The following is a 72,089-nucleotide window of genomic DNA, read 5'->3' on the forward strand; positions in this document are numbered from 1 at the left end:
TATTATACAAATAATATCTTCCATTGCCACTGCTTTCAAACATTACATATGACTATTAAACAAATATAAGTTCCACATTTTGTTAATTATACAAATATGTATTTGTATTTGAAACTACTATTCTAGCTTTCTTTCCACAATGCAATAGATAGTCAATAATTTAATTCAAATTTTAAATAATTTGAAATTATTTTTTCTTAATTATGAAATAATCTTCCAAGGACTACTATTAATGAATATAAGATTAATTATTTTGAAGGAAGTATTTAAAGTCTGTTGTATTCCACTTTACTTTGAGATGATCTTTAAACCCTTTGGTGTGTGGTTTTTAATATTGTCATGTACAGTCATATTTATATTTAAATTTCATATCATAAATATAGGTTGATTCATCTTTGTCTATACTTATTGTAGAGATGTCAAAATGCTTTTCAAAAAATGTAACTATAATTTAAAACTGAGGATAAGGTTTCTTTTAAATAAGATTACTATAATAAAATGACATTAAACTACATATCTTTATGCTTAAAATGTTGTATTTGAATCAAAATTTATAAATTAAATAGTATTTCTTAATTGGAGTAAAAGTTTCATGCATAATTATAATAGAAAATTACTTTTCAAAGTATACTGTTTCAGAATAACTTATTTTATTTAATCAACTTTATTGCAAGTTTTAAATATTTGTGTGATGGCCTGATATGTGTCCCTCCAAAATTCATACATTGAAGCCCTAACCACCAGTGTGCCTATATTTGGAGTAAGGAAGTAATTAAGATTAAAAGTAATCGTAAGAGTAGAGTCCTGATCTGATAGGATTAGCATCTTAAAAGAAGAGAAACCAGAGTGTGTTTTCCCTCTCTCTCTCTCTCCACAAAGAAGAGGCCATATGAGTATGAAGTGAGAAGGTGACTTTCTGTAATCTAAGAAAGTGTTCTCTTCAGAAACCATCTCTGCAGGCAGCTTGTTCTTAGACTTCTTGGACTTCCAGTCTCCAAAACTGTAAGAAAGTAAATTTCTATTGTTTAAGCCACCTATTCTATATTTTGTTATAACAGCCTGAGAAGACTAACATAATTTGTAAACAATTGTTTACATATATAATAAAATTCATTAACTGTTAACTTGTTGACCTAAAAAATTTAGATTTATCTGTGATCATTTTTCCTAATTAGGGAGTACTTATTATTATAGATTTCTTTATGGATTTGTGCATAAATGTGTTTATGATAATTTATGTACCAATGATACAAATAAACCAAAAATACATGTAATTATATGTAAATATATTTTTATTTAGATTAATATTAATAGATGTTGATCACAAATGGCATTTGGGGAAAATAACTGAAATATTATTCATGTTACCCAACCAAACTTGGGTGTACTAGCCTGTGCACAGCAGAGCCAATGTATTGACACCAGGTTGTGGTGAAGGAAAGTACAGTGTTTATTGAAAGGTCAAGCAAGGAAAACAGGCAGCTAATGCTCAAAAGACCCAAGCTCCCTGATGACTTTCAGGGAAGGGTTTGAAAGGCAAAGTGTGAGAGAGGGTCATGAGGTGCCTGATCAGCTTGCGTACATCCTTCTGATTGGTTGATGGTGAGGTAACAGGTGAAGTCACAGGGTTAGCATTATCAAAACACAGGCCTGGGATCTACATGGTTATGGTCATCAAGCAGTTAACTTCTTCCATCTGGTGGGGATTTTAATATCTGCAGAACAAATAAAGATATAGCTCATGATATTATCTATAGCCTTGGAAAAGGAACTAAAGGTCTTTGACTTTGTTTTATGGCTAAACTATTATTATTTTGTCTTCCTTGAGTGCTTTCCTTTGTTTCTGCACTTTCATACTTCTCTGATTAAATTTTCTCTTTGGAACTTGGGGAAGGGATGGAGGCTAAAGTTTTTCTACAAACAAGAAGCAGAGGTCATGGGGGTTTGCCTGCAGGAAGGCCCCACAGAGTTCTGCTCGATTTCATTCATGTAAACTTGATAAACAATGCAAATATTACTTAGATTTTTTAAAGAATTGAATGAGAATGTTGTGTTAGAGTTGTTTTGAAAAGTTGAGAGAGTGCTTTTTGGTTGATAGTTGATCAATATGTTTTTAGCTGAATCAATATGCCCAGAGGTCTAGAGCAAACTTAAAGTTAAATAAATAAAAAAAAAAAAAACGCATATTCTTCTAGGATAAGAAATATAAAAGAGATTTAACCTTATATATCAATGATAAAATAAGATTACTGGGGCATGATAAAACTACAGATGAACTGAAGTGAGTGAAAACATGTCAGTAGGGATATGGAAACAAACAAAAAGGGAAAATATGTTGTATATGTAAAAATTATAAACCATGTTATACTTTGTTTAGAAAGTACCTTTTTAAACTGTACTTTGTTCAGAAAGAACCTATTTAAACTGTTATAAATGGAGAATATTCAGTAGAGCTCAATATAAAACCTCATTTGTGAAAAGGATAGGGATCAAAAAAGACTGACAAATCTACTATATATGTATTCTATACAAGATGGACTTATGTAGAAAATGATTATTTACAATTACATAAAGGTTTTTTTAAGATTCTTTCTTCAAACGGTTTGAAGAAAATAAAAAGAATGGGCTTCCATTACAGTAGATGAAATGTCCATTGTATGAGGCATATATTACTTGAAGATTTTTTTTTTTTTTTGTATTGAATTGATCAGACAAATGTTTACAGGATAGCTTGGACAAGGATTTACAGAAAATAATTATTTTTTAGCAGCATGGAATCTTTAGCTATTGATATAAAAACTTATTTTAAATTGTAAATATACTATTCTTGTAGTAACAATGTACTGTCAGGATTTCAATTATATGTTTCTCTGTTATATTGGACATTATGTATGGGTTTATATAAATTATTTATTGATTAGAAGGCCTTCTATTTACTAATAAAATTGGAAATTTGAAAGGGAAAAAATTGAAAATAAATACAAGAATAATAATATTCACATTGTAAAAAATCTACAAAATATACTCAAGATTTATTAGTTTTCATTTGTTTGTTTAAAAATAAAAAAAAACACCTTTAAATCCTTTATCACTTATTCTTAAAATGAAACACTAACAAGGGGAATGCATTTCATACTTATAAGCAGTGGCATAAATATCATCTGAGCAGTTTGGGTCAACTTGCAGCTATATAAGTGAGTACAATTTGATTAGTTCTAAAAACAGTGCAAATAATTAACATTCCAGAGGCATTCTGCAAGTAACAGAGTCAAGCATTGAAATTAAAAGATTGATAATGCACCTATTGCTTTTTATTAAATATATATACTTCCAATCTCAATATTCACTCATATATTTTAGGTACTTTCATTTTATCTTAGAAGACAATAAGGAACACCAGCTAATCATGTTACAAATGCCAATGCTAGAGTTAAGGTATGTGCAAATGAAATAAGAGCAGAGAACAGATAAAGATTTTGGAAAATGCTAAACAGAATTTGAACCATTGATCCTGAACTTTCAGGGTTAAAAAAGAACTTTATTTAACTAAGGACCAGATAAAGTACTTCAAGAAGACATGGGCTATGCCATTAATGATTGGGCAAATTATTTTTCTTTATATGTCCACCTCTATAATGGATATAAGAAATGTGTCCTATGTGTCAATCACAAACTGTTTGAATCTCATTTTTTATAATATTTGTATAGTAAATAATTGTTTACAAGAGTTCATTCTCCCTTTCTCAAAGGCAGTAATTCACTCTATTTGATCCCCCTTAGAAGGTACAGTGGTCTGTGGTAGACATTACTGGTGCTTAGCAAGATCTCTCTTGTCAAGAAAATGTTCTCCGTGATGTTTAGTGAAGTCATGAGACTTAACCAATGATCTATAAGTAGATGGAAAATGTAGTATTTCTTTGCAAATAAAATTAAGTGCCAATACAAGATTATCCATACTCTCTTCATCTGTCAAGACAAACCTGAAAGTTGTGTATTGCAGTTGCTGTGTTATGAGATGGTGAAGCTTCTGTGATCCTGGCTTTTGCGTGAATGGAATTTGTGGAACCCAATTGCCAACAGTCTTTGGACAGGTCATGTAAGTACAACATACACTTTTGTTGTATTAAGCCGCTAATATTTTAAAGTTGTTGCTGCAGCATTACATAGCCTATCCAAACTTTGAAGGGTCCTGGTGGCTTCTTTTACCAGAACTTTCTTCTTACTATCATGGCTTAGCCATCTATTAGACAAATGCTTTTTTTTTTTTTTTTTTTTTTTTTTTTTTTTTTTTGTGGTACGCAGGCCTCTCACTGGAGCATGAACCCGTGTCCCCTGCATCGGCAGGTGGATTCTCAACCACTGTGTCACTAGGGAAGCCCCAACAAATAAATTTTTTAAAAAATTAATTTTGAGAAAAGTGGGGGAGAAAATAGAATAAAAGTTGAAATGTCTTTAATTCAGTGGATATATGTAGGCAAAACTGATGTATTATTTCCACTTCTAAGAACATATGGAGCTACCTGAGTTCTATCTTCTCCACTAAGAATTTTCAATCTTCCCTTTGACTCAAGAAACTTCCACATAGCTTGTCAGTATATCATATCCATATCTTGTTTTCTCTTACTGTGAACTGGAAACCATAACTCTGACAGAATCTGGTATTTGTGATAGTCTACACACCTGCATTCAAATATATTATGATCAACATGCCTCATGGTATTCGTATGTAATGCAACCATATTTAATTAACTTAATCTTGAATGACTCTCCAAAAGTACTGAGACGTTTTTAAATATTTCCCTTTAAATATAGCTTATTTGATGTGCGATTCTAAATTTAAATAAATAGAAACCTGATATGCAACACTTAGTGATGATTTCTCAATCATTCCTCCACATTCAAGATCACCTCTCTTTTCCCACCATTTTCCTCTCTTTCCATTCTGGAGTGAAGATAATGGCCCTTTTCCCACTCTTTTCCTTTGTTTCGTGGTATTCCTGGTCTCACTGCCCTTTGACTGGAGCACCTCCAAATAACATTTTGGTATTTCACATTAGGTACTTATTTGAAGGGAAAAAATCTTCTTAATAACTGTGCTATATCTGATATCTAGATATATAGTATCCCACTCTCTACTTAAATTCCATCGTTCACTTGCTCTTGGAATCACTCCATTCCCCACACTCTTAATATCTTGCTCCTCCTTCACTCCATCTCTCACACTGGATAAACCCAAATAGTTTTCCATGTTCAATCTCTATATCTCATGTGTGATATTGGATCGATTATTCATACCTATCTGTGTATTTGATGTTGTAAAATAATTTATATATATAAAGTATTTAGTACACATAGTACAATAATCATTAGTGATTATTAATATTAAAGTTAGCTTAGTCTTCACTGGCACCTGCAAAACTGATTATAGCAGGGAGAATTCGCACATTCATTTTGAGTGACCCCCTCTTATACACACCAAAAATCTCAAATAGTAACTTAACACTGCCCATAAATCCTATCGTCCTTGATTATAATGTGCACTTGCCCACACTCTACACCTATTTTCACACTATCTCATTTCCCCTCAAACCTCCAACACTCTTTCTCACTTCTCACTCTGAGTGGATGATGTAAGTTTATATTTCTCTAAAATATAGATGTCACAATAGGTATCTATTTACATAGATACTAATAACAAATATAAACTTGGTTGCTTAGTAATGACCTCCTCTTCTTTGAACCAATTGTATCAAACCACCTGCATCTAATCCACATCCTCTGTCTTCCTTCCTGTGTCTCCTAACTCATATCAGAATCTATCTTCATTCCCAAGCTTTAGAATCATGTACTTTTACCTTCTCAAGGACATTTGATCCTATAATTATTATCACCTCTTCTGAATCACTCTTTTATACTCTTAGACTAATGGCATCAACAAATTTCAAACATAGTGCATGCATGTAAACATGCAGATGCACAGTAAAATTTAAATCACCCCTTTGAATGATTCCACCTTTCTGGAGGTATAGTCAGGGTCTGAGAAGTTTTCTAATATAGAGACTAAATCTGGAATGGAGCCAGGAAAAGTATTGGCCTACCTTCAAGTTCTTTGGGTTAGTAAACATATAGATACCTTCTCATCACACTTTCGAATTCCTTCAGCTTACTCTGAAAAACTGTCATAGCATTATGTTCCCTCTAAAATGGGTTGAAAAAATACCAATATTGAAGAATAGTTCAAGTTAATTAATCTCTGTTCATGTTTTCCAGCCTCCGAATCTTGTTGCTCTGCTCCTGTGTTTCCTTTCCAGGTTTTCTTAAGGCTGTTCACTAATCAAAGACAACAGGACTCTTTGTGATGTTTTAGATTTAATTAATTTAGAGAGCTGAAGTTAATTAATGTATTGAATTAGGTAATATGTTAAATTAACAAACAGAAAATAATTATAAATATTATCAAAATATGCATGTTAATACAGTGAATAAAGTTCTACTATCAACAAATATATTTTATTTTAAAATAGAAATAATTAAAAAAATTATTTCTATTTATATTATAGAAATTATAATTATTATAATAATTATTTCTAATTATCTCTATTAAATAATTATTTCTATTAAAAATTTAATTTTTAATTTAAAAAATTTCTTTTTAAAAATTTGAAAAATTTAAATTATTTAAAATAATTTAAAAATTATTTTAAATTATAATTTAAAATAATTAAAAAGAATATTTTTGCATTCTTCTCAAGTTTTCCAGTACTTATACCAGAGGTTACAAACTAAAATATTGAGAAAGCAAGACAAAGAATATAAACGAATAAAGTGAGTTGGGGAGGGGGGCTATTTTTAACTAGTGAGCATATGGCTTCTCTAGATTATGAAACTAATAGTTGACATTAATTGATTATTACCATGAGCGAAAGAAGGTGTAGGTTTACCATGCAATATATGGAGTTTAAACTTAAATATACTTTTTTAAAATATTGGTTAATAATTTACTTTTTAAGTCCATATTATCAGAGCAAAATGAAGCTCATAGCTGGACCATGTACAATCCCACATATTACTAGTTTGCAGTGTCTGCCAATACAACTCGCATATTAATTATTTGTGTGGGTCTTATATAAGAGAAAGCTAAGCCTGAAATAAACAAATAAAATACCTCCCTATCTGAAGGACCTTATTAGTGAGAGACAGATAGTTACGGGCATACAGCTGTTATGAAATGAGAATATATTCCTTCAAGTAATATTTACAGAGAATCTGCTATATGCTTAACATGGGCACTGTTAGCAGTGAGCAAAACAGGCAGAATACCTGTACTCATGGAATTTTCATATAGTATAACATCTAGAATATTTTCCGAAGTATATATGTTAAATGAGAAAAACTACTATGTAAAAAGCAATCTAGGAATGTATATAGAATTTTCCAAGCAGGGAGAGTAGTGGCTATAAAATTTAATATATTGTTTAAAGATGGTTTTTCTCAGGCCAAACTTGATGAATACCTGAAAAGAATTAAGTGATACAATATCCAGGGAAAGAACATTTCAAATAGAATGGACAGCAACTGCAAATGCTCCAAGGAGGGAGATGGCTGGCATATGTATTGATCATAAAGGAGATTAGTGTGGCCTGAGTAGAGTAGTGAGGGAGAAAAGAGTAAAACAAATAGCCAGAGAGGTTTTGGCAGAGGGGGCGGGGGCTTAAGCATGTTGCATATGGCTCATTATATATTAGGAGGTGATAATTGCTATGGAGTAAAATATGGCTGGGAAGGAGAATAGGGTGCCGGGTTGGGGTTATTGGTATTTGTGAACATGAGAAGACTTTGCCATATTATACCCTTTGGTATACATTAAATATGATGATCAATAAGTAATCTAATAATATCATTCTCTACTGAAAACTGTTCTGTACTTCCTCACCATTTCTGATTTGATGTGCAAATTTTTATCTTGACATACATATTTCAGACACTCTAACTCTTAGTAAGCTGTCACGTTCATATCTTTCTACCCCTCACTACATACCATATGCCTCAGTCTAAAGAAGCAATGCTCCCTGACTTTTAAAATTCTTTACTCAAATACTGAAAAGATGAGTTTCATCATTGCCTACCTTTAAAGGCCTCTGGTATATTTTTATATTTCTATTGAAGCATATATTACATTGTATTCTTTTTTTCCTTTTTCATTTCCCCTATCCAGCTGATATTTTCTTCAAGACTAATAGGATGTCTAGAAACCATTGTTGGTGCCCTGCTTAACAATTCTTCCTCTTTTTTCTTGTTGGGTGAGCCTATATCCCACAAATCAGTCTGAAATTGTCAGATAGTCATGTTCCCTTTAACCTCTGCAGCTAGTTGTGCCCATGGGGACTTTTAAAATAAATAAAATGTAAATCAAGTTTGTGCAGTGTCTTCTAAGAAAGATTTTCTCTAATATAAAGACCAAGAAATAAGAGAACCTCATCAATTCCTTTCATCCTTAAATGTTCTGAATGCAGATCTGACTCTTGGAGCTTCAGAAAACATGTGTCCATAAAGAGCCACACTTGGATACCTTAAGGATGGTACATTCAAAAGATGAGAAGTATTTAGGCTTCTGATTGAATTTATGAACTCCTGAAATAACACTTGGATAATAATAAATTCGAGCTTCTGGTCAGGATAGAAATTTATATTATTTATATTTATATTTAGAGGTTCCTGCTAAACAGTTGCTGTTTGACTCCCCATCAGATAAGTTTCTCATTTCTAGTTGCTTTAATTTTATGGTCTAGAGCTACAGTGTACAAAGAGGTAGTCACTAGCTATTTATAGATATTTAAAATTAAAATTAAATTAAGCTCCATTAAAAATTCAATTTTGCCAAACTAGCAACATTTCAAGTGTTCAATAGCATCGTGAGGCTAGTGGTTATTGGAATACACAGCACAGATATAGAACAACTCTATCATTTATATCGTTGTTTCACACAGTGCTGGACCAGAGTTTTCTATATTTTAAACTTTCAGTACAACTCTAGTTGATTCCTATAGTCAAACAGTTATAGTAAGTTTCCATGTTTGTGTACTGTATTAACATCATCCAGCTCAACCACAATCTTGGCAGAAGACAGAGTCTTCACCTAAGAAGCATAATTCCATAAACAATTTTTCTGAAGTACGTGTGTAACCAGAAGGCTTCGGGCTACATCAGCCAGTGAAGGACAATGTGTTACATTTAAACTGATACCACAATGATTATGTATTTGACATTAGTGCTCTGGAAAATACAACACCATTGTATTTCAAGGTTCCCATATTGCCTGCATTTTAACAAATCTGAAGAGCTGCAATTCTTCTGCATTGTCAATGCCATGCCACCATCACTCCTGTGACTTTTGATCCCTGAGTGGATAGTCAGATAGTTTAATTGTAACCCTCTAATCTGTCTTCACCCTTGTCACAGTCTTCCCTCAGAAGTGGGATTTGATCTCTGTATTTCCAAATGAAAGCTGGGTCAATTTGTGCGTGAACTGATTGTTTAGTACCACAGGAGGGCTGCTTGTCACACTGAACCCATTCTGTTACCTGAGTGTGTCAAATTATACAGCAAATCCCCTATGGCTCTGTGAATGAGACTGCCCAGCTAATTTTTCAGGACCAACCTGCATCATTAGTAGTTTCTCAATTACTTCCCCACTAGACAGTACACTGACTTAACTTTAGTCTTCCACTGTTTTGTTACCTCTCTAGTAAACCTTTTATGTGAGAATATGCTAGTTCTCTCAGCAGGTGTTCAGAATGGCCTCCACAAATACCTGAGTGACCCTGTCATCATTTTTCTCACCTCATTACAGGCAACTACACAGCATTAAGTGACTGTGACCAGAAAAACTTAAAGGGTTTTAAAAAGTGAATATGATAAGAGAGCAATCACTGGGAGACTATATTTATTGATAGAACCAGAGATAATTTTGACAAATGGACAACACTACTCAGATAGTAATGTAATGTACTACATTAAAAAAAGCATATGAAATCTTGTTAAGCAAATAGAATATTCCCTTTCACTGATTCATGTCATATGTAGATTTATATATCCACATTCAAAACATCACTGTGATCATTAGGATGTTCCTATTTTTAATTTACTTAGTTTCTCTTTACTAGATTTCACGAAATAATTTCACAATATGATCTGGCATCCTTTGATCTTAGTTTCACAAAGCATTTCTGCCTAGTGAAGAAGATTATGCTGTGCGTGATTTGGTTGCATTCTTCAACTTCAAATGCATATATAAAGTTATTTCTCCTATACTCTAGGCACCGTTGAAGTTTTATTTGAGTCCATTCTTGCACATATTTTCATCCTGCTAGAGCTCTACCGGTGATCTCCGAGGGAGAAGATTCTGCCTGTCAACTTGCTCTTAGACCCAATAACACTCATACTTCAGACTTAAACTGGAAAGACACTTGCCTATGATTTGTTCATTTTTCAAGCAACAGATAAACCAGGCTACACTCTTACCTTTTTCTTATATATTGATCCATCAAATTACATGGATATGGACAACTTATGAACATCAGAGGAAACACATGTTTAATTTACCATTTGAACTTCTTTGCTTTGCTTAGTAGTTCAAAAATATATCTATTTACTAATAAAAAATTATACATAGAATCACTCATATGATGATCTAAGGCTAGAGCAGAGTTTTAACTGTCTTTGAATTTAATTACATAAATATTATTTTCTCTTAACTGAAAATACATCTCTTAAATATACATCATGTGGATTGAGAAATTAGGTGCATAAAATATATGAATAAAAGAGACTATGTACCCTTATCATATTTGTATATTATTAGACTATAACACCCCTCCACGTGAAAATGAAAATGACAACTTATATGTTATTCTCTGTGATACAAGCTGTTGTATGACACTAGAGCTACATATTAGCATATCATATGAGAATAAGTCTATCTAAGAAGAAAGATTTTTTTACACAGCTTTAATTTCATTTATAGGTCTTTTGTCTACACACATTTTACCCTTACATTCTGGCAGAGTTAGAAAAAAATCCTTTATCAAAAGAATGGTGAAAAATCATATTTCCGTTTACATGATGGTTGCTTTAGAAATTTAACTTTCAATGATGATGATCATTCTTCCTATTTGGTCTTGACAATTAGCTGTGATTTTTTTGTCTCTTTATAATGTTTTATGCACCTTCTCAGGTTCAGAGGCAGAGGAAATAAGACCAGCAATCTATAAAACTGTAATACAGAAAACCTTAAGCTGAATATTTGTTAGTTGCATTTATTGACATAGACAATAGAAAGTTTATTTTAAAAACGTGTTCTCCCCACACCCATTAGATAAACTCCTTAAGAATCATATATTCTGCATACGGAAAGGGGAAATAAAAACCTTATTAGAGATTAAAAATAAGGTATTATCCTTTTTCCAATTCTATTTATCTAAAGGCATCCCTGTTCAGAAATGGTATTCTCATAAGAAGATAACATAATTAAACAAATGAATGATACAATTAAGAAGCCTAATTTTATATAAGTATTAAAATTAATTTATATTCACTACAGGAGAACTGATCTTCAATAAATGGTAATAATTTTACCTTCTCTTTCCATAACTTTGGGCATGATCCCATGGAGAAGCACTCAGAATGTATCCTCAATTTTTTTTTTCTTTAGAATTTTTTTTCTTTAACATCTTTATTGGAGTATAATTGCTTTACAATGCTGTGTAAGTTTCTGCTTTATAACAAAGTTAATCATTTATACATAGACAATTGTCCCCATATCACTTCCCTCTTGCATTTCCCTCCCTCCCACTCTCCCTATCCCACCGTTCTAGCTGGTCACAAAGCACCAAGCTGATCTCCCTGTGCTATGCGGCTGCTTCACACTAGCAATCTATTTTACTTTTGGTAGTGTATTTATGCCCATGACACTCTCTCACTTTGTCATAGCTTACCCTTCCTCATCCCCGTATCATCAAGTCCATTCTCTAGTAGGTCTGTGTCTTTATTCTCGTCTTGCCCTTAGGTTCTTCATGACCATTTTTTTTTTTTTTGTATTATGGTTTTCTCAGGGTATATGCCAAGTAGTGGGACTGCTGGGTCATATGGTAGTTCTATTTTCACTTTTTTAAGGAACCTCCATACCGTTCTCCATAGCGGCTGTATCAACTTACATTCCCAACAAGAGTGCAAGAGGGTTCCCTTTTATCCAAACCTTCTCCAGCATTTATTGTTTATGGATTTTTTTGATGATGGCCATTCTGCCCGGTGTGAGATGATATTTCACTGTAGTTTTGATTTGCATTTCTCTAATGATTAATGATGTTGAGCATTCGTTCATGTGTTTGCTGGCAATCTGTATATCTTCTTTGGAGAAACGTCTATTTAAGGCTTCTGTTCATTTTCGGATTGGGTTTTTGTTTTTTTGTTTTTTTTGATATTGAGCTGCCTGAGCTGCTTGTAAATTTTGGAGATTAAGCTTTGCCAGTTGCTTCATTTGCAAATATTTTCTCTCATTCTAAGGGTGGTCTTTCATCTTTTTTATGGTTTCCTTTGCTGTGCAAAAGCTTTTAAGTTTCATTAGGTCCCATTTGTTTATTTTTGTTTTTATCAATCAATCTGATACACCATATGAACAAATTGAAGGAGAAAAACCATATGATCATCTCAATAAATGCAGAGAAAGCTTTCGACAAAATTCAACACCCATTTATGATAAAAAACACTGCAGAAAGTAGGCAAAGAGGGAACTTTCCTCAACATAATAAAGGCCATATATGACAACATTGTCCTCAATGGTGAAAAACTGAAACCATTTCCACTAAGATCAGGAACAAGACAAGGTTGCCCACTCTCACGTGACACTCTTATTCAACATAGTTTTGGAAGTTTTAGCCACAGCAATCAGAGAAGAAAAGGAATCCAAATCGGAAAAGAAGAAGTAAAGCTGTCACTGTTTGCAGATGACATGATACTATACATAGAGAATCCTAAAGATGCTCACTGAAAGCATTTTCACTAAGATCAGGAACAAGACAAGGTTGCCCACTCTCACCAATATTATTCAAAATAGTTTTGGAAGTTTTATCCATAGCAATCAGAGAAGAAAATGAAATAAATGGAATCCAAATAGGAAAAGAAGTAAAGCTGTCACTGTTTGCAGATAACATGATGGTATACATACAGAATCCTAAAGTTGCTACCAGAAAACTACTAGAGCTAATCAATGAATTTGGTAAAGTAGCAGGATACAAAATGAATGCACAGAAATCTCTTGCATTCCTATACACTAATGATGAAAAATCTGAAAAAGAAATAAAAGGAATCCAAATAGGAAAAGAAGAAGTAAAGCTGTCACTGTTTGCATGACCACTGGCATTTTTCACTGAACTAGAACCAAAAAGTTCACAATTTGTATGGAAACACAAAAGAATAGCTAAAGCCATCTTGAGAAAGAAAAACAGAGCTGGAGGAATCATGCTCCCTGACTTCAGACTATACTACAAAGCTACAGTAATCAAGACAGTATGATACTGTCACAAAAGCAGAAATATAGATCAATGGAACAGGATAGAAAGCCCAGAGATAAACCCACGCACATATGGTCATCTTATCTTTGATAATGGAGCCAAGAATATACAATGGAGAAATACAGCCTCTTCAATAAGTGGTGCTGGGAAAACTGGACAGCTACATGTAAAAGAATGAAATTTGAAATCTCCCTAACACCATACACAAAAATAAACTCAAAATGGATTCAAGACCTAAATGTAAGACCAGACACTATCAAACTCTTAGAGGAAAACATAGGCAGAACACTCTACGACATAAATCACAGCAAGATCCTTTTTGACACACCTCCTAGAGAAATTCGGTTTTTTTTAACACTCTATTCTTGTAGAGCAGTTTTAGTTTTATAGCAAAATTCATGGAAGGTATAAAGAATTCCCATATAACCCTTGCTCACATTATGCATAGCCTCCCCCATTATCAGCATCTCCCACAGGAGTGGTACATTCATTACAATTGATCAACCTACATTGAAACATCATTATCTTCCAAAGTCATAGCTTACATTAGGGTTCACTCTTGGCATTTTACATTCTATGGTTTTGGACAAATGTACAGTGATATTAATCCACCATTATAGTATCACACAAAATATTTTTGTGCTCTGCCTATTTGTCCCTCCTTCCCACCCCCCTGCCCACCCCTGTGAACCACTGATCTTTCTCCTTTCTCCATAATTTTGCTTTTACAGAAATTAGTTGGACTATAGTTGGAATCATATAGTAGGTAGCCTTTTCAGATTGGCTTATTTCACTTGTAATATACACTTAAGATTCCTCCATTCTTTTCATGGCTTGATAGCTCATTTATTTTTAGTGCTATATCTATTACCTGGGTGTACCATAGTTTAACCTTTCACTTACTGGACATTCACCTACAAGAACATCTTGGTTGCTTCCAAGTTTTGGCAATTATAAATAAAGCAGCAATAAAAACCATGTGCAGGTTTTTGTGTGAACATAAATTTTCACATCCTTTGGTTAAATACCAAGGAACTCAGTTGCTGAATTATATGGTAAGGGGATATTTAGTTTTGTAAGAAACCACCAAATATTCTTCCAGAGTTGGTGTACCATTTTACATTCCCACCAACGGGTGAAATTTCCTGCTGCTTCACATCATTGCCAGTGTTTGGTGTTGTCAGTGTTCCAAATTTTGGACATTTTAATAGGTGTGAGTGGTATCTCATTGTAATTTGTATTTCTTTGATGACATATGATATGGAGCATCTTTTCATATGCTTATTTATCATCTGCATTTCTTCATGAGTAAGGTGTCTGTTAAGGTATTTCACCCATTTTTAAATCAGGTTTAACCATAATAGAAAAGAATATAAAAAAGAATGTGTATATATATATATATATAAAATATATATCGGAATCACTTTGTTGTAGAGCAGAAACTAAAGCAACATTTTAAATCAACTATACTTCAATAAAATATATATATATATTCCACTGTCCAAAGCAAAGGGACAACCTGTACCAACTTATCAGCATTGTTTACAGAAAATATACAGATTGACAGTTTGCATGTGGTTTCTATTATATTCTCTTGGTTTCTGCTATTGATCCTAATCTAGCAGCCTGATACAGGTTACGTGACCAAAGAAATATAAAAGACCTCTCCTCAGATGAGCCTGTGGATTGCCTGAGTCTAAAATATTTTATACCTGTTATGATCCAAAGATGAAACATGTCCTGTAACATAAAGAATCTTGACACTTGTACCTGGAATTCTTGAACATCTCCGATGTGTGCATGTGCTTTATTTATCCTGCTGTTTTGTATCTTTTGCATTACTTTGTTCAACATTTTTTCTGTGATGGCTTTAAAATTTTATTTTCATCACTTTCATTGAGATATAATTGACATACAAAACAGTATACCTTTAAGTTATACAGTATAATGATTTGACCTACATGCCTCATTAAATGCTTATGACTACAAGTTTAGTGAACATCCATTTTCTTATATAGACAAAAAATAAAAGAAAAAATATTTTCCTTGTGATTTACCATAACAATCTTCATATATAGCTTACAGCAGTGTTATTTATGTTTATCATGTTGTATATTATTTATACCTTTAGTACCTCTTTATCTCATAACTGGAAGTTTGTACCTTTGGGTCACATTCTTCAACATACAATGATATTACATTACTTTTTTTCTTGGACAAGTAATTAAAAAAAATAGCACTACAGTGAGTTAAGTGTAAATAAGTCAGAAACATATGGATCACATAGCCATTAAGACCCACATGTTTGAAAAACAAGTGAGAAATTCCTACTGTTTTGTATCCTCAAATATAAAAATATCTTTTACTTTTAAAACAGTTTTGTAGTTTTATCATGTTTTAACTCAAAGGTCATGTTTCTTTTTTTTATTAATTGAAGTATAGTTGACTTGCAATATTATATTAGTTTCATGTGTACATAATAGTGATTTAGTATTTTTATAGATTATAATCCATTAAAAATTATTACAGAATAATGGCTATAATTCCTGGTGCTATACAATATATCCCTGTTGTTTATCTATTTTATACATAGTAATTTGTGTCTCTTAACACATACACCTATCTTGCCCCTCCTTCCTTCCCTCTCCCCTCTGGTAACCATTAATTGGTTTTCTATGTCTGTTTCTATTTTGCTATACATTCATTTATTTTTAGATTCCACATGTAAGTGATAACATAGAATATTATTCTTTCTCTGTCTGACTTATTTCATTAAGCATACTGTCTAGGTCCAGCCACATTGCTGAAAATGGCAGAATTTCATTCTTTTTTATGGCTGAGTAATATTCCATTTTATCGATGTAGGTAGGTAGGTAGATAGATAGATAGATAGATAGATAGATAGATAGATAGATAGATAGATAGATGATAGATAGCTCATCTTCTTTATCTGTTTGTTGATATACACTTGGGTTAATTCCATATCTTAGTTATTGTAAATAGAGCTGCTATGAACTTTAGGGTGCATGTAGCTTTTCAAATTTATGCTTTCCTTTTTTTCCAAATATATACCCAGGAGTGGAATTGCTGGATGGATCATGCGGTAGTTCCATTTTTAGTTTTTTGAGGAACCTCTGTACTGTTTTACATGGTGGCTGCACCAATTTACATTTCCACCAACAGTATAGAAGGGTTTCCTTTTCTCCACATCCTCACCAACATTTGCTATTTGTGGTCTTTTTGCTGATAGCCATCTGACAGGTGTGAGGTGATACTTCATTTTTATTTTGAGTTGCATTCTCTAGTAATTAGTGATTTTGAGTATCTTTTCATGTGCTTGTTAACTATCTGTATGTCTTCTTTGGAAAGATGTCTATTCAGTTCTTCTCCCCATTTTTTGATTGGGTTGTTTGTTATTTTTATTTTTTGATATTGAGTTGTATAAGCTATTTTTATATTTTGGACCTTAACATTTTGTCAGTCATATAGTTTGCAAATATTTTCCCCCATTCTGTAGGTTGTCTTATAGTTTTATGGATGTCTTCCTTTGCTGTGCAAAAGCTTTTAAGTCCCATTTGTTAATTTGTACTTTTGGTTCTTTTTCCTTAGGAGATAGATAAAAAGAAAATATTTCTACAATTAATGTCCAAGAGTTCTCTGCGTATGTTCTCTTCTAGGAGTTTTATGGTTTAATGTTTTACATGTAGGTCTTTAATCCATTTTGAATTGTCTTTTGTATATGGTGTGAGTAAATGTTCTAACCTCATTCCTTTACATGTATGTGCTCAGATTTCCCAGCACAAGATATTGATGAGGCTATCTTTTCTCCATTGTATATTCTTGTAGGTTAACTTTGTTGTAGATTAACTGACCACAGGTGTGTGGGTTTATTTCTGGGCTGTCTATTACTTTCCACTGATCTATGTATCTGTTTTTTGGGCCAGTATTATACTGTTTGGATTACTTTAGCTTTGAAGTATAGTCTGAAGTCAGGGAGGGTGATACCTCCAGCTTTTTTCTTTTTTCTCAAGATTACTTTGGAAATTCTGGGTTTTTATGGCTCCATCTAAATTTTAAGATTATTTGTTCTAGTTCTGTGAAAAATGTCATGGGTATTTTGTTAGAAATTGCATTGAATCTGTAGATTGTAGTATGGCCATTGTAACAATATCAATTCTTCAAATTCAAGAGCCCAAGGTATCTTTCCATGTCTTTATTATCATCTTCAACCTCCTTCATTAATATTTTATAGTTTTCAGAGTTTGGTCTTTCACCTCCTTTGTTAAGTTTATTCCTAGGTATTTTATCTTTTTGATATGATTTTAATTTTTTTATTTCTCTTTCTGATTGTTTATTATTAGTGTATAGACAAGCAACAGTTTTCTGTATATTAATCTTGTATCTTAGAACTTTACTGATTTCATTTATTAGGACTAAGAGTTTTCTGCTGGACAGTTAAAGGTTTTCTATATAGAGTATCCTGTCACCCGAAAGTTTAAATTCTTAACTTCCAATACGGATTCTTTTTATTTCGTTTTCTCATCTAATTGCTCTGACAAGGATTTCTCATACTATGTGTAATAAAATTGGCAAGAGTGGACATCCTTGTCTTGTTACTGAATTTAAAAGAAAGACTTTCAGATTTTTATTGTTGAGTATGATGTTAACTGTGGGTTTGTCAAAACTTGCCTTTATTATGTTGAAATATGTTCTCTCCATACAAACTTTGATGAGAGTTTTTATCATGAATGGATGTCAAATGCTTTTTCTGCCTCTATTGAAATGATCATGAGATTTTTATTCTTTTTTTTGTTAATGTGGTGTATCACACTGGTTTGCAAATATTGAAACATCCTTGTGTCTCTGGAATAAATCCAACTTGATCATGGTGTATGATCCTTTTTTATATATTGTTGGATTCAGTTTGTTAATATTTTGTTGAGAAATTTTGCATCTATATTCATCCAAGATATTGGTTTGTCATTTTTTTTTTTGTAATCTCATTGTCCGGTTTTGATATCAGGGTAATCATGGCTTCATAGAATGAATTTAGGTGTGCTCTGTCCTCAACCTTTTGGAATACTTTGTGAAGGATAAGAATTAACTCTTCTTTATATGTTCAGTAAAATTCCCCTGTGAAGCTGCCTTGGACTTGGCCTTTTGTTTTTTGGTTTTTTTTTTTCATTACAAATTCAATTGCACTACTAGTAATATGCCTGTTCAAATTGTCTATTTCTTCTTGATTCTGTCTTGGCAAGTTATATGTTTCTAGAAATTTGTCCATGTATATTAGCTTTTCCAATTTGTTTGCATATACCTATTTGGGGTATTCTCTTATGCTTTTTTTGTAGCTCTGTGGAATGTTATATATTTATCCTCTTTCATTTCGTATTTTGTTTATTTGGGTGCTCACTATTTTCTTCTTAGTGAGCCTAGCTAAAAGTTTATCAATTTTTTTTATCTTAAAAAACACTCATTTTTTCATGGATCTTTTCTATTGCTTTTTCTTTTTATTCCCTATTTTATTTATTTCCTCTCTAATATTTTATTTCCTTCCTTCTGCTGACTTTTGGCTTTTTTTTTTTCCTAATTACTTTAGGAGGTAGGTTAGGTTGTTTTTGAGGGGTTTTTTTGTTTGTTTGTTTGTTTGTTTCTACAGGAAGGCCTGTATAAACTTGGTATAAACTTCCCTCTTAGAACTAGTTTTGCTGCATCCCATAGATTTTGGAGAGTTGTGTTTTCATTTTCATTTGTCTTAAGGTATTTTCTGATTTCTTTTTTGATTTCTTCATTAAGCCATTTGTTTTTTAGTAGCATGTTGTTTATTCATCAACTGTTTTTTCTTTTCCAATTTTTCTTCCTGTGATTGATTCTAGTTTCATACCATTGTGATCTGAAAAAATACTTGATAATTTCTATCCTCTTAAGTTTGTAGAGACTTGTTTTGTGGTCTAGCATATGATCTACCTTACAGAACATTCCATGTGCACTTGAAAAGAATATGTATTCTGATGTTTTGGGATGTAAAGTCCTATGGATTTCTATTAAGTCAAAATGGTCTATTGTGTCATAAGACTGGTATTATCTTATTGATGCTCTGTCTGGATGAACTGTCTATTGTCGTAAGTGGGTTGTTAAAATCTCCTATTGTTATTATTTTATTGCTAATTTCTCCCTTTATGACTGTTAATATTTGCTTTATATATTTAGGGGCTCCTGTATTGGGTCCATATATGTTAATGGGTGTAATATCCTTTTCTTGTATTGATCCCTTTATCATTATATAATGCCTTTCCTTGTCTTCAGTTAGGGCCCTTGTTTTGAAGGCATTCTGCCTGATATGAGTATTGCTACTTCAGCTTTCTTGTTGTTTCCTTTTGTATGAAACATATTTTTCCATCCCCTAATTTGCAGTTTGTGTGTGTCGTTAGCTCTAAAATTAGTCTCTTGTAGACACCATATAGATGGGTCTTATTTTATTTTATTTTATTTTATTTTTAAATCCAGTCAGCCACCCTAAATCTTTTGATTGGAGAATTTAGTCCATTGACATTTAAAGTAGTTATTGATAGGTGTGTGCTTATTGCCATTTTATTACTTGTTTTCTGGATGTTTTTGTAGTTCTAAGTTCTTTTTTCTTCTTTTTGTTTCTTCCCTTTTTGTTTGATGATTTTCTTTAGTATTATGCTTGTGTTCTTTTTAGTTTTTGTGTATCTATTGTAGGTTTTTAATTTGTGGTTACCATGGGGTTCATATATATTTACCTATAACTATGTAGACTTGTTTTAAACTGGTAGTTATTTAAATTCAAACATACTCTAAAAGATCAACATTTTTACCCTCCTTCCCCATGTTTTGTCTTTTTGATGTCATATTTCACATATTTATGTTTATCTCTTAACTGGTTATTGTAGTTATAGTTGTTTTTACAGTTTTGTTTTGTTTTTTATTGTCCTTTAATCTTTGTACTGGCTTATTTAAGTGCTTGATCCTTAGTCCTTATATATATTTGCCTTTCTTAGTGAGATTTTTCTCTTTCCTATAGATTTTTACTTATTTTTCACTTAGAGAAAACACTTTAAAACTTATTTTAGGGTACGTTTAGTGTTGATAAATTCTTTTACTTTGTGCTTGTCTGAAGAGTTCTTTATGTTTCCTTCTATTCTAAATGATATATTTTTTTTTATGGAAAGGCATTTTATTTTATTTTTCTTTTTTATGGAAAGGCATTTTATTTATTTATTTATACAGGTCAATCTCAAACTCCCAATCTATCCCTCCTCTCCTCCCTTCCCCACCACCGATGGTAACCATAAGTCTGTTCTTCAAGTCTGTGAGTTTTGTAAATAAGTTCATTTGTATCATTTTTTTTAATATTCCACATGTAAGCAATATCATGTGATATTTAGCTTTCTCTGTCTGACTTACTTCACTTAGCCTGATAATCTCCATGTCCATCCATATTGCTGCAAATGACATTATTTCATTCTTTTTAGTAGCTGAGTAATATTCCTTTGTATGTATGTATCACATTTTCTTTATCCATTCATCTGTTGATTGTTTCCATGTCTTGGCTCTTGTAAAGAGTGCAGCAATGAATATTGAGGTACATGTATAGTTTCAAACCATATTTGATATGGTAATGATACTCTTGCTAGGTATCCTGGGTTGCAGATTTTCCTTTTTAGCAGTTTGAATATATCATTCCGCTCCTTCTGGCCTGCAAAGTTTCTGCAGAAAAATCAGCTGATAACTTTTTTGGGGTTCCTTTGTATAAGATTATTTGCTTTTCTCTTGCTGCCTTTAGAATTCTCTTTTTAACCTTTTGCCATTTTAATTATGATATGTCTTTGCCTGGGTTGTTTGGTTTATTCTTCTTTGGGGACCCTCTGTGCTTCCTGTATCTGGATATCTGTTTCCTCCATCATGTTTGGGAAATTTTCAGCCATAATTTCTTCAAATATATTTTTGATCCCCTTCTCTCTCTCTTCTCTTTCTGGGACTCCTATAATGCAAATGTTGGTATGCTTCATGTTATTCCAGAAATGTCTTCTTCTTTTTTTTTTTTTTTTTTTCTTTTTGCTGTTCTAATTGGGTGATTTCCTTTACTTTGTTTTCCAGAGTACTTCTGTTTATCACCTAGTCTGCTATTAATGCCTTCTAGTATGTTTTTCATTTCAACTATTGTATTCTTTAGTTCTGACTGGTTCATTTTTATGCTTTCTATTTCCTTTTTAAAATTCTCACTGTTTTCATCTGCTTTTTTCTCTAATTCATTTAACATTCTATTAGCATGATTTGCATTCTTTATCTAGTTTATTGCTTATTTGTTTCATTATTTATTTTTTCAGTTCTTTTAGTTGAGACCAGTTCCTTTGACATTTCGTTTTGCTTAACTTTCTCTGCCCCTATGAATTTAGGTGAAATGATTACCTACTAAGTCTTGAAGCAAGCATTGTTCTTAAGTGGCAACATCCTGCCTTTGGTGGGAGAGCTGGATTTGACATGGATACCAGTCACATCCTTCCTCAGTGTGTGCTAGCAGCTATTACTTGGTAGGGAGTGGGGCTGGAGATGAAGGAGTTAGAACTGGAGCCAGGTGTAAGGTGGATTTCCCCTCTTCTCAGTGGCCATCACCACCCTATTGGTGGCAAGGTCTGATTCCAAGTTGCTGGAGCAGAAGACATGAGGGTCAGGCTTGAGCTGGCTTTGTTCCCTTGAAGTGATTTTTTCCCCCTCTCCCAGTACCAGAACACTTACCCCAGTGGGAAGGAGTGCTGATGCAAGTGGGATCCATGTGGACTGTCAGCTCATGTTGGCTGCACACAGAGTTTGGAGCTGTCTTTATTGCACCAGTGAGCTGCCTGTGCAGCTGTCAGCAGTTGTTCCTGTTGCTTTGCTCAGACACAGCCTCAGGTCTAAGTCCCCTTTGTCCCTCACTGTCAATTACTTCCCCAGGATAAAATTGAGAATTCTATAACAACAACAACAACATTTTCACATAATTCCAATAGAATAATCTTTTTGAAATATTCAAAGACTTGCTGCATACTTTAAAAAAATGTGTCAAGATCAAAATCCCAGTAAAGCAAAATGGTATAATAAACAGAACACAACTAATAAATGATTTGAAATAAGATTTAATGGCCTTGACATTTATGATAGCAAAAGAACAATGGATAAGTATGCATTTAATTTATTCATAGAAGGAAACAAAAATAATTCTGCTTAAAAACCAATAAAACTTAAGGAATTTTTTTAAGAGGTAATTAAATTTTCTAGGCATGTGATATAAAATAGGCTGGAAAAAGTTTTTAACCTTTGGAAAAATAGAAGAAGAAAGGTATGATTTGTAAGGATTTGTTGTATGTATTAATTTTTCCTTTTAATCACTAGAAATCAATAAACAATCTATTTCTGATTTGGAGTTGTTGAGATATCTAGGAAAATAATAAACTTATTTGGAGTAAAAACACTATGAATAAAAACAAGATATGTAGGGTATACTTTGACAAAGAAAATATAACTTCCTAAAAAGTAAAATAATAATAAAAAAAAAGCAAGGAACCATAAAACAACATTACCAGCAGAAGCAACAATATTTTAAAAATTTAAAACCACTTAGAATTAATACCAATTTAAAATTTTATATAATAATATGTACTTAAAGAAGATTTTTCTCATATGGGTAATATAAGACCAAGTAAAAGTCAAATCTATTTGATGTCCACAAGAGCAATGACTAAAACAAAGAAAAAATTAAAAATTGACAAATGTAGAGCAGGATAATTTTTAATTGGTTGTCATATTAATATTTGAGATATTTGAATTAAAATGTAAAAAACACTTTTTTCACAGAAAAAAGTATCATTATTTAAAATGTGCAATTACAAAAAAGTTTAATTTTCTTGAAATGTGTATAAGGAAAATAAACGCAGACATATACACACCACATATACACACAGTAAAAAAATTTTAGGGAGTACAAAGTTAACAAAAGAAACATTTTATGTTTGTTAATGTATTTTAACCTATTCCTTCCAGCCCTTGACATATCAAAGAGATAAAAATAAACAATATTTAATAAAATTTCAATATATATTAATTTTAGTATTGTTTTGTACTAAAATCTACACCTCGTAGAGAATAAATCATGCATGTAAGCTTCCAAGAAACTTTTTACAAAGCCTAACTATATTTTATGCCTAGAAATAACATTAAGCAATTCAAAAAAATATTATATTATCTTAATGAAATTAATTTAGAAATTAAAGTATAATGACTTAAAAAAGCAAAAAAAGAAAAAAAACAATATTCACCTAAATTATATGGGTATTACAGTATACACTCTTATATGAATGAATTTAAGGGTCTAGTAAAAATTATGATTAATACATATTTGTAAAGTAAAGATAATGAGAAACATATCTGTGAAAAAAATGGTATGTAATCAAGGTATAACAATGGACAATTTCAAAATTGTGTTACTACAAAGAAAGTTTTGTTACAAATAAAGACAAAATAATAGAAAATAAATATATAGAAAGGTTAAATAGCGCTATAATGATTGCAAATAAAATATTATAACAAGTTATATTATTTCTACTATCTCTTTCAAATATTAAATATATATGGTGACATCAATAGCAAGAATTTTTAAAGATAGGAATTTTTATAGACACTATTTCAAAATATATAACACATTTTAAAATGTGAAAATAATTTCAATAATAAAATGTATTTCTAGAAAATGGAATTACAGTTCTTATAGGTAGTAAATTGTGGTATTAGAAAGAAAAATCCTCTCTCAGAATCTTCCTGATGCCACATTCATATCTTCCTTCTCCAGCCTCCGGGGACCATTCCATCCTTCCAGCCTGTGACCAGCAGCAGAGAAAAACTAATTACATATCATTTTCTTGTCCAATACACACCTTGACGCAAGCAAAAAAATTAGAATAAATTTTAACAATGAGGGAAATTGTGCACATCCTGGCCTGTCAATGTGGCAACCTAATTGGTGCCAAGTTCTGGGAGGTGATAAGTGATGAACATGGCATAAACCCTACTGACACCTATCATGGGATAGAGACCTGCAGTTGGACCACATCTCCATGAACTACAATAAAGCCACAGGTGACAAATATATTCCTCGTGTCATCTTGGTGGATCTAGAACCTGGGACCATGGATTCTGTTCACTTAGGCCCTTTTGGTCAGATCTTCAGACCAGACAATATTGTTTTTGGTCAGTCTGGGGCAGGCAACAATTGGGCCAAGGACCACTACACAGAGGGGCCCGATCTGGTTAACTCAGTCATGGATGTGGTTCTGAAGGAGGCCAAGCACTGAGACTGCCTGAAGGGCTTTCAGCTGACCCACTCGCTGGGTAGGGGCACAGATTCTGGAATGGGCACCTTGCTCATCAGCAAGATCCTTGAAGAATATCCCAATGGCATCATGAAGTTTTCAGTGTGGTGCCCTTAGCAAATATGTCCGACACTGTAGCTGAGCCCTATAATGTCACCCTCACTGTCCATCAGCTGGTGGACAACACTGATGAGACCTACTGCATCCACAACCAGGCCCTTTACAACACCTGCTTCCGCACCCTCAAGTTGACCATGCCAACCTAAGGGGACCTGAACCACCTTGTCCTGGCTACCAAGAGTGGTGTCACCACCTGCCTCCACTTCCTTGGCCAGCTCAATGCTGACCTCTGCAAGCTGGCGGTCAACGTGGTGCCCTTACCATGTCTTCACTTATTCATGCTTAATATTTCCTCTCTAACCAGAAGTGGAAGCCAGCAGTATCGGACACTCACTGTGCCCGAGCTCACCCAGCAGATCTTTTATGCCAAGAACACAATGGATTCCTGTGACCTCCACCATGGCTGGTACCTCACCTTGGCTCCTGTCTTCCATGGGTGAATATCCATGAAGGAGGTGGATGAGCAGAAGCTCAACGTGTAGAACAAGGGCAGCAGCCACTTCCTGGAATTGATCCCCAGCAACATCAAGACAGCTAACTGCAACATACCACTCTGTGGTCTCAAGATTGCCATTGCCTTCATCAGCAAGAGCACGGCCATACAAGAGTTGTTCAAGCTCACCTGAGTGCAGTTCTCTGCCATGTTCTGCTGGAATGCCTTCCTCCACCGTACATAGGCCAGGGCAGGGGTGAGATGGAGTTCACCGAGGCGGAGAGCAACATGAACGACCTTGTCTCTGAATACCACCAGTAGCAAGATACCACTGCAGAAGAAGCGATTTTCGGTGAGGAAGCTGAAGAGGAGGCCTAAGGCCGAACCCCATCACCTAAGGCTTCTCAGTTCCCTCAGCCTTCTTCCTCAATCATCCCTTTCCTCTCCCTCAGAATTTGCGTTTTCTGACACAATTTTTTTTTTTTTGCTTATTTGGGAGGTGGGTAGAGGTTCCAGAACAGTGCCTCGCACATAATAGGCAATTGATAAATATTTGTTGTTTGTTGAATGTCTCCTCTCTCTTTCCACTTCTGGCGGAACCTTTTCTGCCATTCTGGGTAACACTGTATTTCCTTCTGGTGCCCATTCCTCCCATCTGTCCAGTTAACATTTCCCACTTCATTTTCAAGATAACTCATCAAGAAGCTGGGTCTTATCAAATCTCATTTAGAACCGTGGGCTGACAACCCAGTTAGATGACCACCATCCTAGGCCTGTGTGGTAGCCCATGACAAAGGAAACCAAGCAGCAGGTAGAAGTCCCTACAAGGAAGAGGTGGGGTTTTGAAGAGGGGCATACAGGCTATTGAAGTCCTAGTTTCCAGATATCTCCCCAGTCCTCTCTCAGCTTCTGGGGAGGTGTTAACAGTATTATCTCCATTTTCAGTCTCCTCCAAGCTCTGTCCTTGGTGGTTTCCTTTGCAGGGGTCTGACCCCCACCCTGTCAAGGGGGATCCTTCCCTCTTCCACTTTACCTCCTTTATAATGTTTGATTCTTTCCTTTACCCTGGTGGGAAAAAGGGGTCAAGAGGAGCAAGAGAGAGACTAGCCTTGGTCCCTAAGCTTCCAGAAAGCCCCTCCACAACCCTATCATTTCTTACAGAAAAAAATATATATCAGTCCTTCTGTACATATATGGAAATGTATGTGCTGTCATCTAAATGTCATTCCCCAGATAGGGGACAGGACACCTTCCATCTTTTGGCAACATCTCATCTCTTGCTTTTACTATTGCCTTTTCCCCCCTATCCTGCTTTTGTCCTATTCTACACTTCAGATTTCTAATTTTTGATGAACTTTTTGCTTTTTTTCATTTTGAAAAGATGACATTGCTCCAAGAGCCAAAAATAAGTGGGAATAGAAAAAAAAAGAAAGAAAGAAAGAAAGAAAGAAAGAAAGAAAGAAAGAATCTCAAGCCAAAAATAAATTTGGAAAACATAGGTTCACACTATGACTTATTTTATTAAACACTCTGATATGATCCATAATAGAATAAAACCTATTTTACAAATTAAATAACAGACATTTTTGCAGTGAGAGATATTTTTCCCCAAAGAACTTGCTCTAGTATATTTTGTAATCACTATATACATACCTAACTCTATTTGTGTTGACTGTAATAATCACAAACTATTTAGTGAAAAAGGAAGTGTACAAAATAATATGTGTATAGTTATCCGGTTTGTTGCTCCAAGAGCCAAAAATAAGTGGGAATAGAAAAAAAAAGAAAGAAAGAAAGAAAGAAAGAAAGAAAGAAAGAAAGAATCTCAAGCCAAAAATAAATTTGGAAAACATAGGTTCACACTATGACTTATTTTATTAAACACTCTGATATGATCCATAATAGAATAAAACCTATTTTACAAATTAAATAACAGACATTTTTGCAGTGAGAGATATTTTTCCCCAAAGAACTTGCTCTAGTATATTTTGTAATCACTATATACATACCTAACTCTATTTGTGTTGACTGTAATAATCACAAACTATTTAGTGAAAAAGGAAGTGTACAAAATAATATGTGTATAGTTATCCGGTTTGTGTAGAGCTAAACAGACAAATATATGTAAATATATATAACAGTAAACACATGTAACAAGATTTTAATAAATTGAATTTTCTTGGGGATTAACTTTAGAGTATGACCAAATTTCACATTCATTACGTTCCTATCTTGTGTGAAATTTTTAGGAGAATATACTATATTATTGTGAGAAAAATGGAGTTAAAATGACTTAATCATAACATTATTGCTCTTTGATTTATTCCTACATAATTTCATTAACCAACAGCATATTTTCTTAAAACTTTGTATCAACCTAAAAATAATATGACTTGTATATCTTTAAATAGCATGTTTACTTAAGAGTTAAATTTGTATTGTATGTGTCAATGCATTTCACAGAAATAAAATTTATGATTTAGTTATTAAGCACAGCATTCAGTTCCAATTTTTGTTGAGCACGTCTTTTATTTCTTTAGTAGTACATTTGTTACAATTGAATTGCCTACCAAAATTTTAAAAAACACATACACAAAGACATATGCACCCACATTCAAAATAGCTAAGCTCATATTTTTAGTTAGTGTGGCTGTCTTTTGTGAATTGATACCCTTGACTGAAATGTTTTGAGGAATTTTGCTGAAGTCTTCTATTAATCATGCAATCTTATGCATTTTCACAGCATGAAAAGTGAGTAAAATATTCATCTGTTTTACAACCCAGTACTGATTTTCAATGTTTTGTGTATTGTTGCTTTTTTTCCAACTAAAATCATATAAAGTTATTTGCTATAAAAATAAAATGGGACATATTGATAAAACATTAACCAAGTAACCAACTATCATTTTACCATATTCCAGAATGCCCTGCATGAGGGCAGTATGTACAATAATTATACATTTCCAAATAAAAGAAAAGTTTAGGAGTTGTCACTCAGATGTGTATGAAATAGAGAAATCGTTAAATGTTAAAGGTCAAAAATGGTCTAAAGGGTAAATGTCAGCAAATATATGATTTGTCCTATCTGGGGGAGTTTGCCTTCTGGATAAAAAACTTATGATTTTTTCCCCCTCTCTAATAGCATAAAGGTCAATGGGAAATCCAATGGGATAAATCAAGCAGGTAAGACCAGAGGAATAAAAGATTTTTTTCTTTTTTAGAATTTTAATTTAGATTTGACTCATCTGTATTTTTGCCTTTCTGAAATTAACTGTAGAGACACTATAACAAGCTAAGTATAAAAGATTTGTACAAGAAGTGATGAATTATGTGACCCCCTACATTTGCTACATAGAGAAGCTCATAATTTGGAGCCCCATTTATAAAAAGTCTCCTTTCCCATGACAGGAAATGGAGGACACACAAAGAACTGAAACCCAATTCCCACTCCTGTCCCTGCACTATTACTACCTTGGAAATATCTTATCTTCTTTTTTTAATCCTGGTTGTAATGAATATTTATTTTGGATGATTCTATGCAAGTTAACCAGAACTCCTAGTAAGAACTAAGGGCTTCAAGTTTCCAAGAGTGAAATGGACCTGGCTAGGGAATTTCTGGAATAATTATTCATGGCATTCCAAAGGAGACTGTTTAATAACCTACCCCATAACATAAATATATTCTTTATTTCAGGTCTGCCTTCTGTTGTTACCATCCCCTCAATTGTTAAGGATATATTTTCCTTCTTACTCACTATTGATAATCTCCCAGTATATCTCAGCAAAATTGCAAGGAGAATATGGAATTTTCCTTGAAATTTCTTTCCAAACATATCATGTGGATTTTTAAAATAAATATCTTCAACATCCAGATAAAACTGTATTAAGTTACCTAATTGCTGCTGATATTTAAGTTTAAATGCTTTGGTAGTTCTATTTTTAGCTTTTAAAGGAACCTCCATACTGTTCTCTATAGTGGCTGTACCAATTTTCATCCCCACCAACAGTGTATGAGGGTTCCCTTTTCTCCACACCCTCTCCAGAATTTATTGTTTATAGATTTTTTGATGATGATCCAGCAATTCCACTCCTGGGCACATACCCAGAGAAAAGTCTAATTCAAAAAGATACATGCACCCCAGTGTTCATTGTAGCACTATTTACAATAACCAGGACATGGAAGCAACCTAAATATCCATCAACAAAGAAATGTATAAAGAAGATGTGGTACATATATGCAAGGAATATTACTCAACCAAAAAAAGAATAAAATAATGCCATCTGCAGCAACATGAATGGACCTTGAGATTGTCATACTGAGTGAAATAAGTCAGGCACAGAAAAATAAATATATGATATTGTTTATATGTGGAATCTGAAAAAAAAAAAGGGTATAAATGAACTTATTTACAAAACAGAAGTAGAGTCATGGATGTAGAAAACAAACTTGTGGTTACCAGGGGATGTGGGGGAGGGATAAATTGGGACATTGAGACTAACATATACTCACTACTCTATCTAACATAGATAACTAATTATAACCTTCTGTATAGCACAGGGAACTCTACTCAATACTACGTAATGACCTATATGGGAAAATAATCTTAAAAAAAAAAGAATGGATATATGTATATGTATAACTGATTCTCTTTGCTGTACACCTGAAACTAACACAACATTGTAAATCAACTATACTGCAATAATTTTTTTTAAGTTTACATGATTTTTATCATTAAATCTATTTATATTAAATAACTATTTTATATTAAGTACAGTTTAAATATCTAAAATCTAACATTTCATAAATACAAATAAAATAGTATATTTTCTTCATAATTGAATGCTGTAAAAGTATAAAAAGCAACAAATAGTGCAAATTGTTTCATGGTAGCTGATAAACTGAAAATTAAGCAAAGATGAAATAAATGTTAACTGTTATAATGTAAAATAAACCTGATCATTCTTTTGAAAAATAACAATATTCAAGAATAAATACACTCCCTAAAATAGAAAAACTCAAGAGTTCTGATTCTTTAAGACGATATGAACTGAAAACCCTCCAGACTAGAATCATATTAAAAAGACTATATATTAGCAGGCAACATTCACCAGATCACTAATTGTTCAGTTACTGAACCCAACTTCTGAGAATCTACTAATTTCTGCCCCTTCTCTCTTCTTAGGAAGGCTCATCCATATCTGTGATTTTAAATGTCACCTCTATACCAAAATTTGGCAAACGTGTTTCTCACTTAAGATTTTTGTAAGCTTTAAATGTGTATGTACCAATTGCCCTTTTTTCCCAGGTACTTGAGGATCTAATTCAATCCTAGCACAAATAACTTTATTTCTTCATCCTTAAGAAACTAATTACTTAAGATAGAATTAAATTTTTATTTTTGTTCAGAACTCATACTTAATCTATTGCCAAAAGATATTCATTCTATTAGTGATGTAAAGCCATTTTCTTTCTTCAAACTCTATTGTCATTATGTTAAACCAAGACACCACCATGATTGTCTTTCAATAGTCTATTATATCAAAGTGTACATTAAAAATACATAATAATTCTAAGATATATTACATTTTAAGTGAAGTATATTGCCTACCATATGATGTACTTAGGGCAGATGTTTTACTTATTTATAGCAAATAATCTATTAGATATTACTAAAATATAAAAATTATCATGGAAATGAAATAAAAAGAGAGAAGGAAAAATACAAATTTGCCCCAAATTTACTGAAAGCATCCCTGTCTCTTTCAGGTGGTAGGGGAGACCACTTAGTATGATGGACATACAAAAGGAATACTGAGAAAGACTACAGCATAATAAAACCTCCACAAATAGGTATTAATGAAATAGAACAGCAATCATTGGAAGAATGTTGACTACTACCTAACCTTCAATGAAAAGGGAATTATATACATATTTTTCTCCTTTCCATCATGATTCTCTCACTTTATAAAAACTGAGTATGTGGCCTGTAGTGAGTGAAGTAAAGTAATCACAAGAGAGAAAGATGTGCCAGTTTTTTTTTTCTTTGCTCTTTCTGTCTTATTTTGGCCTGGGGCTTTATTTTCTCTACTTAAGAAGAACTGTTGATTCAAGAAGACTAAAGGGGCTGCCAGAGGACCCAGGAGAATCATTAAGGAGCAAACTGCTTAGAGCTCAAGGCTAGATTTCAAGTGAAAAGTGGTCCAGTTGGGATCACCAAGTAGGAATTGAGTCAGGATTTTAGAGTAAATTTCTCTTAAAAGTGTAAGATATGGACCTTTGCCTCAACCACCTTCAGCTGAGGTTTGTAAAACTCCTGAGAATAGAAATCACAGTGCAAGACAGTAGGGAACTACCAACTTTACCTGGGTATGAATAATTGTACATAAATGAAACTTCTGAAGAACTTATTTCATTACCAGGAACCAAAATGTTCATATCTTAAATATCTATTGCAGTGCTAATTCCTAAATAAGTTAAAACAGAATCTCAGAACTACCCGAAGGGTCTATTAGTCATTCCTGAGGATCATCCATGTAGTATATTTGTTGTACGGTAAGTCTGCAGTTATCGTTTGGAATTTCCATCCTTCTTTGTCTCTTACTTTAGCAAGCTACTTAGAGTAACCTCCATTTTTCCACTCTCTTACACAGGCTTGCCAAGTATACCTGGTTATGATTGCTGTGTCCTGATGTTCCCAGAGAATGCAAACATGCACTGCCTGAAGTGTACAAAATGGCCTCCTCTCTTTGGGCCGGAAGCAGTTCTGCCTCTATTTAGACTATCAGAATATCTCCTCATTTTCATTTCCTTCTTTCATAATAACAGGGGTGATATCCAATAGGAATAAGAGATTTTCACGACTATAAACGTCTTCTTTTTCCAGAACTTCTTTCCAAGGTTTTTTTCTTTAACGAACATACATAAGAGGAATTCTGATGCATAAATGTGAGAGGAATCAGATCATTAGGGTGTGCTGTTAGGAGTGTGTGTGTGTGTGTGTGTGTGTTTGTGTGTGTATAAGGTGATGGAGAGGTGAGAATTGCATTTTTACAGTAAAGAGATGACCATATAAAATAACTAAAATAAAATTTTCATTAGGATTTAAATGATTTGTTTTGTTTCATTTATGTAGATTTTTATACTCGTGCTTATTTTATAAACTTAATAATATCATGTGTATTTACACATTTGGATATCTTGCTGTTACGGTCAGTCTTTCATAATTAAAAAGTTCTTATTGTGCCTGTATTTATCAGCCTACCCACTTGTGAGTTTTAATTTTTATAATACTGGAAACAAGTTAACCAAGCAAATGAAAATTGTGTGAAAATGGGCTATGAGTAAATAATCTATAAATAAAGGCTTTATTCAAGAACTGTTATGATTACTTATGTTCCTTTCTAGTTATTGGTAATCTCTTGATAGCTGAAATCACCAGTTAATGGACTATGTGTAGAGTACGGTGGTATGATATAGTTTAAAATATTTGTTAGATGGTACCCTTTTTCAATACTGAGACAGAGGTATGGACTGCAATAATTGAATGCTACTTGTCAAAATACACTAATAACTGTTGTTGACCTAAGCAAATATTATTTACCATCAGTTAAAATTTATACTTAATATTTACATTTAATTTGACAGTTGACCTTCCTAAAGTTAAATGTTTTACTTAATACTGCATTGATTAAGATCAATAAAATTGGTATGAATCTCTTCATATAGAAAGAACCCAATGAATATCTTGTCGAACTGAATAATGAATAAGACCCATGTGTATTCATACTCGGATACACATTCTATTATCATGTCCCCCCAAATACTTGAGGTTTCTCCATCACCCTTAGACTCTTTCATAGAATTAAGCTTCAAATATTTTCTTTCTCTCTCTAGAATTTTCCCTTATTTCCCTGCAACAACATGTCTCTTAACTCTTTGTAATAACTTTAGAAATACACATTTGTAGACTATTCACAGGGAGTAGGCTTTTATAAACAAAAGGCAGATCACCTCTTATATATCTTCCCTCAGAGAAAGAACACTAGGCTAACAAATTGCTTGAACTGATGACACAATTCTCCTCAATAATTTGGAAAAATCTAGCCTCAAGTACTATATACTTTCTTTTAGTATATAAACAATTTTGTCATGTACATATTTAAAGAGTCTTTGGAGTGCATTGAAAGTAATATAGCTCTATTAAAAGGAACATAGCTATTGAAGAATGTTATAAATATAGCAGCTAGTATATTGAGGAGTCTCAAAACAGAGGGGTATAAATGACATTTTTGTAAATTCACTGAATTTAATCAGGCTCTGTCAAATCTCCGTGTTTATCTCTGTTATATCTTGAGCAGATACCAAAATTCTCTGGTGACTTAGAAGTTTTAAAGATCAATCAAGTTAAGGGTGAATTGATTTTAATTTTTCTCTTCCTTCAAGTACGGAGCCCAATTCATGTTTGGTTTTTTTTTTTTTTTTTTCTGGGACAGTAAATGGTGGGAATAAAAAAGGAAGTGTCTGCCTGCTCCACGATCTTTTCTTCCATATAAAGGTGTGCTCTTCTATTTCCTGAATTAAGGTCTGGACACAGGGATCAGCTTGGTTCAACAGATTAATTTCTTTGACAGACTGAGGCATTTCACTTGGGTGTTTTGGTCCAACAGCAACCTTCACAATAGGGGTGCTTCAAAGTTGAGTGATATAAATGGTGGGCAGGATAACAAGTTGCACAGTGCTGCAGATTTCAGCACAAAGTCTTGTTGGCATTCTATTAGCACATTTCCTAGAAGTACCTCCTCTAGGTCTCCCAGCTCCTTTCCTAGCAGAAAATACAGCTTCTCCAGATTACAGCATACCATGTGGGGAGCTTGGGGAAGGTCATCTACTGGAGTTGAGAAGCCTAAAGGTACACACTACAGAAACTCAACAGAACTGTATTTAGGCCCCAAGACAAAATTTTCTTTCCCCTTTGAGCCACGTCGCTGAATACTCGAGCAAATGCAATAAAAGACCCTTAGTTGTTTCTTTCCTGGAGCACAGGTTTAGAGGTCATACTCTCCACCTGCTGCTCATCACCTTTTGGCTCTCTTACCTTTGGACTTGTTTCAAGAGCACGCCCATACTGGATGGGCTCCAAGGGTGCTTGCCCCTCTGCTGCTACAAGCTTCTTCATGTCCCTTAGCCTTGCATGCTCACGCCTCTGAGCGATTTCTTTTTGAATAGACAGTCTTGGCTTATTCTAAAGCAAAGCCTTAGCATCAATTGCAAACATTTTGGAAACAAAGATAATAACTAGAGCAGTATCTTCATTTCCATATTTCATAAAAGCTGTTTTAGTGCCTGGGTTTTGGTGAAAGAGAGTTAAGCTGTGCACATCATCTTGTTTTCTTTTCTCTCTCAGCTGTAATATCCAGGGGACTAGGAAATTTCTCACACACTGTAGCAAGAACAGCACGGGATATGGGTAGTCACTGACTGCAGATGGCATTAATTTGAACTTAAGGATCTGAATGTCATGCCACATGAGCTCCCATTTTTAATACTAAAGAAGTCACCATTTCATCAACTTTTTCTTTGTCATTTTTCAAGACAGCATCAAGCAAATTCCATATATTTTACAGAGTCAAGTCTTCAAGTAAAGGATTTCTTTAAACCTTTTAGAAAGGTTTCTTTCCTTTTGCCTAAAATCCAGGTGACCAACTTTCAATCTCTCCTTTTAGAAAGCACACATATTCCCACACATACATGCACTTGGCTAATGGGAGAGTAAACCACACTCTACTCCAAAGATTGTACACTGTTTGACTACACTGACAGTGCACTTGTGTCCCCCTCTCTTCCACACTCACTCTGACTTTTTACAGCCCGGTATTTTTTATGGAGCCTGGAAATTTAGGGAATATGTCATGATCACATCTTAGTCTTAATGAAATCTTCTGACTCTGACTGACTCTCTCATTATTGGGAAAATTTTTCAATTAACAATAATCATGCATCGGATAAACCTCATTGGCTATGACACTGCCACTGCGCAAAGCTGACTCTCATTATAAATGTGGCTTAGTTTGGGCAGATCTTTGGCTCCAATTCTGATTCAATGTGAAAAGTACTACTAAATATCCTGTTTTCTTATAATGATCAATGGGTGTTCTGTCTTTTACTCTGGACTATTCTAATTTGAATTTATATTCTAACTTTTTAAGTTTCTTGTATCCCAATTAATTATAATATATTGAGTATTTGTTTTCTCTTGAAAGTTTGTGTTTCATGTAACCATGAATGTTATGTATAATTTATGAATGTATTATTGTCATTATTACTGGATTCTAGATTATCAGGTTGAATTTATAATATGTAATTTAATATGCTGGTATTTTTTCTTTCTCCTTGTTACTAGAATTGTTATAGCACATAAACTGTTTAGTCTTCCCTTCTCTTAAACTATACTTGACACAAACATAGATCTTTTAAGAAACTTTGGTATAATTTATCTCTATCATATAAGGGATTATCTGTAATTTTGATAAGTAAGCATTATATATTTAGTTCCCAGAAATTATATATATATATAGATTAGTATATATAATATATATATATTTATATAAAATACAAATTATACCTACATAGAAAGCATATACATATATACATATATAATTAATTTTCTCTTATTATAAGTAATTTTAACTTTTAGTTTACTTTTTAGGTAACAACATAGAGATTTGTATTTTCACTTTGTTGTTGTTATTATCAAAACTCTCCCCTTGAAAATTTTGTTTTTGAGAAAAACTTAATTGCATTTGTTAATGAGGAAGAGATAACATGTATTTTAATTTGAAAAAATTAATTTATTTCTGATAAATAATAATCAAATTTTAAAGCCTTAATGTTTATATGAAAAGGACAGGAAGTTGATAGACTATCAAAATATGCTAGTCATACATATTTCCAATTAGCTGATATTTTAGAATTATAACTACAGGCATACCTCAGAGATATTGTAAGTTCAATTCCAAATGCCACAATAAAGTGAATATCACAATAGTATCACACAAATTTTTGGTTTCCCAGTGCATATAAAATTTATGTTTACACTATACTGTAGTCTGTTAAGTATACAATAGCATTTTGTCTAAAAAACAATATACATACCTTAATTTAAAAAAAACTTTATTGATCTAACATGCTAACCTTCATCTGAGCCTTCAGCAAGTCGTAATTTTTTTGCTGGCAGAGGGTCTTGCCTCAATGTTGATGGCGGCTGATTGATCAGGGTGGTGGTTACTGAAGATTGGGGTGGCAATTTCTTAAGATAAGACAACAATGAAGTTTGCCTATCAATTGACTCTTCCTTTCGTGAATGATTTCTCTGTAGCTTGCAGTGTTGTTTGATAGTGTTTAACCCACAGTAGAACTTCTTTCAAAATTACAAAACCTGCTGCTTATCAAAACCTGCTGCTGCTTTATCAGCTAAGTTCATGTAATATTCTAAATCCTTTGCAGTGATTTCAACAATCTTCACAGCATCTTCACTAGGAGTATATTCCATCTCAAGAAACCACTTTCCTCACTCATCCATAAAAGGCGAATCATCATCCATTAAAATTTTAGCATGAGATTGCAGTAATTCAGTCATTTCTTCAGGCTCCACTTTTAATTCTAGTTCTTTAGCTTCTTCCACCACATCTGCAGTTACTTCCTCCACTGAAGTCTTGAATTCTTCAAGGTCATCCATGAGAGTTGGGATCAACTTCTTCTTAATTCCTATTAATATTGATACTGTAACGGCTTCTCATGAATTATAAATGTTCTTAATGTCACCTAGAATGGAGAATCCTTTCAAGAAGGTTTTCAATTTACTTTTACCAGATCCATCAGAGGAATCACTATCTATGGCAGCTATAGGCTTATGAAATTCATTTCTTAAATGATAAGACTTGAAAGTCTAATTACTCCTTAATTCATGGGCTGCAGAATAGATGTTGTATTAGCAAGAGTGAAAATAACATTAATTTCCTTGTACATCTCTATTAGAGCTCTTGGATGACCAGGTACCTTGTCAATGAACAGGAATATTTTAAAGATTTTCTTTTTTTTCTGAGCAGTAGGTTTCAACTTTGGGCTTAAAATATTCAATAAACCATGTTGTCAACAGAAGTACTATCATCCAGACTTTGTTATTCAATTTATAGAGCACAGGAAAACTAGACTTAGTATAATTTTTAAGAGCTGTACAATTTTTGGAATGGTAATAAATGAGTGTTGGCTTCAACTTAAAGTCACCAACTATATTAACCCCTAAAAAGAGAGTCAGGCTGTCCTTTGAAGAATTGAAGCTAGGCATTGCCTTATCCTCTCTAGCTATGAAAGTCCTAGATAACATCTTTTTTTAATATAAAGTAATTTTGTCTACATTGAAAATATGTTGTTTAGTGTATCCACCTTCATTATCTTGACTAGAGTGTCTGAATAACTTGCTGAAGCTTCTAAATCAGCACTTATTTCTTCACCTTGTACTTCTGTGTTATAGAGATGTCTTCTTTCCTTCAACCTCATGAATTAGCCTCTGCTAACTTCAAACTTTTCTTCTGCGTCTTCCTCATCTCTCTCAGCCTTGCCAGAATTGTAGAGAGTTAGGGCCTTGCTCTGGATTGGCTTTGGTTTAAGGGAACGTCGTATTTGGTTTGATCCTCTATCCAGACCACTAAAACTTTCTTCATGTCACCAAGAAGGTGTTTTTCTTTCTTATCGTTCATGTGTTCACTGGAGTAGCACTTTTAATTTCCTTCAAGAACTTTTCCTTTGCATTCACAACTTGGCTAACTGTTGGGTGCAAGAGGACTAGCTTTTGGCCTATCTCAGTTTTCTACATGGATTCCTCACTAAGCTAAATCATTTCTAGCTTTTTATTTAAAGTGAGAGATGTGTGACTCTTCCTTTAACTTAGAAGTCACTCAAGGGTTATTAATTGGTCTAATTTCCATATTGTTGTATCTCAGGAAGAGGGAGGTCCCAAGAGAGGGAGAAAGATGGGGGAATGTCTGGTCAGTGGAGCAGATTGTCACACACAACATTTATTGACTAAGTTTGCTGTCATATGGTATGGTTTGTGGCATGCCAAAACAATTAGAATAGTAGCATCAAAACTCACTGATGACAGACCACCATAACAAATATAATAATAATGAAAGTTTGAAATAGTGTGAGAATCACCAAACTGTAACCAAATAACACATAGGAGCAAATGCTGTTAGAAAAATGGTGCCTAAAGGCTTGCTTTATGCAGGGTTGCCACACAACTTCAATTTGTATAAAATGCAATATCTGAGATACTCAATGAAGTGAAGCACAGTAAAAAAATTATGCCTGTATATCAACTTATAACCTCACATTAATAATGCCCAGATCAAATATTACTTTAAAGTAATAAAGCTTAAGCTTTCTTAACTTTAGATATGAAATGAAACCATCACTCAGTGATACTTGAGCCAAAAATCCAGTGAATCTTGTGAATTTAGCAATTTAACTATATTCTGCAATATTCTGCATCCCTTCAGCATACCACTATCCTTGCAGGAATGAAATGATGATTATTTCTGACTGAAGATGTTAATACTGATAATGTTAAAAAATTTCTTCTAAACATTTTTTTCTAACAAAATTAAAATTTTACCATAAAATAGAATATTTCAATGAAATTTGATTAACAAATGATTTTATATTACTCGTGATGGGGTTTTATATTTTCTCAGTATAAGAAACTGGTATAGGCCACACATGTATTTCAGTTAATTATTTCCAGTACAATAGACTTAAATATCTGAGTATATTTTCTACTCTATAGAGAGATGGCATGTTCGTATGTTATACTGTTTTTTTTTTTTAGGATGTAGTTCCTAAATTTCATTCTGTTCATATTCTGATATTTGAAATATTTTCAAAATCAATCATTTATTTACCTGTCTATAAAATACCTTCCTTTGTAATCAGAAGTAACAGTTTTATAATGTAGTAAAATTCTGAGTAACATTTTTAGTATTCCTACTTTCTTAATCTTGTAAATATAACTATATCAACTTTATATTTATTTTTCAAAATTTTTATTGAAATATTGTTGACTTACAATGTTGTATTAATTTCTTCTATAAAGAGAAGTAACTTAGTTATATACATATATACATTCTTTTTTATATTCTTTTTCATTATGGTTTATCCTAGGAGACAGGATATAGTTCTCAGTGATATACAGTAGGACCTTGTTGTTTATCCATTATAAATGTAATAGTTTGCATCTACTAACCCCAAACTCTCAGTCCATCCACTACTTTCTGAGTGCAGCTCTTCTCTAATAAGCTTTACTGCCTTGTATCTTACATGTTTGTGTGTTTACATTGGATAGGTTCTCAAGTTCCTGGTCTGCCATATTTCAGAACCAGAAGTGCCCTCCTTCCCTTTTCTATAAACCATCAGTGGATGGCATTTATTCCCATGGCTTTAGCTGCTGTCTATAAGCTGATTAACCCCCAAATCTCTATCTCTGGCATGGACATCTCATTTCAGTCCCAGAAATATACTTCTAATTGACAAGCAGAGATTCTCACCTGAATATTCCATAAAGATCTCAAACTGTGTATCTTCAAATTTATACTCACTCAAAGCTGCATTTATTTTTTCAATTAATGGTATCACCATCCCATCAGTTTTCCACACATCTGTCAGTTTTCCTTTACTTTCCCACTCCCTCATCCCTTGTCATTCTAAAATTCCATACCTTAATGTTCCCCAAGTCCCCTCCTCTCCATTCCCACTACTTAATTCATGCTTACCTGTATTGTCTCCCAAATGCTATTCTTTTTTTTTAAATTGTTTTTTAAAAAAACGTTTTTTATTGGAGAATAGTTGCTTTACACTGCTGTGTCAGTTTCTGCTGCACAACAAAGTGAATCAGCTATATGTATACATATATCACTTCTTTTTTGGATTTCCTTCCCATTTAGGTCACCACAGAGCACTGAGTAGAGTTCCCTGAGCTACAAAATAGGTTCTCATTAGCTATCTATTTTATGCATAGCTGTGTATATATGTCAATCCCAATCTCCCAGATTGGTCCAGAGACCTAATTAGCAGTATTTGAGGGCCTCCTTGGGAGGAAGAGGTTGGCTGTGGCTCACTGTGGGAGCAAGGACACAGACAGAGGAAACCCCAGGAAAATATGCTTAGTACTAGTATTCTTTTTTTGTGTGTTTTGTATTGTTCCATTGTTGGTGTTGTTGTTTTATCATTTATTATTTTTTTACTTTTTAATATTTTTTAAATGTTTTATTTTTACTTTACCTTTTTGTTCTTTTGTGGGTTTTTTTTCTTGTTTTTCTTTTTTTTGGTCGTTTTTATGTGTTTCATATTTTCTTTGCTTTCTTTTCTTTTTTTTTTTTTTAGTTTGTACTTTGTTTTCATTTTTTAAAATTTCATGTTTTGTTTTTGTTAGTTTAGTCCTTATAGATAGCTTTCATTTTTGAGTTCTTTTCTTTGTTCTGTTGTTTTTTGATTTCTTCTTTTTTTTTTTTTTTCTTTTCTGTCTGCTTCTTTGTTTCTCTTTGGTTTTGTTTTTATCATTTGTCTTGGGTATGGTTTGTCTGTTTGTTTTCTTTCTTCTTTTTTATTTGTGTGTGTGTGTGTCTTCCTGTTTGTTTTTGTCTTTGCTGTTTGTATTGAGTTTCATTTGTCTCTTTGTTTTATTTTCCTTTTTTTTTTCTTTCTTTCTACTCTGGCACTGCTGTGAAGCTTGTGGGCTCTTGGGTCCCCAGTCAGGGGTCAGACCTGGGCCTGCAGGGTGGGAGTGTTGAGTCCAGGATGCTGGACCACCAGAGAATTCCCAAGACAAGGCAATATTAATTAGCTTGCACTCTCCCAGAAGTATCCATCTTGACACCAAGACCCGGTTCTACCTAACTGGCTGCAGGATTCAGAGCTGGACACCACACGCCAAACAACCAGCAAGACAGGAACACAGGCCCACCCATCTGCAAACAATCTGTCTAAAGTTGTACGAAGCTCACAGTCACCCCAAAACACACCACATGATGTGGTCTTTCCCATCAGAGGGAAAAGATTCAGTTCCACCCACCAGGGCACAGACACCAGTCCCTCTCACTAAGAACCCCACACAAACCCCTGGACCTTCCTCACACACCAATGAGCAGATAGAAAAGCAAGAGGAACTATGACCCTGCAGCCTGCCAAAAGGAGAACATAAACAGAGTAAGTTAGACAAAATGAGATGACAGAGAAATATGTTGCAGATGAAGGAGCAAGGTAAAAACAAACACCAAATAAATGAAGAGGAAATAGGCAATCTACCTGAAAAAGAATTCAGAGTTATTATAGTAAAGATCATCCAAGATCTTGTAAATAGAAAGGAGGCACAGATCAAGAAGATACAAGAAATATTTAACGAGTACCTAGAAGAACTAAAGAACAAACAACCAGTGATGAACAACACAATAACTAAAATGAAAAATATACTAGAAGGACTCAATAGCAGAATAACTTAGGTAGAAGAACGGATAAGTGAGCTGGAAGACAGAATGGTCGAAAACAAGTCTGCAGTGCAGAATAAAGAAAAAAGAATGAAATGAGTACAGTCTCAGAGACTTCTGGGACAACATTAAATGCACCAACATTCAAATTGTAGGCTTGTGCAGCTGCATGGAGAGCTTTACGATTCTCTTCCTTAGTTGCAACACCCCTGGTGCTCAGCTTTGCTTTTGGCCCCACCTCTGCATGTGTGCCACCCTCAGGCTTCTGTTCCCCACAGAGGCCAGAGGAGTGAAAGCAGTGACTAATTGGGGCACTTACTCATTCAGGCCATGGAGGCGTATGGCAGCCACAACTGTGGTGTGCATGAAGTGCCTGCAGCAGAAACTGGCAGGCAGTTGCACCAGACTGTGGTACACTTTCTCTGTTGGGAGTCCCTCCCAGTGCCCATGGAAGCAAGGGCCCATATGTGGGGGTGGTGGCAGCCCCACTCCTTGCAAACCACTCAGCAATGGCACCTCATTTCCTCGGCCGACCATGCTTCTTTTATGGGTACTCCCAGCTACCGAGCCCCTCTCTCCCATCCCACACTTTAGCACTCAGCCCCTGCCAGCAGTGGTGGATTCCCATCTCAGGCAGGGGTGCCCAGGGCTGATTCCTGTGGATGCTTTGTGATGGGTGATGCTCAGGACCCCAGAGCCTATGAGGGTGAAAGAGACCTTGGCCTGAGGGAAGGGTGAGCCTGCTCAGATTGGTGCCCTTCCCAGTGCCCATGGAGGCTGAAGCCAGCAGGTGCGGAAGGAGGTTACATTGAGAGCCCCATCCCTTGCATGTTACTCAACAATGATGTCTTGCTTCTATGGTGTCCTGGGCTTTTTCCACAAACTTTCCTGGTTGTGGAGCTCCTTACTCCTGTCCCTTCAGGCTGTCTTTTCACAGACAACAGCTGTCCCCTCCTTGGATCCACATTCCAAACCTCACTTTCCAGCATCCAGCCCACCTCTGCAACAGGAGACACACAACTCAGGCTGGGGTGTGCAGGGCGGCAGTATAGACCAAGTGCACAGTTCTTACTTTGTCCTGCCTTCCACAGACTGTCTGCTGCATTCTCCTTTGATCCCCTGAAAGTCCCTTTCTGTCCCAGCCAATTTGCCCACTATAAGGAGGTTTTTCTGATTGTGGAAACCTCTCCTCACCTTCAGCTTCCCACCAGGGTTGCTGGTCCTTTTTTTGATTCCTCTTTTCTTTTTTTCTTTCTTTCATCCTACCCAGCTGTGAGATTTTTCTTGTCCTTGTAGGTGTCTGAAATCTTCCACTAATGTTCAGCAGGTACTTTGTTAGAATTGTTCCATTTGTAGAGGTATTCTTGATGTACTTGTAGGAGAGACAAATTCTGCATCATCCTATTCTTCCATCTTAACTCTGCTCCCTATTATTATATTTAAAACTTATAGACAGAGGTTAGAGATATAAGGCCATATTTTTCCTTTTTTTTTTCCTTTTGGCCTAACAATCTTCAATACACTTTAACATTCAATTATTTTACATTGTAGAATAGTCACCTTTACTTGAGGACATAATTTACTTTTATTTGAATACTCTTTGAAAAGAATATCTTAATCATCACATTGAATTGTAACATTTTCTATATATGATACATAAGTAATACTGTCTTTAATTAAAAAATAATTTCTCACCATAGAAAGGGAAACCAACTAAAATATGATAAATAAGATAAAAACTAAAGTCAATAGCTTAGAAACAAAGAATATAATCAACCAGTTAGTGACCAATACTTAGGGAAATATTATATTTATATTTGCTTCCATAAGAGAAGTCTGTCATATCTCAATTCCAAGCATTTGTAATATAGCTGGCTCTATTTTCAGCTCTTCATGTACATGAATTCATTTAATTTTCACAAAAAATCTAGTGAAGTAGATATTACTATTTTCCTTTTATAAATGAGGAAACAAATACAAAATAATATGTAACTTGTCCAAGTTTGCATATAAGGAAAAAAGAGCTGAGAGTCACACCCAGTTGTTCTGTATCCTGAACCATTGCTCTATACTGTTCTTTCATGAGGTGCCCAAGTACATTTTATTCTTTATAAATTAAATGTACCTATTCATTTTTTAATTGTTTCTTGGTAAGTAAAAAATATGTTCTCAAGCTTGAAGTTATGTAATTAGTTCAGCCACAATTCAATAAGTCAAGTCTATTGATCTTTCAGATGCATAGAAGAAGCTCATGACGTTGGCAGAATATCTATTAATATAAACACATGCAATTGGGGAAAAATATTTTCCTGTCTATTACTACTTTGTTGGGTTTAGCTAACATTTCACTATAATTGTTAGGGAAACAGTTATGTCTCAATTTAATGTAACAAAGTTTACCAAACTTATGGTAAATACCAGTCAAATATTTAACTTTTTGTAATTCCTTTTTTTTTTTTTGCTATACAGCAAGTTTGTAATTCCTGTTGTAGGAATTGCAGGAGGGAGCTCATTGCAAAACTATATCTTTTTATTTTTCTTTTATTTTAGTAAAAAATGTGTTTTTCACTATAGTGATATTAGAGGATCAAATGACAATGAAAACTTGACAAGGATAGTTTACAACGTTTATTTGTTTACTTGTCTGTTTATTTAGTCTCTTGGAAAAAGAATGCTGAACTTACTGAAGTGTTTGTAACTTGTAATGCACTGGGCCATTTGAGCTTGAATCTGTGAGAAATGCTGGTTCTGGATGGCCCTCTGCTCTCAGTCAGGCAGTGGAATTGACTTACAGCCTCCTGAGCCCTTCAGAAATATCCCTTTTTCTTCCAGGACTCAAAATAAGCTAAGGCTCTTTAGACACACTTTATATTCTAACTAAAAAAGAAATGAGTATAAAAAGAGTTTTCAATTTTAGATTTCTCAGTCCCCAGCTTTAATTAAAATGGAAATTATGTTTTGTTTTCTAATATGAACATAGAAAAGGACAAATTTCAACAGAAAAGTGATGTGGTATGTATTCCAGATGTGTTAGACCAATAAATAAAAATAAAAGCTGAGTAAAAAATCACATTTCTAACCTGATTCGTGATACGTAAGCAAGATAAACCAGTAAAGCATATTAATCACAGTGCATGAGGCTTTCTTATTATTTTTCTAATCTTTCTATCTTTTAACTTCTGCTTTGTAGAATATTTTCTTAAATACTTAAAATGAAAAATTAAAGCTGATATATTTTTGAAGGGCTACTTAGGAGAGAATTTTTTAAATTAAAGCAACAGATGTAAATGTGGTTAACAGGATATATGTGATCAGAATAAAGACATTGGTGAACTTTTAGCTCATGATTAAGAGTTTTTACCTTCTGCCCTTAAGTCTCACAGTAAATCTCATTTCTTTTCATTCTTCTAGATTTTGTTCCTTGAACTCTTTTCTGTAAACACCAATCACTTGAAATTGAATAGCCAGAAGATCAGCCCTTTCAAGTCATATGTCCTACCTTACTAAACTAGGCTAATATAAAAAATTCTAAGGGATGTCGGTTTTTTTGTTCTTTTTTTTTTAAATTATTTGCTCTTTTCCATTCAAGGCAAATATCACCACTAACTACTAAAGTATTATTGCAGGCATATTTTATTTATATAGTAAACATTAAAAACTGTGATTTAGTTGAATTTTTCTTAGACTCCAAGACCGCTTCTAAAAATCATATAAGACTAACTCACATTCATGACAGGTTTATTAAGGACAAGTGATATATTAAATCCTTGGAAGTTATATTTTACATTAAAGATAAATTAAAACCATAAATTAAATGTGTACACAGATAAGCCTAGTATTAGCAAACTGTAATCAGGTACTGTTTAATTTTCCTGTACTAGATAGATTCATCAGGACCCACTGAGTCTCTCTGGTAATTTTCTGTATGCCCCATATGTCTGACATTTTCTTCATTAGAATCAGATCTCCTTACAATCATAAGGCAAAGCACATTTTTATATTAGGGAGAAAGTGTGGCATTACTATCTCAATATTTTAATCTGGAAAACATATATCTGCTATTCTCTATAATGACATATTTGGGAAGTCAAATATCCTTAAAATAGAAATTTACTATAATAAAGTCAGTCTACTCTTTAAATACTTAAGTAATGAATAGAGTTTTGTGTGTAAATGTGTGCTTAAGTTTCAGATGTATAAATTTACAAAGAAAGATTTGCCAAAGTTCAGTAAATTTATTTTGTCAAAACAATTGATATCTTGAGCATTACTGAGCCAATAGGATATCAAAATAAAAATTGTCTAAAGTTAAAAGCATATTACATTAACAAACAAATGATTTGCAGTCACAAAATTATAAATGCCCTTTGGGTTGGGGGTAGGTGGAGGGGAGTTAATCCAAACTACAGCAATGGAAGTCTTCAAACTATCTTCTGAACAAGACCACTGATTTTTCCTTTCATCTCTTTTTGCGATATAGAGTTACCTTTAAGAAAAAAAGGATCAATGCAGTATCACTGTTGGTAATTTGCTACAAATTCTTGAGACTATACAAGGTATAATCTGGCTAAATTACATGTGGTTTCCATATTAGCTTGTTTTGCAGGATGATCTACTACAAAGTAGGCTAGTTGCCCCATTAGTCAATCCCCCAGTAGTTAAAATTTCCTCTATATCCATCACTGTTATAAAAGCTTCCATAGCCACATCCACCAAACTCTCTGTAGCTGCTTCCATCACCTCTGCTGCTGCCAATACAGCTGCTACTGAAGCTGGAATTGCTAAAAACTCTACTATGTGGATAACGTCTGGCACAAATCCTCCACAGAATCTACTACTCTTAGAATGTCCACGATAGCTACCCTTGTAATGGTGTTGATATGCCTTATTTTCAAACTAAGATGACACTTCTTATTTAGCTTCCACAAGAAGATCCAACAAACCCTTGGTCATATTTATGTTCCTCTTGTTAAAGAACAAGGTGGCAAGGACAAGGTTTCTTACACATCCTGTGCAGTCAATGCAATGTACATTTTCTTCAATACCATTTGGCAAGTCAAAATTGACAACTTGTTTCCCATTTGAAATGTGCAGTCCTCTTGCTGCTCCTGCTCTAGCCACTAGGATTGGGCTTTTTCCTGAGAGCAACTGGTGAAGACTTCATCATCTCTCCAAGATCATTCTCCATGGATACTGGTACAAGAATATCCTTCATGGTGTAAAAAGTCCTCCAGACTATCCGCACCTTTTTGGTCTCCACAAACACTAAGGTCAATGAATTCTTTCCTGTTGCATTTAAAAGGTTAAGCAGAAATAACTGTTTGTCTTACTCTTTTGATGTGAGGTTCTCAGAGGTAGAGACAATATTCCTACAGCCAAAAAGATGTATTCATTCAAGAAATCATGAGCAAGTATCTGTATTTCCTTAGGGAAAGGAGCACTAAACATGTTATAGTAAACTCTCTTTGGTGACATACTATCTTGTTCAAGTATTCCATATATCTGAGGTTCAAGTCCCATATCAATATAAAATCTACTTTATCCAACACCAAGTATTTGTGGAACTCTAATATTTTCTCTTTCCATCATGTCTACCAGGCCTCCAGGAGTAGCAACTAACATGTGCCATCCACATTCTAAGTATCAAATCTTCTAACCAAAATCAGCATCACCATAAATGATGTGAGGACTATCTCCAGGCCAGTATGAAAATTTTCTACCTTCCTAATAGATTGGTACTGCCAAATCTCTCTTGTTGATGCTAATACCAAAGAGATTGGATATTGGATATTGCCCTTACCTTCTGTTTTCCTTCATGGCCCTCAAAGTCTCTCCTTGACCATCTGAATAAATCTGACTCAAGATCGGCAAGAGAAATGCTGCAATTCTTACAGACGCTGTTTGGGTACAAGATATCAGTGTCTTTTCTCTTTCATAAAAAGAATAGCACAAGTTTGCAGTGGAGCCAAGTGAATATAACAAGTAAGCTTGATGTTTCCCATAATAGTTTCTCCCATCTTAACATCAATAAAACTTTCAATGTGTGGGAGACAGCTATTGCCTTTTGCCTCAATTGAAATGTCATATTTCTCAAAGTTAACCCCAGTGTTATCTTCAGAAAAAAATTCCTGTTCCAAGCAGTCACTTGGTTTTGACCAAACATCTTTATCTATTTGTCACACCAATGACAGTTTCTACCATGTTCAAATTTTCCAAAGCCACATCTGTCACCATGGCAGCCAGTGTTGTTATAGTCACTCTATTCACTATCATCAAACCTTCCCTTTGGGCTTCCCTGGTGGCACAGTAGTTGAGAGTCCACCTGCCGATGCAGGGGACGCGGGTTCATGCCCCAGTCTGGGAAGATCCCACATGCCGCGGAGCGGCTGGGCCCGTGAGCCATGGCCGCTGAGCCTGTGCGTCCAGAGCCTGTGCCCTGCAACGGGAGAGGCCACAACAGTGAGAGGTCCGCGTACTGCAAAGAAAAAAACAATAAACCTCCCCTTTAGTCACTTCCACCATCACTGAAGAAACTAGACTTTCCTCTTGAATCATTATGAGACTCAAAATACTACATGTATCATTATCTTTACTAGAACTCCATCTTGAACTGTTTTTATCGTAGACTTGTTTAGTAATTTCTTTGTTCCTTGAATGAAAAGGAATATAGCACCCTTTGCTGGCTGTCCTTCCTTGACTCTGATTATCTGGAGAATTAATGTTGCTGGTCCAGCCCAAGGGCATTTTCTACTGACACAGGATCCATCCGTGAAGAATACAGAGAACTTGGAATCTCCCTCTGCTGCTGAGTGAGTATGTTTGATGAACAGTAAATGCCTCTCGCTTGAGAACTGTGGCTCCCTAACACATATAGAATTTTGTTCCAAAAACTGAGTTCTCCATTTCTTTCTTCTTTTTTATTTGTGTGTGTGTGTGTCTTCCTGTTTGTTTTTGTCTTTGCTGTTTGTATTGAGTTTCATTTGTCTCTTTGTTTTATTTTCCTTTTTTTTTTCTTTCTTTCTACTCTGGCACTGCTGTGAAGTTTGTGGGCTCTTGGGTCCCCAGTCAGGGGTCAGACCTGGGCCTGCAGGGTGGGAGTGTTGAGTCCAGGATGCTGGACCACCAGAGAATTCCCAAGACAAGGCAATATTAATTAGCTTGCACTCTCCCAGAAGTATCCATCTTGACACCAAGACCTGGCTCTACCTAACTGGCTGCAGGATTCAGAGCTGGACACCACACGCCAAACAACCAGCAAGACAGGAACACAGGCCCACCCATCTGCAAACAATCTGTCTAAAGTTGTACGAAGCTCACAGTCACCCCAAAACACACCACATGATGTGGTCTTTCCCATCAGAGGGAAAAGATTCAGTTCCACCCACCAGGGCACAGACACCAGTCCCTCTCACTAAGAACCCCACACAAACCCCTGGACCTTCCTCACACACCAATGAGCAGATAGAAAAGCAAGAGGAACTATGACCCTGCAGCCTGCCAAAAGGAGAACATAAACAGAGTAAGTTAGACAAAATGAGATGACAGAGAAATATGTTGCAGATGAAGGAGCAAGGTAAAAACAAACACCAAATAAATGAAGAGGAAATAGGCAATCTACCTGAAAAAGAATTCAGAGTTATTATAGTAAAGATCATCCAAGATCTTGTAAATAGAAAGGAGGCACAGATCAAGAAGATACAAGAAATATTTAACGAGTACCTAGAAGAACTAAAGAACAAACAACCAGTGATGAACAACACAATAACTAAAATGAAAAATATACTAGAAGGACTCAATAGCAGAATAACTTAGGTAGAAGAACGGATAAGTGAGCTGGAAGACAGAATGGTCGAAAACAAGTCTGCAGTGCAGAATAAAGAAAAAAGAATGAAATGAGTACAGTCTCAGAGACTTCTGGGACAACATTAAATGCACCAACATTCAAATTGTAGGCTTGTGCAGCTGCATGGAGAGCTTTACGATTCTCTTCCTTAGTTGCAACACCCCTGGTGCTCAGCTTTGCTTTTGGCCCCACCTCTGCATGTGTGCCACCCTCAGGCTTCTGTTCCCCACAGAGGCCAGAGGAGTGAAAGCAGTGACTAATTGGGGCACTTACTCATTCAGGCCATGGAGGCGTATGGCAGCCACAACTGTGGTGTGCATGAAGTGCCTGCAGCAGAAACTGGCAGGCAGTTGCACCAGACTGTGGTACACTTTCTCTGTTGGGAGTCCCTCCCAGTGCCCATGGAAGCAAGGGCCCATATGTGGGGGTGGTGGCAGCCCCACTCCTTGCAAACCACTCAGCAATGGCACCTCATTTCCTCGGCCGACCATGCTTCTTTTATGGGTACTCCCAGCTACCGAGCCCCTCTCTCCCATCCCACATTTTAGCACTCAGCCCCTGCCAGCAGTGGTGGATTCCCATCTCAGGCAGGGGTGCCCAGGGCTGATTCCTGTGGATGCTTTGTGATGGGTGATGCTCAGGACCCCAGAGCCTATGAGGGTGAAAGAGACCTTGGCCTGAGGGAAGGGTGAGCCTGCTCAGATTGGTGCCCTTCCCAGTGCCCATGGAGGCTGAAGCCAGCAGGTGGGGAAGGAGGTTACATTGAGAGCCCCATCCCTTGCATGTTACTCAACAATGATGTCTTGCTTCTATGGTGTCCTGGGCTTTTTCCACAAACTTTCCTGGTTGTGGAGCTCCTTACTCCTGTCCCTTCAGGCTGTCTTTTCACAGACAACAGCTGTCCCCTCCTTGGATCCACATTCCAAACCTCACTTTCCAGCATCCAGCCCACCTCTGCAACAGGAGACACACAACTCAGGCTGGGGTGTGCAGGGCGGCAGTATAGACCAAGTGCACAGTTCTTACTTTGTCCTGCCTTCCACAGACTGTCTGCTGCATTCTCCTTTGATCCCCTGAAAGTCCCTTTCTGTCCCAGCCAATTTGCCCACTATAAGGAGGTTTTTCTGATTGTGGAAACCTCTCCTCACCTTCAGCTTCCCACCAGGGTTGCTGGTCCTTTTTTTGATTCCTCTTTTCTTTTTTTCTTTCTTTCATCCTACCCAGCTGTGAGATTTTTCTTGTCCTTGTAGGTGTCTGAAATCTTCCACTAATGTTCAGCAGGTACTTTGTTAGAATTGTTCCATTTGTAGAGGTATTCTTGATGTACTTGTAGGAGAGACAAATTCTGCATCATCCTATTCTTCCATCTTAACTCTGCTCCCTATTATTATATTTAAAACTTATAGACAGAGGTTAGAGATATAAGGCCATATTTTTCCTTTTTTTTTTCCTTTTGGCCTAACAATCTTCAATACACTTTAACATTCAATTATTTTACATTGTAGAATAGTCACCTTTACTTGAGGACATAATTTACTTTTATTTGAATACTCTTTGAAAAGAATATCTTAATCATCACATTGAATTGTAACATTTTCTATATATGATACATAAGTAATACTGTCTTTAATTAAAAAATAATTTCTCACCATAGAAAGGGAAACCAACTAAAATATGATAAATAAGATAAAAACTAAAGTCAATAGCTTAGAAACAAAGAATATAATCAACCAGTTAGTGACCAATACTTAGGGAAATATTATATTTATATTTGCTTCCATAAGAGAAGTCTGTCATATCTCAATTCCAAGCATTTGTAATATAGCTGGCTCTATTTTCAGCTCTTCATGTACATGAATTCATTTAATTTTCACAAAAAATCTAGTGAAGTAGATATTACTATTTTCCTTTTATAAATGAGGAAACAAATACAAAATAATATGTAACTTGTCCAAGTTTGCATATAAGGAAAAAAGAGCTGAGAGTCACACCCAGTTGTTCTGTATCCTGAACCATTGCTCTATACTGTTCTTTCATGAGGTGCCCAAGTACATTTTATTCTTTATAAATTAAATGTACCTATTCATTTTTTAATTGTTTCTTGGTAAGTAAAAAATATGTTCTCAAGCTTGAAGTTATGTAATTAGTTCAGCCACAATTCAATAAGTCAAGTCTATTGATCTTTCAGATGCATAGAAGAAGCTCATGACGTTGGCAGAATATCTATTAATATAAACACATGCAATTGGGGAAAAATATTTTCCTGTCTATTACTACTTTGTTGGGTTTAGCTAACATTTCACTATAATTGTTAGGGAAACAGTTATGTCTCAATTTAATGTAACAAAGTTTACCAAACTTATGGTAAATACCAGTCAAATATTTAACTTTTTGTAATTCCTTTTTTTTTTTTTGCTATACAGCAAGTTTGTAATTCCTGTTGTAGGAATTGCAGGAGGGAGCTCATTGCAAAACTATATCTTTTTATTTTCTTTTATTTTAGTAAAAAATGTGTTTTTCACTATAGTGATATTAGAGGATCAAATGACAATGAAAACTTGACAAGGATAGTTTACAACGTTTATTTGTTTACTTGTCTGTTTATTTAGTCTCTTGGAAAAAGAATGCTGAACTTACTGAAGTGTTTGTAACTTGTAATGCACTGGGCCATTTGAGCTTGAATCTGTGAGAAATGCTGGTTCTGGATGGCCCTCTGCTCTCAGTCAGGCAGTGGAATTGACTTACAGCCTCCTGAGCCCTTCAGAAATATCCCTTTTTCTTCCAGGACTCAAAATAAGCTAAGGCTCTTTAGACACACTTTATATTCTAACTAAAAAAGAAATGAGTATAAAAAGAGTTTTCAATTTTAGATTTCTCAGTCCCCAGCTTTAATTAAAATGGAAATTATGTTTTGTTTTCTAATATGAACATAGAAAAGGACAAATTTCAACAGAAAAGTGATGTGGTATGTATTCCAGATGTGTTAGACCAATAAATAAAAATAAAAGCTGAGTAAAAAATCACATTTCTAACCTGATTCGTGATACGTAAGCAAGATAAACCAGTAAAGTATATTAATCACAGTGCATGAGGCTTTCTTATTATTTTTCTAATCTTTCTATCTTTTAACTTCTGCTTTGTAGAATATTTTCTTAAATACTTAAAATGAAAAATTAAAGCTGATATATTTTTGAAGGGCTACTTAGGAGAGAATTTTTTAAATTAAAGCAACAGATGTAAATGTGGTTAACAGGATATATGTGATCAGAATAAAGACATTGGTGAACTTTTAGCTCATGATTAAGAGTTTTTACCTTCTGCCCTTAAGTCTCACAGTAAATCTCATTTCTTTTCATTCTTCTAGATTTTGTTCCTTGAACTCTTTTCTGTAAACACCAATCACTTGAAATTGAATAGCCAGAAGATCAGCCCTTTCAAGTCATATGTCCTACCTTACTAAACTAGGCTAATATAAAAAATTCTAAGGGATGTCGGTTTTTTTGTTCTTTTTTTTTTAAATTATTTGCTCTTTTCCATTCAAGGCAAATATCACCACTAACTACTAAAGTATTATTGCAGGCATATTTTATTTATATAGTAAACATTAAAAACTGTGATTTAGTTGAATTTTTCTTAGACTCCAAGACCGCTTCTAAAAATCATATAAGACTAACTCACATTCATGACAGGTTTATTAAGGACAAGTGATATATTAAATCCTTGGAAGTTATATTTTACATTAAAGATAAATTAAAACCATAAATTAAATGTGTACACAGATAAGCCTAGTATTAGCAAACTGTAATCAGGTACTGTTTAATTTTCCTGTACTAGATAGATTCATCAGGACCCACTGAGTCTCTCTGGTAATTTTCTGTATGCCCCATATGTCTGACATTTTCTTCATTAGAATCAGATCTCCTTACAATCATAAGGCAAAGCACATTTTTATATTAGGGAGAAAGTGTGGCATTACTATCTCAATATTTTAATCTGGAAAACATATATCTGCTATTCTCTATAATGACATATTTGGGAAGTCAAATATCCTTAAAATAGAAATTTACTATAATAAAGTCAGTCTACTCTTTAAATACTTAAGTAATGAATAGAGTTTTGTGTGTAAATGTGTGCTTAAGTTTCAGATGTATAAATTTACAAAGAAAGATTTGCCAAAGTTCAGTAAATTTATTTTGTCAAAACAATTGATATCTTGAGCATTACTGAGCCAATAGGATATCAAAATAAAAATTGTCTAAAGTTAAAAGCATATTACATTAACAAACAAATGATTTGCAGTCACAAAATTATAAATGCCCTTTGGGTTGGGGGTAGGTGGAGGGGAGTTAATCCAAACTACAGCAATGGAAGTCTTCAAACTATCTTCTGAACAAGACCACTGATTTTTCCTTTCATCTCTTTTTGCGATATAGAGTTACCTTTAAGAAAAAAAGGATCAATGCAGTATCACTGTTGGTAATTTGCTACAAATTCTTGAGACTATACAAGGTATAATCTGGCTAAATTACATGTGGTTTCCATATTAGCTTGTTTTGCAGGATGATCTACTACAAAGTAGGCTAGTTGCCCCATTAGTCAATCCCCCAGTAGTTAAAATTTCCTCTATATCCATCACTGTTATAAAAGCTTCCATAGCCACATCCACCAAACTCTCTGTAGCTGCTTCCATCACCTCTGCTGCTGCCAATACAGCTGCTACTGAAGCTGGAATTGCTAAAAACTCTACTATGTGGATAACGTCTGGCACAAATCCTCCACAGAATCTACTACTCTTAGAATGTCCACGATAGCTACCCTTGTAATGGTGTTGATATGCCTTATTTTCAAACTAAGATGACACTTCTTATTTAGCTTCCACAAGAAGATCCAACAAACCCTTGGTCATATTTATGTTCCTCTTGTTAAAGAACAAGGTGGCAAGGACAAGGTTTCTTACACATCCTGTGCAGTCAATGCAATGTACATTTTCTTCAATACCATTTGGCAAGTCAAAATTGACAACTTGTTTCCCATTTGAAATGTGCAGTCCTCTTGCTGCTCCTGCTCTAGCCACTAGGATTGGGCTTTTTCCTGAGAGCAACTGGTGAAGACTTCATCATCTCTCCAAGATCATTCTCCATGGATACTGGTACAAGAATATCCTTCATGGTGTAAAAAGTCCTCCAGACTATCCGCACCTTTTTGGTCTCCACAAACACTAAGGTCAATGAATTCTTTCCTGTTGCATTTAAAAGTTTAAGCAGAAATAACTGTTTGTCTTACTCTTTTGATGTGAGGTTCTCAGAGGTAGAGACAATATTCCTACAGCCAAAAAGATGTATTCATCCAAGAAATCATGAGCAAGTATCTGTATTTCCTTAGGGAAAGGAGCACTAAACATGTTATAGTAAACTCTCTTTGGTGACATACTATCTTGTTCAAGTATTCCATATATCTGAGGTTCAAGTCCCATATCAATATAAAATCTACTTTATCCAACACCAAGTATTTGTGGAACTCTAATATTTTCTCTTTCCATCATGTCTACCAGGCCTCCAGGAGTAGCAACTAACATGTGCCATCCACATTCTAAGTATCAAATCTTCTAACCAAAATCAGCATCACCATAAATGATGTGAGGACTATCTCCAGGCCAGTATGAAAATTTTCTACCTTCCTAATAGATTGGTACTGCCAAATCTCTCTTGTTGATGCTAATACCAAAGAGATTGGATATTGGATATTGCCCTTACCTTCTGTTTTCCTTCATGGCCCTCAAAGTCTCTCCTTGACCATCTGAATAAATCTGACTCAAGATCGGCAAGAGAAATGCTGCAATTCTTACAGACGCTGTTTGGGTACAAGATATCAGTGTCTTTTCTCTTTCATAAAAAGAATAGCACAAGTTTGCAGTGGAGCCAAGTGAATATAACAAGTAAGCTTGATGTTTCCCATAATAGTTTCTCCCATCTTAACATCAATAAAACTTTCAATGTGTGGGAGACAGCTATTGCCTTTTGCCTCAATTGAAATGTCATATTTCTCAAAGTTAACCCCAGTGTTATCTTCAGAAAAAAATTCCTGTTCCAAGCAGTCACTTGGTTTTGACCAAACATCTTTATCTATTTGTCACACCAATGACAGTTTCTACCATGTTCAAATTTTCCAAAGCCACATCTGTCACCATGGCAGCCAGTGTTGTTATAGTCACTCTATTCACTATCATCAAACCTTCCCTTTGGGCTTCCCTGGTGGCACAGTAGTTGAGAGTCCACCTGCCGATGCAGGGGACGCGGGTTCATGCCCCAGTCTGGGAAGATCCCACATGCCGCGGAGCGGCTGGGCCCGTGAGCCATGGCCGCTGAGCCTGTGCGTCCAGAGCCTGTGCCCTGCAACGGGAGAGGCCACAACAGTGAGAGGTCCGCGTACTGCAAAGAAAAAAACAATAAACCTCCCCTTTAGTCACTTCCACCATCACTGAAGAAACTAGACTTTCCTCTTGAATCATTATGAGACTCAAAATACTACATGTATCATTATCTTTACTAGAACTCCATCTTGAACTGTTTTTATCGTAGACTTGTTTAGTAATTTCTTTGTTCCTTGAATGAAAAGGAATATAGCACCCTTTGCTGGCTGTCCTTCCTTGACTCTGATTATCTGGAGAATTAATGTTGCTGGTCCAGCCCAAGGGCATTTTCTACTGACACAGGATCCATCCGTGAAGAATACAGAGAACTTGGAATCTCCCTCTGCTGCTGAGTGAGTATGTTTGATGAACAGTAAATGCCTCTCGCTTGAGAACTGTGGCTCCCTAACACATATAGAATTTTGTTCCAAAAACTGAGTTCTCCAGATATATAACCATGTTTGAAAGAAATGTCTTTGAACAATTTGCAATTCAAAAAAAAAAAGCTTTATGACATTATCACCCAATGATTATAAGTATGGCTAAGAAAAATGTTTGATAAATGTGTATTTTAATGGTTTATATGTTTTCTAAATAAATTTTTAATTATTTAAAAACCACCTCTTCAGATGTGTTTAATTAATACTTCTCTAATCAGACTATCATACCAGGTTAAATGTTATTGTATATATTTCAGCCAGAAAGAGTGATTGAGATTTTATAATTTGTCTTTTCCTTGTTTATTCTATTCTGAGTTACAGTGTAACTTAATGGTCTATACTTTTCTCTGTGAAAAGGAGTTAAGTTTTGGGGTACTAAGCAAAGAACTGTGAATTCACTTAATGGTTTGCAAGTAGCACAATGCCACAATGGAATAGTACAAAGTGAAAACTATCATTTTAGAGATTCCTTTCAATTTCATTTTTGACCACAAATGAGTTTATATCAACTATTACGTGCAGTTAGAATAACTATAACTCTGTGGATTTGAGAGTATATTATACAAACAAACAAATTATTGGCTAATACTTCTTGACATATTCAAGGTTAAATGTTGACAAGTTCAATGCAAACTCTTCACCCTCCCAATTTAAATACTGCAAGTAAAATACAAAATGTGTAAATGCAACAGGTTAATAGATTTCCATAATCCTAATTCTATAAATAGGATTTTTCAGGTCTCAAGATGCAATGCAGATAATCCAATGTCCAATACAAAAGAAATTATTTTATTAGTGATCTTTCCTGGATTATGCACAGATGAAGTGTAATCAATACTTCTTTGTGATTTTTGTTCCTTTGAAATTGATGAAGTATAATACCATCTAATTTTTAGAATAATATGATTTTCAAGCTGTAAAATACTTATAAAAATACATATCCAGCCCTTCATTACCTTATAGATAAAGAAATGGAGATGAAGAAATTAACTGACTTGGTGATGTCAAGCTTGCTATCTAGTGACAGATTTGAGAGAATAAGTCAAGATACTTGATTCCTATGTCAATGAAATATTCTGTACGAGATACCATCCTTCCTTTTAAATGAACATTAATGCATAATAAATGGATGTTTCACATAGATACTATTATTCTTTAATGCAGCCTTCTCTGCTTTACAGCGATCATGCCTTCTGGTTAACTGGAAAAATAACTATCAGATTTCTTCTTTTTATTCTGAGTACACAGTTTTCCCAAACTCCACCTTATGTGAAATTTTCTTCCTCTACCAAAACCCAATGAATAACAACATGAATTTCTTCTCTTTCCCAGGTATGCAGAAATTTCCCAGAAATAATTACAACAAAAGTCTCCAGGAGAAGATAAGACATATTCTGAGAAATTTTATGTTTGACAGGAATTTAAGCATTCTTGGTAAAGAATGTTTAAGTATGGGAATGATATACACTATTTCAACATACAGATTTCCTCTGAGGAAGTAGAACTGGAGGGGACAAGGAAGATCAAGTTTTAGTTCTATACATGAAGCTCTTTCTGCTCTTCCTTCTTTTTCTCCCTCTCCCCCAACCTCCTGCTCCTCCTCCTTCTTTTCTTTTTCCCTAGTTTTAAACTTATAATCCATATGGTGTTAGAGAATGTCCTAATTTCATGCGGACACAAAAATAAACTCAAAATGGATTAAAGACCTAAATGTAAGACTGGATACTATAAAACTCTTAGAGGAAAACATAGGCAGAACACTCTCTGACATAAATCACAGCAAGATCTGTTTTGATCCACCTCTGAGAGTAATGAAAATAAAATCAATAAATAAACAAATGGGGCCTAATTAAACTTAAAAGCTTTTCAATAGCAATGGAAACCATGAAAAGAAAACTCACAAAAAGAGGCAAAATATTTGCTAACAAAGTGACCAACAAGGGATTAATCTCCAAAATATACAAGTAGCTCATGCAGCTCAATATCAAATAAACAAATAACCCAATCAAAATATGGGTGGAAGTTCTAAAAAATCATTTCTCCAAGGACATGTGGATGGCCAAGAAGCACTTGAAAAGATGCTCAATATCATTAATTATTAGAGATATGCAAATCAAATCTACAATGTGGTATCACCCCACCCTGGTCAGAATCGCCATCATCAAAAAATCTACAAGCAATAAATATTGGACAGTGTGTGGAGAAAATACAACCTTCCTACACTTTTGGTGGGAATGTAAATTGATACAGCCACTATGGAGAACAGTATGGAGTTTCCTTTAAAAATTGAAAATCTACCATATGATCCAGCAATCCCACACCTGGGCATATATCTGGAGAAAACCATAGTTTGAAAGGATACATGCACCCGAATATCATTGCAGCACTATTTACAATAGCCAGGACATCGAACAACTTAAATGTCCATCGATGGAAGAATAGATAAAGAAGATGTGGTACATATATACAATGGAATATTACTCAGCCATAAAAAATAATGAAATAATGCCATTTGCAGCATACATGGATGGACCTAGAGATTGTCATACTGAGTGAAGTAAGTCAGACAGACAAAGAAAAATATCATATGATATTGCTTATATATGGAATCTTAAAAAATGGTACAAATGAACCTATTTACAAGACAGAAATAGAGTCACAGATGTAGGACACAGTTTGGTTTCCCCTTGGTAAACAAACTATGGTTACCAAGGGGAAAAGTGGGGGAAGAGATAAATTGGGAGATTGGGATTGACATATACAAACTACTATATATAAAACAGATAACTAATAAGAACCTACTATATAGCACAGGGAACTCTATTCAACACTCTGTAATGACCCACATGGGAATAGAATCTAAAAAAAGAGTAGCTATATGTATATGTATAACTGATTCACTTTGCTGTACAGCAGAAACTAACACAACATTGTAAACAAACTATACTTCAATAACAAGTAATTAAAAAAATAAAGTGAAGTAAATATGGTGGTACATGCTAGAGAGACTTTTTTCTGATTTTATATATGCTTCAATATAGCATGATTAAAAATAAATAATCAAAATATTTGAATAAGAAAAATGTACCCTAATTGGTAACTACAGAAATTGGTAGATTAACAAACTACATTTATATAATTTTAGGAGAGAAGCTCAAATGAGATAACCTTCAATATATACTTTAACTTAAGTTTACATTCTGAACCCTAAGCCCACAAGTGAAATATCAAAACATTCATCTTTATAGTTATAGTTATTTAAATGGATAGCAAACATTCCCAAAGCTGTATAGTTTGGGATTTATTTGGGAGAGATTAGTGTTCCCTTGATCTCTTGAATTGACTAGTTCGTTCTCCTAAACTGAGAAAGATGAAATTTATTTATAGGTCCTCAAGCTTTTATTATTTAAATTATAAATATTCTCCAAACAAGCTAAGCTATTCCTCATACTAGCTGTAAAAAAAAATTAGCAGAGGCAATGTATGTCTACAAATACTTGCATTTCTAATCTAGTGGATAATTAGGTAACTCACCCCCATATTATCACTGAGGTGGAGGTGGATCAGTGAGGAAATCTTGTAAAAATCTGCATATTGACAAACTGTTAAAAATATTTTCTTCACAGCCCCAGGATTGAAAGTACGCCACTAGATACATATTTTTTAATAATAATTTTTCAATCCCTTTAATTTTTCCCTCCCACAGATAAATAAAAAAAACTATCTGATTTCCTAGATATGACTTTGCAGAGTTACTTAGATTATGATTATGATTATTATATTAACATTATTAAGATATAACAGATTCATCTATGCTGAAGAACTCCTCAACATAAGTGATTCCAGGAAGTATCTTACCCAGGGCACAGTCACATCCATCAGCTGACTCCCACTCTGAGCTATAATATTCAGTAAGTTTCATTGAGTTTAATTGTCAAAAACAGTAAAGTGATGTAGGGTTTTAAGTTTTCTCTTCATTTCTATATCTCCTTGTTCTTGTCATCCTTTGCATTTTTTTCAAGTTCTATCTCCTTTGACTGTCACTAACTTTTTGATTGGTTAAGAAATGATCAAGCATTTATAGAGTCTCAACTGTGTGCTACACAATATGTCAATGGCTTTTACAAACATCTCATTCTTTTTCACCTTTACAGCAGTTCCATGGACTGCATAATCATCCAACATTTAAAATGAGGAATTTGAAATTTAGAGAAATAAAGAGTGGTGGTCAAAGTAAAACACAATATATCCTAGATGAGGGTTTAGCTCCAGACTTTCTGACTATAAGTCTGTTACATCACAGACACCTCCCTTAACTTGGGTGCCTTGTTAATCTTTTCATTTATTTCTATATTTCTATACAGTGAGGTAATCTGCTGTCACACTGTTTGGTCTTTAATTCCTTCCTTCCTTCCTTCCTTCTTTCCTTCCTGCCTTCCTTCCTTCCTTCCTCAGTTCAATAAATCTAAAATTACAAACTTTACACTTGCACACAACACATGACAAACGAATTTTACTTTCTAATGTTGCACATATTTTCTTCTCTCTCTCTTTCCTTCCTTCCTTACTCTCTTTCCCTTCCTTCCTTCCTTCCTTCCTTCCTTCCTGCCTTCCTTCCTTCCCTCCTTCCCTCTCTGCCTCCTTTCTCCCTCTTTCTTTCTTCTTCTTACCAGTAGTGATGTGATAATAAATTTGTCTTCAAAATAAAAATCTTTGACATGTGAGCTCTGGTGACCATTTAGTGTCTTTATAATAGATTCTTATAGCATATACACCACAAAATCCCTATTCTTGATGAGAAAATAAAATTTAAGGATTATTTCTACTACCTTTATGTGATTTTTCTGTCTTCTGAGCATTTAACAGAAGTGTATTGGCTGAATCACATAAACTGTCTACACAGTGGAGTCAGTATTAATATCCAATTTATTATACAGTTAGTGAATTCACAATTTTAACATATTAATAACTTGTCTGATGTCAGCCAGAAAGTCTGAATGCCAGTTGCAAATGTGTTAAGAATTAAATTTATTTTCTAACCTTTCTGTTAAGCACTCACTTTCCTTAAATATTGATGAACAATTGTTTTAGATTCTCAGTATTCATGAATTATATGCTAGCTTGAAAAAGACCACACTATTAAGACAGTTTATGTAGAGACAGAAGTTTAGGTAGGTTATATACTGTCTAAGTCCATTAGGTGCTATAACAAAATACCGCAGACTAGGTAGCTTATACAAAATAAATATTTATTTCTCACAATTATGTAGGCTGGAAGTCTGAGATCAGGGGGACGGCATGTCAAGTGAAATTTTTCTTGTGTCCTCACATGGCAGAAATGTCCCAGGATCTCTTCACAACATCTTTTATAAGGCTCTAATTCCATTCGCCAGAGTTCCACAATCATGACTTAAGCACCTCCCAAAGGGTCTAATACCATCACCTTCGGGGGTTAAGACTTCAACAGATGAATTTTTGTGGCATATAAACATTCAGACCATAGCATCTATTTATACTTAAAACAGCTAGAAGTTTGGTGATTTGAATTCTCATTTGTTTTATACTTGGTTGCCTATAGGAAAGTCGTTCTACTTATTTGATTTTCTTTTCAGTATCTTAATCTAGTATACTACAATAAATTTTTTAGGGCAAGGCTGTTATGAGATCAGTTAGATTATATAAGTACCAGAATTTCAGCCATATAGAAAGAATGTATTCTTCTACAGCAAGATCAGGTTTTGCCTCTCTTTAACAATTTGTGCTTCCTTTTTTAGCTCTAAAATTGAATCAGTTAATATTAAAAGTCTTTGTAATTGTCCATTAGTAAATCATAAACACATAGAAAATAAATAAATTTTGTCTGTCTTACTTGTGTTGAATCCCCTTCTAGTAGATTTCTGGCACAGAGTAAAATTTCAATGAACATTTACTAAATAAATAATAATTGTGAGGTTTCCAGTTCCGCATGTAAGAAGTGTAGAAGCCACCACTTTGTCCCAACACAAGCAAAAGCTGAAAGACTGAAAAATCTTCTTCAATTCCTCTAGAATTCCCAAGAGAAGTGAGGACAGAAGGCAAATCACTGCTCCCAAAAGAGATCGTATGGACAAAAAAATACAGAGAATAACAACATAACCAAAGCAGAGACATGAGCAGAAACCACCATGGGAGCCAGTGCCTAAGTAGGAAAACAAGAACTGCAACTGTGAAACTGCTGGAGGTTCAGTGTGGACAATTCTGCAAGTTAAAACTCCATGGGGAATGAGTCCTGGCGTGGGGAGAACAACGTAATATTTACCTCCAGGAGCTCAACCAGGTCCCCACTGTAAATATCAGAGGAAAATCCCCTCTTACAACAAGCAGAGGTTGGGGAAAAGGAATCGTTTTGAAATACACCAGAGCACTCTGTTCTTAGCAAAGTCTGCCTTCAGCAGAAACTAGTTCAGTGAAGCCTAACCTGCTGGCATGTTATCAAATCCTAACTGACTGGGAGAAGAGGAAAAAAAAAAAAACACTCAAGACCACTGTAGCCAACCTCTCCCACCTAAGGGGAGTAGAAAAAAATTTAAACACTTGTGAATATCACAGTCCAGAGGCAGGCATAGGCTTACTAAAATACTGCACCCTAATCACAGGACTAAAAATGTTTCCCTTGAGCCCTCAACACCACATTAGTGAAGGTCAATTTACAGCGTTTCCTTTATCCAGTCCATCCTGTCTGACTATCAAGAAAAATTATATGGTATACCAAAAGGTGAAAAACACAACTTGAAGGGGCAGAGCAAGTCAGAACCAGACATGGCAAGGATGTTGGAATTATGAGAAGGAGAATTTAAGACAACTATGATTAATATGCTAAGGGCTCTCATGGATAAAATAGACATCATACAAGAACAGATGGTCAAGGTAAACAGAGAGATGGAAATCCTAAGAATGAACCAAAAGAAATGTTAGAAATAAAACTCAGTATAATAGAAATGAGAAGGCCTTTGATGAGCTTGCTAGTAGACTGGTCATGGTTGAGGAAAAAAATCTCTGAGCTCAGAGTATCTCAATAGAAACCCCCAAACTGGAAAGCAAAAAAATAAAGACTTAAGAAAATAGAATAGAACGTTCAAGTACTGTGGGACAATAATAAAACGTATAACATATGCATGATGGAAATGTCAGGACAGAAAAAGATAGGAAGAATAGATATTTAAAAGAATAATGACAAATAATTTCTGTAATATAATGCCAAATACTAAACCACAGATTCAGAAAGCTCTGAGAACATCAAGCATGATAAATGCCAAAAAAAACCTACATGTAGGCATGCAATTTTCAAATCATAAATAATCAAAGATAATGACCCAAAGACCTTAACAGACGAAGATATAGAGAAGATATAGAGATGTCAAATAAGCATATGAAAAGATGCTCCACATCATATGCCATCAGGGAAATGTAAATTAAACAACACTTATTAAAACGGCTAAAATCTGGAACACTGACAACAACAAATGCTGGGGAGGATGTGGAGAAACAGGAACTCATTGCTCATGGGAATGCAAAATGGTACAGCCACTTTGGAAGAGAGTTTGACAGTTCCTTACAAAAGTAAACATGGTCTTATCATATGAGTCAGCAATTGTGCTCTTTGGTATTTACCCAAAGGATGCGAAAACTTATGTCCACATAAAACCTGCATATGGATGTTTACAACAGCTTTATTCACAATTGCCAAAACTTAGAAGCAGCCAGGATGTCCTTCAGTGGTGAATGTATAAATAAGTAGTGGTACATATAGACAAAGGAATATTATTCAGTGCTAAAAAGGAATGAGCTATCAAACCATGAAAAGTCAAGGAGGAACCTTAAATGCGTATTACTGATCTAAAGAAGCCAATCTAAAAGGACTACTTACTATATGACATTCTGTAAAAGCAAAATTATGAAGCCAGAGAAAGATCAGTGCTTGTCAAGAGTGGGGGTCAGGGGGTGATAAGGGATGAATGGGCTGAACACCGATCATATTTAAGGCAGTGAAAATACACTGTATGATATTAGAATGATGAATACATGTCACTATACATTGGTCCAAACCCATAGAATGTACATCAAGAGTGAACCCTAATGTAAACTATGGACTTTGGGTAATTATGGTATGTCAAGGTAAGTATGTCAATTGTAATAAATGTACCATTCTGGTGGGAGAGGTTGGTAATGGGGGGATTATACTTGTGTGGGGACAGGGGATATGTGTGAAATTTCTGCATTTTCCTCTCAATTTTGCTGTGAATCTAAAATTGATTTTTTAAAGTCCTTTAAAATAATAATAATAATTCTGAAGCATATGAATTTCTTTCTGTATCCTATAGTCAACACAAAATAGGTAATAACATGCTCACAAATTTAAAAATGAATATAATGCTGTAAAAGTTAAAAAGATAAAAGTAAATTTATTATGCTTTCATATTAAAGCAATTGAAAATCAATTGTAAATAAATTCACTTTAGTAAAATATGTAGATATGGATTTAAAAACATATTGCAAAATTATAGTTAGTTTTATACTTTTATAATTATCTCCATTTTAAAACATCTGAAGAGATTGACATATATTGATGTTAAAAACAGAAAGTTTTAGAGGTAAGTCTTAAGCTGTGACTATATGTCCAAAATCCTACTTCCTACTGTTCGCAAGAAACTGTGTCCTGCCCACCATGTTGCACTGCATCCAGTAAAGTTGACTTAACTCAAATATTTAGCCCAAAATATAACCAGCTTTCTCAGCTCCCAGCTCAAAGATAAACAATGCTTTCTCTACTGAAGTAAACTTCTATATCCCTAAGTTTAAAATTTTACTGGATATGATGCTGGGAGTTGAGTTATGGGAAAACTTTTAACTATTCATTTTATTTATGAACAGGGTTTTACCTGAGATATCATTCACTGGTTGTTCCCTATATGTCTGAACTGTAAACACGATAACCTCTAAGTCAATACACCATAGATCTCCATAGAACAGAATTTAATAAAGAATGAGTGTTTTTTGGCTTCTGATACAAGAATAAAAAAATAATTATGGTGAGATTTTGCCTGTAAGATGGACTTTAGAATGGAGGCTTTGAGAATGTTTTATTGTTTTTTAGAGTAGCATTATTGTTATAAAAATAACAAAATATTAAGTAGTGGGAGGAACAGAATTGGCATGATTTAAATTACAATATTTTTTGTGAAACTCCAGATTAATATACTCTGATTACATGTGACATTTAATTAAATTATTTCATTTATTTCATTTCAATACCCGCATTCTATAAATAGCATTAATATAGCACTTTCATTCAGATCACCAAATATTTACTGAGTGACATTTGAGAACTGTGATCATGTGATAAGCACTAAAGATTTAAAAATGAATGCCATGTTATCTCTCTTTTTTTTTTTTTAGTAATAGTACAACCTATAAGGGAAGACATTAGAATAAAATTATCATTTAATTTCAGTGTGTAAAATACTATACCATAAAAATGTAGATTCTCAGTGGCAGATAAAGTGATCAAAGTAGCATGTATAGGAAAAAAACATGGATAGTGCGTATCAGCAAAACTATTAACTAGTCCAGGTTTTTTCATTTTCTTAATGTGAAATCTTGAGAAAATAGTTTCACAGTTGATTAAGTTTCTTTAATCATTAAATGATTGACCATTACTTAAAACAGCTAATATTTCTTGAAAAGCTTCACTTTATATAAAAACCTACTCCAGATGTTCCTATGAATATGAAGATCTTACTGAGTAAGAAATGAAGCCTTAAAGGTAGTACATAAAGAGAGCCTAACATCAAAGAATCATATCATTGTATTCTACCCCCTGCTAGTTAATGCATTTGGCAACAAATCACGCAAATCACTATTTTCTAAGATCCCAGAGGAAAAAATTTGTAACTGTCTGAAACATGATGGAAAAATGGAAAAGACAGCACATGCATTCAGCTACCTGCATGAGGAAGAGAACATCTTCTATTTTTTTAATTGCATTTATACTAGTTTCTGTTAAGGTAGCAACTAACAATAAAGATAAAATACAAAAGACATTTCAAAGTGTGATTTCCCAATATAAAATCAGATGACCCTGGGTAACTTTGATGCTTCTATTTCTGCTTTTGATCTAGGTGGGGATGTTATAATATGGGGTGGGGGCTGATGAGAGTAAAGGTGCTAAAGTACTTCCATTGAAGTAAGTGAGATTGCAGAGTGAAATTGTACAGCTTTCCCCACCATAAATGAATTCTAGTTCATTGAAAGGATATAGACATGCTTATGCTGACAGAACTATTCAGTATATTCTTGCAAAAGTTGTCTCTAATAATAAATGAAAATATACTTTCCCCTAAATGGATATCCCTTCCTCCTAATTTAAAGTTTAAATGATTTTTGTTGCAAACTGATTTTTCTTTTGCATTTACTTGCAAACATGGGGGAGAGGGAATGAATGCAGTGTTAGATACGCTCATAAACACATTCAGTTCATGTAAAAGGAAATTTTTATCTTTCCTGAAGTTATTAATCAAAAACTAGTTCCCAAAGTAGCTAAACTTGTGTCAAGATAGATGAATATTAGACTACACACAGAAACTGAGATGTGCAGAATACATAAGTGCCATACATTCTACAAATTTTTGCACAAATATATTCTCCTCTAAAAAGTGATTTTTGTGAGTTTTTGTTCGCTAGTGATATTACTAGAAATTATTAGGACATACAATAAGGGGTACACGATGTTAAGACAAAGAGTTTAGAAAACACTTTTACTACTTGTCAATCAGGGAAGATACTGATTACCTGCTGTTTAGGAAAGTTAGTCCTTGGGATATATAAACCATTAGACCTTAAAAAAAGTGATGTCTAAAATGTGCTGTTACCCCCATAGGTAGCTATATTTTCCATCTGGGTGAATTGAGCTGTGCAAATTAGCATGTGATCCAAACCAAGACCAAAATATATCCAAGTCATGAGGGAAAGATATCAAACAGGAAGGATGAGAGAAAAGTAAAGAAGAACCCCTGTCTCTCTTTCCAATTGCTTTCCTATTAGGTTTTCAAAGGAATCTGTGTTGGGTGAGAAAGATTTTAATTTTCAGATCCACAGACAGATTTTCTTATATATATTGGAAACAGTGGGGGATAGAAAAAAACATGGCCTCAAGGTGGAATGAGCAATTCAATAGTATCTGAAAAGATTCAATGAATTGGAAAGAATTGTGTATTCTTAAACCATCTACAAGCTTGGCTAAATTAAGTGTATCTAAAGGGAAATCACAGTTCTTTCTATTTTGGAAAGAATTTTTTTTTGTTTAATAAAATCAAAAATATTAAACTGTATTTTATTTTAAACCACACTGAATGTTAAATTCCTTATAATTGTATTTTTGATTACCTATTACAGGTCATTGCTCTACACTTACCCTAAATGTTTGTAAATCACACAAATGCACACAAACATACATAGGGTTTGAGTATAGATGAAAACACATATGCACCAAGAAGGTATAGAAATGTTTATTAATCACATACTAAGACTTTCTAGGGAGAGCAGGGTTGACTCCCAAGCAGGTCCAAAAATGGTTTGAAAAAGCAGGAAAGGAAGACTGGCTTGGGTATCTGCAGCATGGGTCTGGTATTGTGGGGAAGGTTTCCTATGTGACCACTGGGTTTCTGTGGTTTGAACTTCCCGTGAGGGCTAACGGAGGTAGCATTCCGCCTTTCTTACAAGCCTGCCCAGATCAGTTCTGTTTTATGGCCTGAATGTGGTCTAATTCTGTAAAATCTTTCATGTATGCTTGAGAAGATGTGTTTTCTGTTGTTGTTGAATGGAGAATTCTGTAAAGATAATTTGATCAAATTCATTGATAGATCTTTTCAGGTCAACTCTGTCCTTCCTGATTTTCTACCTGCATAATCTATCAATTTATAACAGAGAGGTTTCAAATTCTCCAACTTTTTATTTGATTCTATTTTTATATTTTCTTTTTTTGTGTTATTTATCCTTCTGTTTTTCTTAAAACTATTTTAATGGTTGTCCTAGAATTTACAATGTGTGTGTTTAAATAATGTATGTGAACCATCAAATTTCACTATAACTTTCTGTGTGGTGCAGTTACTGTCAGGAGCTCGGCTGAGTTGGGCTAGAGAGAACTGAGCTGCTGGATGTCAGAGGAGCCAATTCAAGCAACAAGCCAACAAATGAAAGAGTTTAGTCTTCAATCATTTACCGCAGTGGGCAATAAGCAAGAGGCTAGAACGATGTAACCCAACTCTCGCCTTTCATATTCCCCAGTGGAACAGCACACCAGTCAAGGGACAGATGGAACAGTGCAGATGTGCAGGTTGGCTGGCTGATGACATCCTGAAGAGAAGAGTCTGGCACTTTTAATGATCCTAAGTTCAGGGAGGGCTGGAGAGAGTGGACAGGAGTGGAAAAGTACTGGGTACCGAGGCAGAGTGGGGAAAAGTGTCTTCATGGTTTCCTGCCCTGTTTAATCCCCTTTTATCCCCCTTAAGGAGGCATCACCAGAGGAGGCTGAAGAGGACTTCTGCCCAAGGCCTCAGATGAAGAGACCTCAGAACAAAGGCACAGAGGCTGTGGCTGCATATGTGAGAAGAGCTTACTGTCCAGGGGCCTCAGACCTTTATGCAACTCTCTTCAGAGACTGCAGTGCAGCTTTGGCCTGTAAGGCATGACAGGTAAAGCCTTCATAATTGCCTTTAGTGAGGCCTGAAAAAACACACATTGGTTTTTAACCAGGAGCCAACCTCTTCAATTACCTTTAAGAATTTATACTCAATTCCTCCTTCTCATACCTTGTGACATTGCTGTCATGTATATCAATTATCCATAGGTTATATATTCCTGACACATAGTTACAAAATTGCTTTAAACAAGCGGTTGTCTTTCATATCAACAAAGAACAAGAAACAAATACTTTATTTTGTTTTTGTTTATACCTTTGGCAACCCTTTTCTTTATGTAGTTCCAAGTTTCTGACCTATGTCTCCTTTTTATTTCTTTCCTGCCTGAAGAACTTCTTTTAATGTTTCTTGCAGAGCAAAGCTGATAGAAATGACTTCTTTCATTTTTTTTCTGAGTCTTTATTTCTTCTTCACCTTTGAAGGATAATTTCACAGGATATAGATTGCATGTAGATTTCTAGGTTTTTTGTTTATTTTTTCCTTTTAATGCTTCAAACGTTTCAAACCACGCTCCTTTTTTTTTGCATGGTTTTTGATGAGAAGCCTGCTGAAATTCTTACTCTTATTTCTGTCTAAATGAGTGTCCTTTTTTTCTTTATCCTCCTTCAATATTATCTCCTCTTTTTTACCCCTGCAGTTTGAATATGGTATGCTTAGTTGTGAGTTTTTTTTGCTTTTTACTTTTTATTAAATCTTTCTTGGTGTACTCTCAGATTCTTGAATTTATGGCTTAGTGCCTGTCATTAATTTAGTAATTACTTATTTACTAACTGGTCATATTACTTCAAATGTTTCTTCTACATTTTCTCTTTCTTCTTTTCTGATAGTCCAATTGTGTGTAAGTTTTACTTTTTAATTATTATGATTATCCTACAGTTTTGGATGTTCTGTTCATTTTCTTTCCTTATTTTTATTTTATTTTATTTATTTATTTTTCGGTACACGGGCCTCTCGCTGCTGTTGCCTCTCCCGTTGCAGAGCACAGGATCCGGACGTGCAGGCCCAGCAGCCATGGCTCACGGGCGCAGCCGCTCTGTGGCACGTGGGATCCTCCCGGACACGGGCACGAACCCGCGTCCCCTGCATCGGCAGGCGGACTCCCAACCACTGTGCCACCAGGAAAGCCCCTTTATTTTAATTTTTAATTCATATTTCTCTTTGTATTTCAGTTTGGAAAATTTCTATTAACCTATCTTCAAGTTCACTGATTCTTTCCTCAGCTATGTAGAGTCTATTAATGCACGTATCCAAAGCATTTTTCAGTTCTGTTACTGTATTTCTAATTTCTAAAGTTCCCATTGATACTTTCTTAGCGTTTTCATCTGTTACATTATTGACATAATCTGTCATGTTGTTTACTTTTTCCTTTTTAGTTCTAACCTTAATAATTTTAATTCTCTCATCTGATAATTCCCACATGTGTCATATCTGAGTCTGATTCTGGTAGTTGCTTTATTTTTTCAGAAGGTTTTTTCTTTCCTTTTAGCATGCCTTGTATTTTTTTTTTCCATTAAAGCTGACATTATGTGAAGTAATAGGGATTTAAATACATAGACCTTCAGCATGAGGATTTATGTTAATCTGGCTAAGAGTAGGGCTATGTTAGTGTACATTGCAGGCATAAGTATAAAAGATATCATATTTCTTTAATGTCCTTATGTTTGTCTCCTTGTGCTTTAAAGCTTTCCTTTGTACAGACCCTTAGAGGGAAAGTATGTTTCATATCTCTCATAAGTAGTGATAAACAAGTCTTGGAAAACAACTATGCTGAAAATTATGGCCTACCTTTAAAGGGAAGATCTACCTGAAACTTGAAGAAAGTGCTATAGCTTAATCCTAGCATTAAAATTTCTAAGAAAAAAAAAGTACTTAAAATGTGCCTTTATTACTTTGATGATCTGTGTTTATCTCTTAATATCATTTATTTATTATGCATCTTTTTTTTCATTTTCATAGAGATGCAACATGGATGTACATTGTTTAGGAGTAATGTTGTACTTAATTGAGGCTTCATTATTTCAAAGGAATCAATAAAATTTATAGTAGGAAAGGGGAAAAGGAGGAAAAAGAGAATAAGAATCAATACTGATATGAATAGCTATATCTAAGTGAATAAGTAATTATATATTCATATTCAGAAAAATGCAAAATATTTTAGCAATAGGGTCTCCTTTTACTCAAGAGTAAAATTTGATTGCCATCCATATTTCACAGTAGAACAAATAACTCCCATTCAAAATGAATTTTAGAGTTTTATAATCTGCCTTATGTGAAGAGTGTATGGAAGAAAATCCTTAAAATATAAATAAATTCTTTCACCAAAATAGTTTTGAGGAGTTATATACATAACAGACCAAGGGTGAATTTACTATTTAAGTCACATAATCATCACTGTCAGATTCCATGGAACAGCACACATGACAAACTGCAAGCATAAACCACCTGATATTTTTCCTTTGTGTTCAGGGATGGAGAGGTTAGTAATGTATTTCCAATATATCCTTCTTATTCCCTCTGTCTTCTCACTGACTTAAATGCCATCAAAGGAAACTAGCTTACAAAGTTTCAGCAGCCTCTGATCTTATGAGGATTCTAGGTACCATAAGAAATTATTATGAAACATGTTTATTTCTTCCC

At 34.4% G+C, this 72,089-nt stretch overlaps 5 pseudogenes; 1 reads left to right on the top strand and 4 right to left on the bottom strand.

The window, feature by feature from the left end:
• The first annotated feature begins 24,539 nt into the window (after positions 1 to 24,539).
• Positions 24,540 to 25,868, top strand: LOC102988644 (tubulin beta chain-like; annotated as a pseudogene).
• A 6,404-nt stretch (positions 25,869 to 32,272) lies between these two features.
• LOC102988924 (elongation factor-like GTPase 1) lies at positions 32,273 to 40,236 on the bottom strand (annotated as a pseudogene).
• LOC112065452 (uncharacterized) lies at positions 35,450 to 35,532 on the bottom strand (annotated as a pseudogene).
• A 6,417-nt stretch (positions 40,237 to 46,653) lies between the features above and the next one.
• On the bottom strand, positions 46,654 to 48,822 carry LOC102989207 (ATP-dependent RNA helicase DDX3X-like; annotated as a pseudogene).
• A 5,627-nt stretch (positions 48,823 to 54,449) lies between these two features.
• LOC112065422 (ATP-dependent RNA helicase DDX3X-like) lies at positions 54,450 to 56,618 on the bottom strand (annotated as a pseudogene).
• Between the last annotated feature and the right edge of the window lie 15,471 nt (positions 56,619 to 72,089).

This window comes from Physeter macrocephalus, chromosome 13 (genome assembly GCF_002837175.3).
Source record: "Physeter macrocephalus isolate SW-GA chromosome 13, ASM283717v5, whole genome shotgun sequence".
NCBI classification, from domain to species: Eukaryota; Metazoa; Chordata; class Mammalia; order Artiodactyla; family Physeteridae; genus Physeter; species Physeter macrocephalus.